Here is a 71,542-nt window from a genome sequence, read left to right on the forward strand (position 1 = left end):
CCTCAGCCTCGGTGCCCACTGGGCTTGTGGAGGGGATGGGGTAAGTGTGTGACCAGAGGGGATTATTCATAGTTGCAGGATGATTTTGCAGAACATGTATCAACCTTTCCAGTGCACATGGCATGACTTTAAAGCAGTGATCCCCAAACTTTTGAGGTTCTTGCCCCCCTCACCCTTCCCCATCCCCACCCCCCCAGAGCTGGGGCCAGGAATGGGGCCACAGCTTGGGGGGGATACAGACAGGAGCAAGGGGATGGGTCTGGGGTTGGCAGCTGGGCCTGCGGCCAGGTGTGGATCTGCTCCCGGCCTTTCCCCCAGCCTCAGCCCTGGGCCGGAAATGGAGCTGTGACCAGTGGCTGTGGCTGGGGGCTGGCACGGGGCCAGGAGCGGAGCCACACCAAGGCTGGGGACTGGGCCAGGCGCAGGGCTGGGAGCCGGAGGCGCGGCTGCGGGAGGGACTAGAGCAGAACTGGGGGCGGAGAATACCCCCGCCCCGATGTTCCTCTGTGCCCCCCTAGGGGGTGCGCCCCACACTTTGGGGCCTCTGCTTTAAAGATCTCATGAACATTTGACTGTATAGTGTGCGCCAGATCTCCAAAAGGTAGAAGCCCATTTGCATGGGCAATTGCATTTGCTACCACAAGTACCACAAGTGCAGGCGTGCACTGGGCACCAGCCCGTGCCAACAGCCAGGTGGGCATCTTGCAGGCCAAATGCCTGTGCGTTGCCCCAGCTGCAACCAGTTATTGATATTTGCACATGCCAGTCTCTGCCCTCTGGCTTGGAAAATTCAGCCCTGAATCTACAACCTGCTGCTAGCCAAAATTCAGCTACATGGCAGCTATAGCAGATCTCTGAATTCATAGCTGGCTAATTGCACATAGGGCAGGGATCCCACTCTGCAAACATTCCTCTGAGATTGGAAGCAAAGGAATGAAGTGCTGTAAGAGTCTCTCATGCTGCCAGGGGATGTGGTATTAATTGTTCACATGCCATTGTCAGGTACTTTTATATTACCGAGGGATTGCTTCTCCTTGTTCCAGTACTGAAGATGGGATTTGCAGGGCTATGAACTGCACTTCCAGGATCCCCGCCGCAGGTTTTCAGAACTCCACAGTCCCGTGCCAGCTAGAGGGAGAGGCGGCCATCTTCCCTGCTTCCCCAGGATCCTTCCCCATGAGGTAAGGTGGGTGGTGTTTGTTAACCTCTTCAGTGAATGTGGCCCTGGTGAAAAGTGCTTGGCTGACAGGCACAGAGCATGGAAGCTCCAGCTGCCTCACGCACTGCCCCACTGGCATGCCTCAGCCAGACCTGCAGGCAACCCTTCGAGGGTTGGAAAAGCCAAATCCAGCCGGTCGCTTCTCTGCTCAGACTGCAAACAAGGGTGATGATTGTGGTGGGGAGGTGGGTTTGCGATGCTAGTCAGGAACAGCCTTTGCCTTCCTTGCAGAGAATGTGGGGGGAGATAGCCACATCAAAGCTATTTTTGGCGCAGCGAGCCTGAACTATTGTCCCAAACTGATGTGTCAGTAGAAGAGGTTTTGGAACAAACTGATTAATTTAACAGTAATAAGTCACCAGGACCAGCTGGTATTCACCCAAGAGTTCTGAAAGAACTCAGATATGAAATTGCAGAACTACTAACTGTGGTATGTAACTTAAATCGGCCTCTGTACCAGACGATTGGAGGATAGCTAATGTACCACCAATTTCTTTAAAAAAAGGGTCCAAAGGAGATCTTGACAATTACAGGCCAGTAAGCCTAACTTTAGTATCAGGCAAATTGATTGAAACTATAGTACAGAACAGAATTATCAGACACATACTTGAACATGATATGTCGAGGGAAGAGTCAACGCGTCTTTTGAAAAGGGAAATCATGTCTCACCAATCTATTAGAATTCTTTGAGGGAGTCAAAAAGCACATGGATATGGGTGATCCAGTTGATATAGTGTATCTGGATTTTCAGAAAGCCTTTGAAAAGGTCCCTCATCAAAGACTCTTAAGGAAACTAGGTAGCCATGGGATAAGAGGGAAAGCCCTCTTAGGAATCAGTAACTGGTTGAAAGACAGGAAACAAAGGAAAGGAATAAATGGCGAGGTGAACAGCATGGTCCCCCAAGAATCTGTGCTGTTCAAAATATTAATTAATGATCTGGAAAAGGGGGTCAATGGTGAAGTGGCAAAGCTTGCAGACGATGCAAAGTTATTCAAGATAGTGAAGTTCAAAGCAGACTGAGTTAGAGGGATCTCATACAACTGGGCTACCAGGCTACAACATAGCAGATGAAATTCAACACTTAAAAGCGCAAAGTAATGCACATTGGAAAAAATAATTCCAATTATACAATGATGGGTTCTAAATTAGCTGTTATCACCCAAGAAAGATCTTGGGATCACTGTAGATTAGTGGTGGGCAGTGCAGCCCATCAAGGTAATCTGCTGGCGGGCTGTGAGACAATATTTACATTGATCGTCTGCAGGCACGGCTGCCCGCAGCTCCCAGTGGCCATGGTTCGCCGTTCCCGGCCAATGGGAGCTGCGGGCAGCCATGCCTGTGCACTGTCAATGTAAATACTGTCTCACGGCCCACCAGCAGATCACCCTGATGGGCCACAGGTTACCCACCACTGCTGTAGATAGTTCTCTGAAAACTTCCACTCAATGCATAGCATCAGTAGTAAAAAAGGCAAACAGTTTGGCAGGAACTATTAGAAGGGGGTAGAAAATACTATATAAATCCATGGTGCCCAAAGCCCACACCTTGAATACTGTGTTTTGAGCCCCACCTCAAAAGGATATAGTGGAACTAGAAAAGGTTCAGTGAAGGGCAACAAAGATGATGAAGGGTATAGTACCGCTCCCTCAGTCTCTCCTGTTGAAGCCATTCCACTTTGAATAAATAATGTAAACAGTCATTGGAGCAGGGAACTGGATTGTGCATCTCCCATGCTGCAGGTGAGTGCTCTGATCAGCAGGCTACAGAGTCCTTCTCAAGCTTGCTCTCTCTCTCTCTGTGTGGTCCAATCATTCTGTCACTCAGTGGAAAAGCTTCAACAGTCGAGGGAGGCTATATCAGAATACCTCAGAGGTTAGAGCACCCGCCTGAGAGGCGGGAGACTTTTTGTTCAAATCCCTTCTCCCCCTCAGGTGGAGGGGGGACTTGAACTAGGGGTCTCTCACATCCTAAGTGAGTACCCTAACCACTGGGCTAAAAGTTATAAGGGAGGGCCTCCCCTGGGCCCACTGCACCTGTCTGGCTTCTTGCAAAAACAGGCCCCTATCTCCAAGTGAGGGTTTGCAGCTGAGAATCCCAAGTAGAGGGAGGTGCCTCCTGGCAGTCAGGACTTAGGTACCTATCTCTGTGAGAGGGACAGGGCTTAGCACTCTTCCCATAAGGGTTATCTTAGGCAAGGAGCACCCTAGCATGCTGGCTTTTATCAATCCCATTCTATCAGTCCCCTGTCATTGCATAGGGAGCCTGGGCGCCTAACCCCCTTTGTGAATCCCAGTGATTTTCCAGGGGCCTAAAAGTTTGGCATGGCGACGCTGAGCATCACCACACCTCAGTGTCTTTATGAGTCTAGCCCCTCTCCATTCCTCAGTTCCTCACCAGTTAAATGGAAGTGATAATACTCCCTTTCTCCCACCATCCGTCTTGCCTATTTAAATGGTAAGCCCTTCTCCTACTAGGTTCATGTACAGAGCCAAGCACAACAGGGCTCTGATCTCAGCTGGGGCCTGGAGGTGCTATTGTAATACAAACAGCAGTGCACAGCATTCTACTACAGTGATATCAAGCACTATGCCTCCTCCCTCCTTCCCCAAACTACCTTCTTCTGGTGCATCAGGCACTGCTCCCCAGTCTCAGAATGGCAAATCCTATATCCCCGGAGACACCGAATTGCGGCACAGTGACCACAAGGCAACAAAGGTCACTACTGCACCATTCACTTACAAGGTCTCTTGGACAACTGATAATATGATCCGCCCATGGGATTCCCATGAAACTCTGCCACTCTACTCCCACAGAGTGACAGCTAACTGCAGCCACAAGGGGCATTATACTGATTAGCTGTTCCAAGGCAGGCCCATTGTCATTTGCATATTTGTCCCAAGGCATGATGGGTACTGTTGGCTGTTCAGATTCACTGTGTTTCTTGTCCTGACTTTTTATTTTAGCTACTCTGGAAGGGTTTGGCACTTGGACCACCTCTGTTTAACATCGCTCGTATTTGAAGTAAAGTTTAAGTCAAGGTCCCTAGTAACTATCTTAATGAGGACTAGCTGAAGCAGACAGCTTCTCTGGAAATTGGTGTGAGGGACTCTCAGGCAGGGATTAATGCCAAATGTGTATCACTTCCTCTCGGTACAACTGTGTGGCAGGATTAAAGAGCGAGGTGGGGTGATTTGCATGTAACAGGGGTTCCGACAGCGTGGGCCAGATCCTCCACTGGTTTCAGTCATCCTGCCTCTGCTAAAGTCAGTGGAGCTGCACAGACTTACAGCAACTGGGGAGCTAGCCCTAGGCTTCTCCCCTTCAGTCATCTTCAAATCAGGAGTTGGTACCTTCCTGGAAGATGGGCTTTAGCCAAATAAGTGACTGCATTCAGTACAGGAGGGGCAGGGTGAAGTTCTCTGGCCTGCGTTGCACAGAAGGCCAGACTAGGCGGACTGATAGTCCTTTCTGGCCTTAGAATCTATGAGAAATACAGAAGCAACAAAAAAAATGTACCTTGGAAGGATATCGTTGACTATTGCTCTAACCCTGGGTGACATCTTAGCATTCTCATCTCCACACCCCAGACTCCCAGCTGCTTTCCAAATGTCCAAGACCAAAATTAACCATTTCCAGTTCAGAATCACCTGCTCTCTCCAATCCAGTGTCAAAGCACTTGCTCCCCTCCGCCCCCCAGGAAACACCCTGAAAGGCTCCTAACGCCAGACAAATCTAAATGGCTTACTAACTGCCTCCAGCCCCCAGACAGGGGTTTCCAGATCCTCAGTGTTAAAGGAGTGCGAGACACCCAAAACACCAGTGCTCAAGTGGTGGTCAACAGCCACTTTGCCAGTGCCCTAGCAGTACAAAGGTCCAGCGTCTGCAAGTCACTATTGACCAACGGCATGCCGGGACCCACGTGAAGCAAGCTCATGATCTCAGGCCAGGCCTTCAGCGATATTGCCCTCGCGTCAAGGAGCCCCAGCCCCACTACCACAGCTGGCTCTAACGAGCAGCCTTAGCTCGGATGCCAAGAATCAGCAAGAATCTAGAGACTGAACCAGCCACCCAGGGAAGCAATGGGCTGCAGGCAAGGGATACAGTGAGGGAGAACTGGAGACAGCATAGCTCCCCCTCCACTCCCTGGCTTGGGTCCCCAGCACACCCCCCACGCTCCCACCCACCCCTGCTTCTTTGGGTGTGGCCAAGGGCGCTCCCTCTCCTGCTCCAACCTCCTTAGGCACCGCTGGGACTCGATGACAGGGTACCACTGGGAGATGCTTGCCCTGCTGTTGCCCATGCTGTTGCCTGTTCTGGGACTCAGCAGACATCCTCCTCCAGAGCTGGCCTCTTTCACCAGCAATAATAATAATAATGTAAAGCTATTATATGATAAGGCTACTCTAAAGCAATAACGCAGACAGACTCCCTAGCTAATTGATAGCAGACGATGCTAAATAAAGAAATAAAATTATAAAAAATGATCCTCCTCTAAATAGATATCGCCTCTAATACGGATGAAGTCTAAGTAATGGTCATTTAATAGCCCTGGGCCCAAAGCACTTCCTGGTGGCTAATGGCCGCCTGGAAGTCAGGATAGCTTGAAATGAAACGAAGTACCACTCAGCCCATCACATATTAATTCCCCAGGAAATGTCTTGCGCTGAGACCAGTATTTCTAATGCAGTTATGTGCTAGGGGCCTGATGCTGTGAAGTGCTAAGCACTCCATGCAAAGTGCTGGGTTCCCAACCCCCAGTGAGGATTGCGGGCTCTTAGGCCCAGATTTTTAAAAGGTATTTGGACATTTCTCCATTCAGCATTGCACGGCGTAAGGTCCAGATCCTCGGACCTAAGAGACTTAGATGGCAAAGTCCAATTTTTCAAAAGCAGAGCAAAGCCTAAATACCTTTAAATATCTGGGCCTTAGCAGCTTGCAGGATCAGGCCCTAGTATCATAGGAAGAAAATGGGCACAGCTGAGTATTTTTAAAGTAGCACTGAACTGAGCGCTCAGCTGATTTTAATCCTCTCTCTAGGGAACTCAAACAACAAAACAAAAACATCACATCCCTTTTCATTTGTCAAAAGATCCCTAGTTTCTTTTCCCTTCATTTACAATGAAGCTGAAATTAACATAGCCAATCTGTTGTGGAGCCAGCATATGCCGCAGCCATCTCACCTCAAAACAACTTAGTTTGTACCCCATCCTGTTAACTTCTGCTGTTCCCAGAACTGCCCTGTTAGTTCACTGCTGCTGAAGAGGCCGCAGAGAAAGATGGGTTTTTGTAGGACCCATCACAAAAGCAGCTCGCACCATCTCAGCAGTGAGACATGGGAATGCAATAAGAAAAGAAACTATAGTGAATCTGGAGAACTCACTACACTCAAACAATATTAAAGTAGGTCAAATCTCCTTTTCAAAGGAAGGGTCAAATTTTGCACATATTTTAACCCACTGAAGTCAGTAGGGTTGTAGAGAATTTGCCCTAACAGGAAATGGAAACATCGTTGAACTAGATTTTACATTGGTTTTCTCGAATCTAGACAGCTTTTCTAGGGGTTCAATGATGATGATGAGGAGGAGTTTGGACACAGTAGTAGCTGGAAAAAAATCACTTCTCAGGAATGGCCAAGTCAAACTCTTATTTGATTTACAGCTAATCATGCAGATGCTTTCAAATATTCCCTCTTGTGCATTCCCGTGTGTTCCTCTAGACTCTCCAGCTGCTGCTGGTCCCAGACTGTGCTCCCTCCCAATGAGGATAACAACTCCAGTGTCCAGTTTGAGATGGTGATGACTTATACCCTGGGTGCTCGCTCTGATACAGGATCGACAAACACCTCTCCGCAGACGCCGCTGCCTCCTCCTCTCAGGTAACTCCCTTCCATTCAGTACACAGCATGTCAGCTACAAGAGGTAATAAGAAGAGCAGAGTCCAGCTAATGAATGCTGTACTCAGCTGTGCTCTGTGACAGAAAAGGCAGTTTCCTGCCATATCCCTGGAAATAACTTATGGAATTAAGTTGAGGCCTCTTTGGGGTCCATTGTACTAAAAGCAAAGTTTATGTATCATTATGGGCCAGGATTGCATGTAAGCTCTCTAGGCAGGTGATGGGATATAAGGCCTGGATGTTCAAAGGACTGTATTGAACAGTGTGCCAGGCACAAGTGGACTTTTGGGATAATGCGTGTGAAATGGATTTTCTACAAAACATCTAGGGTGAGGTTAATGCAGTCCCCCACCTTCTGTTATGGAAAATTCAGTCTTTTGAAGCTATGCCCTGAGGTGTGGGCCTTTGTCTGCTGATCCCGTTACATCAAGCCAAGATCAGAGGCCCAAGCTGTATAAAGGAAAATCATGGATAGTTCAGCCTGTTCTGTTCTGAGTCTGAGACAGTTATGAACTTGTACCACAGCAAAAACTCAGCTGTGGGTATGATATGTACCCAAGCCCAAGGTTGGAGTTGGGGTGATCTCTGGTAAGCTTTTTTGGCATCCATATTTATTGTTTTTAGTATGTTTTCTCTGTATGCTTTCACCTTAAGAATAAATAAGCTTGCTTAGAAAGAGCTGTGTGGTTATTCAGAACTACTGGCAACTACACTGTTCATAGCCATTGAAGAGAAACCAAAGCACAGACACTGGTCTACTCAGGCAGCCTGACTTGCTGGGGATACCAGTGTAGGCAGAGAACTGTGTAGCCCGGAAAACCCTCAGTCAAGAGGGGAGAGGCAAGTCTCTGCCCAAGAGAGATGACAGCTGAGGAGCAGGGAGCCTGGAGTGGGTGCCTTTGGTAGACCATGGAGGGGGAATACAGGTGCAGTTGCCCTGAACTGTGACACGCCCCTTCCTATAAACACACAGTAGGGTTAGAAATTCTGATCTCAGCACAGGACACTGGCAGCAGCATTAATCATGACAAGCTGCCAATACTCCACAAAGCTCTCACATTTGTGTAGTAGCATTAGGGTGCGTATCCTCTGTAGGCTGAAGCACTAGTGGCAAGATTTCACACATATGCGCACACACACGGTAGATATGTCAGCACTGGAGAATAGGGAGCAGTATTTAGCCAGTAGAGGGAGACATGACATACCTGATCAAATCTGATATTTCACCCCATAGAAGGCACCAGTGCTCATAGTGAGGCAGGGTGGCCTAGTTAATAGAGCACCGGACGGGTACTCAGGAGACCTGGGTTCTATTTCCAGCTCTGTCACTAGCCTGCTGCATGACCTTGAGCAAGTCACTTCACCTCCCTGTGCCTCGGTTTTCCCCAACTGTAAAATGAAGGCAGACAGGCTGGCACATAAACCTAGAATGTTGATCGCTCATATTCATATAATACTTTCCATTTCAAAGGATCCCAAAGAGCTTTACTAAGTTTTTCTATAAACTATACACAGAGCTATCATGCCAGTCACCCTGAAATGCAGCCACTTCTGGGGGAGGGAGTTGAAGTGGCAAGTATTTAACAGTGCACATCAACATCACACATTCAAGCACACGTAACTACAGCTAGTCAGATAACGGGGACCATTTTTGAAAAAGGGTCATTGAAAGCGTTCACTTTCAAAAAACCAAACCCAAAAACCCAACACAAGCAGCCATGCAAGAAAGAAAGGGCTCAATGGAGAGCTAAATACAAAATCAGCTAGAGAGAGTTCTTCAAAACCATGGTGTTTGTTTTCACAGAGTTCCCCAAAACTGTGCTACATTGTATAATCTGAGCGTCTCAGACCAAGATGGGGATGTAGTGAGGTGCCGATATGGGCGTCGAGAGGAGCTTGCCTGTGCTTTCTGCAAGAAGTACCCTTTTCTGCATTTGGATGAGGCAAGTATGTAGGTCCTGTGCTCTCACACCCAGCAGCAGAAGCAACCAGGCAATAGTGGGACCAGTTACGTCATATACTTATAACAGAATTTGCAGCGGTCAGTAGTGAGATGTCATTACAGCCTTACACAAATGCAGCTGAAACCTTGTTTAACCAGTAGTAAAAGCCCACAGTAGTTAGTAATAGGCAAGCAACAAAAACCACAGAGGTTTGTCTCAGCTTAGACAATATAAATGGTCAACTCCAACTCCTCTTACTAACAGACAAGCCGTCCATCTTGAGAGGAGTCAAGAATGTGCAGGGCGAGCAGGATTTACCTGAAGTTTGAATACTCATTGTAACAAGTTCCCTTACCTTCGTTCATTGCTACCTCAGTTTCCCTCTGCCAGCACCTTGGGTTGTCTTATAGGCTGCTATCTTCAGTGCACTTGGAGCAGGGAGGTGACCTAGCTAAGTCACAAAGTCCACCCCATCTGAGATGGGGCAAGAAGTTCACCAAAAAGCAATCTTCTGCCCAGCCTCTTGCTGTTCCCCAGACCTTCCCAGTCCTGTTGACTCAGGACAGGACGAAAAAGGGCTTCTTCCCACCAATACAGGAAACCCCAGCCTAGGCCACTACCTACAGGCATCCACTCAGGCCTCAACCCCACACTGCATAATACTGCCCCTATCTCTTCCTCCAGCCCCCTGGGTCCTTCTGAAATCAGCCTGGAAGACGCTCCCAGCCATTTCCCAGGCTACCTACAGTGCTGCTAACTCTCACAGTATTTGGTGGTTTTTCGGAAGCCCCAGCCCCCTGGAATCATGTGATTAGGGGAGACTCTCAGTTTTCTTTTTTTTTTTTTTAAAAAAAAGGGTAAATTTCTAGCCTTCGTAGCTGTGCAGAAGCGCACGGCAATGTGAAGGAAGCACCCTGCAGGCTCACAAGCCAGAAGGGAAATTAACAATACCCCAGAATTATAACTTTTAAACCAATCTCAGGCTTTTTGAATGTTTGGGGTTAGCAATACTGCCTAGACTCTATTGCAAGCCCCACCACTGACCCTACTTCACCCCTACACATACTGAGGGTGAAAGGAAGGCATCTGCTTTTATAGCAGGCCCTGCCTCTAGCCTGCAGTCACATGACCCCAGTCCATGAGCCTGCTCAATCAACTTGCTCGCTTTGAACAGTGGCATCACCTGGGGACTCCATCCCAAGTCCCATGAGAAAACCAAACACTAGTGGAGCTCCTGCTCTTAAAAGGCCAGCTCCTGCTGTCACACTTAGCCAAAACATTATCATTACTGCCTTAGGCACAGTAGCACTGAAAGGCCTCAGCCTATGTCAGGGCCCCATGCTGCTGGGTGCTGTACACACACAGAGTAAGAGACAGCCCCTGCTCCAAAGTGTGTGATCTAAATAGACAACCCAGGCAAAGGAAGCCTTGTCATCATCCCTGTTTTACACCTGGGGAGCTGAGGTGCAGAGAGATTAAGGGCCAGGTTTTTAGAGGTGTTTAGGTGCCCAGTGGGTGCCGATAGGTGGGATTTTCAAAATGCTCAGCAGTGGAGTGCCGTGACATTTCAGGAAGGCATGCAATGCTACATTTGCATGCCCTAGCAGGGGTCTGGAACCATTTGTGTAGTGGGGGAGCTGAGAGCCATTGAACCAAACTGTAAGCCCTGTATATAATGGAAACTACTTCAAGCCACAGGGTGCAGCAGCACCCCCCCACACACACACCCCTAGTTCCAGCATCTACATGCTTTATTGGGAGTCCAAAATAGCGTTCTCCATGCGCTACGACCTCACATGAATGGTGCATGGGATGGGAAGTCATGCTGAGCAGAGGACACCATTTTGTTCTACAATGCACTTTGGGGGGCCAGACAGGACTGTCCTCAGGGCTGCCAGTTGGACCCCGTTTTTGGGGAAATGTAGGGCATGCCCTGCACACAGAGACGGCACACAACCACTGCCGAGTCACTTGAAATCACTGTTGAAAACCTTACCAGGCATCCGTCTACAACTTTAGATGACTAAGTACTTTTGACAAATCTGGCTCTAAGAGACTTGTCCAAGGTCATTCTGGGAGTCCGGTGACAGAACCAGGAATTTAACCCCAATTTTGTGGGTCCTACCACAGTGCCTTAACCATACTCAGTTCTCCTGGGTCCTTCCTTAACTTTGTTTAAATCTCAAAAGAGGCTTGGTTTGAGATTTCAGAGCAGATCCCGTTTAGTTTTCTTTCTGAGCCTGTTCACTCCTTCTAACAGCAATAGGTATTGTTCCTGTTAGAACACACCAAGTGCATGTTGGTCTTCTCCATCTCTCAGCTGGATGAGTCCACGTTCTGAACAGAGACAACATCTCAATGTGGCAGCTCATTTGGCAAGTCTAAGAGGCACCCCTGTAAACATCTGGAGAGCAGAAATATGTCCCAGAGATCTCCATGCCAATTCTGGCAAAGTGTGGCGAAAATGTAAAGCTGGAACTGGGGAAGATTTTCTTGGTATCTTCATTCAAGTGACAAGTACCAAGCAGGTGGCTGTGCCTTCCTACCTACAACACGTGCAGTACCTATTACAACAAGGCCCTGATCTTGACGGGGGCCTTTGAGTGTTTTTGCAAAACAAAAATAAAAATAAAAACAAAAAATACAATAATAATCTGATAACCTAATCTTTTAGTTTTTTATCTACATGCACATTTTAAAATGCTATTTTAATTGCAGTTCTCAGGCAGTTAAATATTTGATAGTAATATGATTAAAAAAAGAAAGCCCATCAGGAAATAGCACTAGCCTTTTAATATACTCAATAAAAAGTAGTCAAGTCCTTTGCTTAGGAGATCCTGCCTGAGGCGCTCCTATTAATTATTATTATTATTAATTTTTTATTACAGTGCACCAAATAGCCCCAGCCATGGAACAGGACCCTATTGTGATAGGCCCTGTACAAATAGAACACAAAGATTCTTCCCACCCCAAAGCATTTACTCTAATGCCAGCTGCACAGCACCCAACATCTAACCACTCCATCAGGTTCTCACCTGTCCGAATTCACACTGGGAGCCTTGTTTTTGGGCCTCCTGCTCTAGTCCGCATGTCTTTGAATTGGGCTCCATTGCAGAGCTGAACACAAGGTGCTGAAGCCACAGTGCTCCTGCTCCAATCCATCGTGTAGATTGCGAAATATGGGTTTGAGACAGTGAGCTGAGATTGGCATCGAAGGATAAAATTGAGGCCCTGTAACCTGCACAGCTTCTGACTGATCTTTCTTTTGGCTTCAGGATGGATGCACCCTTATGTACGACGGAATGGGCTCCGAAGGCACCTACCCGGTGGAGCTGATGGTGGAGGATTTCCCCAGGAAAACGGTGGTCCTGAAATTTGAGGATGGGATGCATGAGATTCATCCATACAATGCTTCAGGACAGGGCTGGAATGAAGCCCTAAGTTCTGTCCCACTTCAGTTCACCTTAACAGGTAACAGTGCCAGTCCCAAGTATGTGCACTATAAGGACTGAAGTGTCAGCCCAGAGAACTTCTTCCCCAATTAACTTCCATGACTTATCAAAATTGTGAAAAAAATAAATATTTATACGCCATTCCTGTGTCTATCTATTGGGAATTTTCTCAGACAAACATTGACTTATTGGGAAATCTTATACGGAAGCAGAATTTGTCTCCCTAACGATTGGTTCCTTCTGCCTACCTCACAATGTGATGTCACACCTTCTTTGTATGACATCAGAACTATTAGCAGAGCTGTGGTATCAAATTTTACATTCATGGTATCTTAGTTATTGTAGTAATCGGTTATGATGTCATCACCTTCTACCTATGACATTATATGTTACTATTAACACCTGATGGTGCATTGTCACAGGTTTGCCCACTTCAGTTTTCTAAACAAGAGGAGAAAATGTATATGTGTATGTGTGGGGAGTGGGGGGAATCAAAATGTGCCATTCATCCCACAAGCTAGTTTAATGATTGGAGGAACAAACATCAAATCAGTTACTGGATCTTCAGGAGATCACCTGTGTACTAAAATAACTGAAATAGAAATAAAACTATTTCTGTTATAACTTGGAGCAATAGCTCAGCATTCCTGTCAGCCTATATCCTCTGTCAGAGGTATCCTCTGGTGTTCATCCTGAATTATATTCAGATGAGCCAGGATGCCCATCAGGATGGAGAATGAAAGGAGGACACTGGAGATGGCTGTATTACTGTAGGTAGGGGGTCCCAGGTCCTCAAAGGCATTTAGGTGCCTAACTCCCATGATATAAAAAGAAAAGGAGGACTTGTGGCACCTTAGAGACTAACAAATGTATTTGAGCATAAGCTCTTGTGAGCTACAGCTCACTTCATCGGATGCATTCAGTGGAAAATACAGTGGGGAGATTTATATACACAGAGAACATGAAACAATGGGTGTTACCATACACACTGTAACAAGAGAAAAGGAGTACTTGTGGCACCTTAGAGACTAACCAATTTATTTGAGCATAAGCTTTCGTGAGCTACAGCTCAGAGTGATCACTTAAGGTGAGCTATTACCAGCAGGAGAGCGGGGGGAGAAAATACCTTTTGTAGTGGTAATCAAGGTGGGCCATTTCCAGCAGTTGACAAGAACGCTGAGGAACAGTGGGGGAGGAAATAAACATGCGGAAATAGTTTTACTTTGTGTAATGACACATCCACTCCCAATCTTTATTCAAGCCTAAGTTAATTGTATTCAGTTTGCAAATTAATTCCAATTCAGCAGTCTCTCGGAGTCTGTTTTTGAAGTTTTTTTGTTGAAGAATTGCCACTTTTAGTGTGTATATAAAGTCTGCTGCAGTTTCCACGGTAAACATCTGATGAAGTGAGCTGTAGCTCACGAAAGCTCATGCTCAAATAAATTGGTTAGTCTCTAAGGTGCCACAAGTACTCCTTTTCTTTTCACTTTTAGGTCTGTAATCGAGTGACCAAAGAGATTGAAGTGTTCTCCGACTGGTTTTTTAATGTTTTTATTCTTGACGTCTGATTTGTGTCCATTTATTCTTTTACGTAGAGACTGTCCAGTTTGGCCAATGTACATGGCAGAGGGGCATTGCTGACACATGATGGCATATCACATTGGTGGATGTGCAGGTGAACGAGCCTCTGATAGTGTGGCTGATGTGATTAGGCCCTATGATGGTGTCCCCTGAATAGATATGTAGACACAGTTGGCAACGGGCTTTGTTGCAAGGATAGGTTCCTGGGTTAGTGGTTCTGTTGTGTGGTGTGTGGTTGCTGGTGAGTATTTGCTTCAGGCTGGGGGGCTGTCTGTAAGCAAGGACTGGCCTGTCTCCCAAGATCTGTGAGAGTGATGGGTCGTCCTTCAGGATAGCTTGTAGATCCTTGATGATGCGTTGGAGAGGTTTTAGTTGGGGGCTGAAGGTGACGGCTAGTGGCATTCTGTTATTTTCTTTGTTGGGCCTGTCCTGTAGTAGCTGACTTCTGGGTACTCTTCTGGCTCTGTCAATCTGTTTCTTCACTTCAGCAGGTGGGTATTGTAGTTGTAAGAATGCTTGATAGAGATCTTGTAGGTGTTTGTCTCTGTCTGAGGGGTTGGAGCAAATGCGGTTGTAACGTAGAGCTTGACTGTAGACAATGGATCGTGTGGTGTGGTCTGGATGAAAGCTGGAGGCACGTAGGTAAACATAGCGGTCAGTAGGTTTCCGGTATAGGGTGGCGTTTGTGTGACCATCGCTTATTAGCACCGTAGTGTCCAGGAAGTGGATCTCTTGTCTGGATTGGTCCAGGCTGAGGTTGATGGTGGGATGGAAATTGTTGAAATCATGGTGGAATTCCTCCAGGGCTTCTTTTCCATGGGTCCCCCCCGCTGTTCCTCAGATGGTTCTTGTCAACTGCTGGAAATGGCCCACCTTGATTATCACTACAAAAGGTATCCCCCCCACCCCCGCTCTCCTGCTGGTAATAGCTCACCTTACCTGATCACTCTCATTACAGTGTGTATGGTAACACCCATTGTTTCATGTTCTCTGTGTATATAAATCTCCCCACTGTATTCTCCACTGAATGCATCCGATGAAGTGAGCCGTAGCTCACAAAAGCTTATGCTCAAATACATTTGTTAGTCTCTAAGGTGCCACAAGTCCTCCTTTTCTTTTTGCAGATACAGATTAACATGGCTGCTACTCTGACAGCTCCCATGATATAGTAAGGGAATATACCTTTGAGGATGGGGGTTGGGAAGACGTAGATGTCCTCCCCTATAAGCCATCACAGGTATTATTGGGATGTGTGTGTGTAGGGAGGGGGATAAAAAGGGTCTCAGTAGACCAAAGGAACTGGCTTTAAGACAACATGCTCCTGTTTTGTTTCCCAGTGGAGAAGCCAGTAGATGACTGTGCCTTTGGAATTAGAAGGCCAATATTTATCAGCCCAACCCCAAGCGATGGGGACAGGATCAGCGTGCTGCCCTATGAGGACGTTTCCTTCACAGCGATGGCCGTCAGCGCAGGAGAAAGGTGACTGAAATGGAAGAGAGGCCGCATAGCTAAACTGAACCCCACAACAGGACCAAGGCCTATCCAGCCCAGAGAACACAATGCCAGCCCTTGCAGGCTTCATCATCGCTAACATGCTGCGCGTTCAGAGCTTGATCCTGCAAGGCGCTGAGTGTCCTTAAGTCCCACTGGCTCAGCAGACACCAGAACCTTACAGGATCTGCAGCCACAATCAGCAAACCAGTGTGTGTGTGGCAGGTCTGCACCAGAATTTCGTGTTGTGAGTTAACGCATGTTAAAGCATGGCTCAGACTGGGGAAAACTGCACTGCAGCCACCTGTTCTGTGGGTAGTAGAGGAGGACTTCATTCTCCAAGGCGAGCAACTTGGTACCTTCCACAGCACCAGTTGTTCTGCAATGAGAGGATAAATAAATGTCATGCACTTATGCACCAACTTGATTTCTGGTTTGTAATGCCTGTAGGACAACATGCAGTATCAGTTCAATATCTGATGTCTACTTAATACAGGGACTATATTGTGCCCTGGCCGACAATTTAGAAGGGTGATCTAATTGGCCTTTTCCTTCTCTAACCATTACTGATCCAATACAGGTTTCAGAGGAACAGCCGTGTTAGTCTGTATTCGCAAAAAGAAAAGGAGTACTTGTGGCACCTTAGAGACTAACCAATTTATTTGAGCATGAGCTTTCGTGAGCTACAGCTCACTTCATCAGATGTTTACCGTGGAAACTGCAGCAGACTTTATATACACACAGAAATCATGAAACAATACCTCCTCCCACCCCACTGTCCTGCTGGTAATAGCTTATCTAAAGTGATCAACAGGTGGGCCATTTCCAGCACAAATCCAGGTTTTCTCACCCTCCACCCCCCCACACAAATTCACTCACCAGCAGGAGAGTGAATTTGTGTGGGGGGGTGGAGGGTGAGAAAACCTGGATTTGTGCTGGAAATGGCCCACCTGTTGATCACTTTAGATAAGCTATTACCAGCAGGACAGTGGGGTGGGAGGAGGTATTGTTTCATGATTTCTGTGTGTATATAAAGTCTGCTGCAGTTTCCACGGTAAACATCTGATGAAGTGAGCTGTAGCTCACGAAAGCTCATGCTCAAATAAATTGGTTAGTCTCTAAGGTGCCACAAGTACTCCTTTTCTTGATCCAATACACTGACAATAAATTGATCACCTTTGTCTTTCCTATCTGTTGAGCATAGACAGACATTATGCAACTGTAGGGCCTGATCCAAAGCCCATTGGTCAATGGGAGTCTCTCCACTGACTTCAGGGGGCTTTAGATCAGGCCCTAAATTTCCTGGGTACGTTTCTCATGGCGTGTTGCCCAGACTATTAGTTCTTCATCAGGCCCGTTAGTAACACGCTGTTAGAGCTCTCTCTTTCTTGTTCTGCATCTGCTGTGGCAGCAATTGGATTGCATATAATGGCATGTCTTACCCTGGGGGATTATAGGTGCTGTGTGGGCAGAGCTGGGGCAGTGGATCAGCCAGCGTTGACTGCAGTGGAAGCTCCCATTCTTTTTTTATTCCTTTCTGCAGAGGAGTGTTGGGTTCTGTAACTTTGCTCTGAAAGTCTTGGAAAGGCCGCTCAAAATTATATTCTCTAGCACTTATTGAAAAGCAAACCATACCTTACCCAGTGCCTGGGCTGCAAGATAAACTAGGCACACCTGGTATTTTATGCCCATGATAGTGACCTGTAGGATATCGGCAGTACCAGTGCAGACAGGTCTTGCACAGCATTATTCATGACCCTGCACAGAAGGTACAGGTGTGCAGCTGAATTAATAAATCCAGCCTGATGGCAATCAATACTGCATCTATGTCATTATCTGCTGCGCTGACATGATCTGCCCTCTCAGCTCAGTGCCAGGCTCACATTTGGATGATCCTCAGGGCTTGAAACGCAACCCCTTGATCTTTTCCTGCAGGATGGCGGACTTGCAGGTTCTGGGTCCTTATGGGCTGCACACACTGGGTCCGTGGATGGCAGACGATCTCTGCACTGTGTCTGTGAATATCACCTGGGAGAGCATGAACCCTGTGAGATTGCGCCAGGTTCCTGTATGTTTTGTGGCCAGCACATTGTCTGGGTGAGAACTGTCAAAGGCCATTGTGAGCACAGCTGTTCTGCATTAATTTCAGGGTAACTAGGGTGGCTTAAGGTCTGACCTGCTCTGCTTGGCATGTGACTTTATCCTCTTTGCTTCTTCTTTGGTGTCTAGATTACAGTCTGAGCTCAGATGCATTTGGATTGTGCAGAGTGAGTATCTGAGAAGGGTTGTTTTCTGTCATCTCTCATATTTTCCCGTCAGTCTGTGTGATAATTGCAAATCCCTCGTCATTAGGGCAGCAGTCTGGGTCAGTTCTACATGCAGAAATGCAGATTTCACAGGAAGCACGGTATATCTTGAGCTTGCTGCAGCTTGAGCCCATTTCAATCATAAGACACCGCTGGATGTTCAGTGTGATGTTACATTGCAGGGATGAATAGGAGCTTTCTCCCCTGGGTCAGTGTAAAATCACATTCCTTAGCTCCAGGTGACTTGTCGCTCCAGTGAACTCCTTTCCCCTAGTGCCCTCACCACCTCATTGCTGGTTGCACGTTTGTCTAGGACAGCAGGAGATCTGTTTTACCTTCAAGCTGATTCACCATAAAACTAGGAACTCATCAAACAAACTAAACTGCTGACCTGGCCCCTTACCCACAAGGGTTGCGAGTGAGTGACTAGCCCAGATATGCTGGCTCTAGGTTTTGTGCACAGAAAGAGGTGCGGGTGGCAGGCAGGCAGGCAGACATACGTAACCCACGGGAGAGGGCGTATTTAGCAGTTTAGCTGGGTAGGTCAGGGTTGGGGGGGCTTGCCATTAAGGCGACGCATGCAGGCTAACTGTGTCAGCGGGAGGGGGCGGGGGAGTGTCAGCGGGGCTGGGTACATGTTATTATAGGGCACTGGGGTAGGGAAGCCAAGGCTTCTGTCACTGGCTGAAGGTTTGAAAGGTGGGCATAAGAAAAGCGTAGGCAGTTGACTTCATGGCTAGTGAGCCTGCCCTCCTCTTCCCTGTGGTTCTGGAGAGTGGGACTTAATGCAGCAGCAGCCATAGCACATGGCAAGGGCCAGCTGTGTCTGCAACCCCCCGCTCACCAACTGAGTTTAATATTAATTGCAAATGAATACCTATTGCATACTATTGCCAAAGGGGGTTCTTTAATAGGTTTTTCATCTTCCTCTCTCTTGCAGAAGCTGCTGATTACCCACAGGGCACAGGTAAATAAAAGTAGCATTTAACACGCTAGGAATTAGTAGAGAGAAGTTTACTTGCAACCCCTAACACTTTGCTTCTGCATTTCATCTTTTATTAATCAAGTATGGCATTGGCTGACTATAAATGTAGAGGTTTTTGTGGTGCAAGAGCGCCAGCTTGTGGGGTGTTTGAAAAATCCCAGTCTGCCTTTCCCATAGATGCTCCAGGCCACAGACAGCTGCTTTGTCTATTTAAAAGTAGTAATCCAAAATCAGAGGTTTCACCTTTCTCTCATGTTTGCAGAAAGCTCAGATTTTGCTAGATTGTGCCCAGCCCTGTGTTGATGTGCAAGAAAGGAAGGAAGACGGTGCAGGAAACCTCCCCCCATTGCATCCCGAGGAAAGGGGCTGAGCACAATCCATTGAGGGAATAGAGTTGCTGGTACATGGTATTGGTTTCAGTCCCACTAGGCTTTCTGGGAAGAGGCCACCTACCACAACAGTGCTGGGGGAAAGGCAGAACTGCCAGGATACAAGACTAGAGGGCCCGCTGCTGATTCAATATGGCTATTCCTATTTTACGTTCTGTTCCCAAGGAAGAAGATCACTAGCCCATCCCCAGGACAAAGTGTAATAGCCCAAACCTCCAAGCACCTTCATACAGCTGCCATTAAAAAAAAAACAAACAAAAAACCCAGCAGAGAAATATTTCTTCCTTTCCTGAAAATGTGGAATGTCTCCAAAAACGACACTGGGCCGAGGTTAGCCAGTCCTTAATGTCGAAGAACCAGTGCAGAGAATCAAGAAAGGAGGAGACTGAGAGAATCATGCTAAAGTTTCCTTCTGTTTAATAGTACTGAAGTAGATTAAATGGCCCACATCCTCAGTTAGTGTGAATTAGCATGGTTCCATTGACTTCAGCAAAACGACACTGATTTCCAGCAGCTGAGGTGTGGCCCATTGCATCGCCTTCAGAACAATTAAAGAATGAAACCTTAGCAGAATCTAAGGTCCTCCACTATTTAATGCACCTCTGTTCCCATTTTTAAAAAATTGTGAATGCCTATTGACAGCAGAAGAACGCAGTGGATCTCATAAATGAGAACTGCTACGCCCTCCTCCTTGTTTCAGCAGTGGACTTTCTCCCTTTTGAAAGCTTTTTCTCTCCTTGTTTGGCACCTCCTTTTCTCAGTTCTGCTGTGTCTTGAGGATCGAATGCAGCTCTCTGTTCCCCGATCTAGTTTAGGAGACGTGCAGGAAAGTGATCTTCAGAAGAATAACCCTGAATGCCTGATCAGCAGCAACAGCACGCACCTTCTAGTCAAGATCCCACTTGATGTGTGTGGAACCAGGGTGAAGGTACTGATTGCCAGAGCACTCTGCTGGGGGTTTACAATTGTCTGATATCTGTGTTCACCATGGGTGAGTAGCCCAGGGTGGGGAGAGGATTTGGTGGAATACAGCAATAGTCCATGGGTGCATGGAGTTAAGTCTGCTACACTGGTACCAAACAAAGCTTCTGCACCAGCAGAAGCACTGGCCACGGCCAAGCCAGTAAGCACTGGAGAGACAAAGCGCATAACCAGCAAAACGACATATGTCAGACCCCCCAGCTGCTGGCTGGATTGCACTAGGTTCTGTATGGGTGTGTGTACACGTACACACAGACACAGACAGGCAGTCCCTGTCCTAAAGAACATACAGCGTAAACAGACAAGACAGACAAAATCTGAAAGAACTGGAGTGGTATTATTCCTATTATACAAGGGGCAGGGGGGACTAGGGCACAGAGTTTAAATGACTTGCCCAAGGTCACACAGAAAACTTGTGGCAGAGCCCAGAACTCCAGATTGAATCCTAGCCCAGCGCCGTAGCCATGAGACCATCCTTCCTCTGAAACCCTCTACACCATGAATGCTGTTGAGATTTCTGTAAACGCTAATGGGAATTCCCTGGGGAAATCCCTCCTGCATCAGAGAAAGTGTTCCCCCAAGTCTTTGGGGCATTAACATTCAACGCCTCACTCTTACTCTGACATCTCTGTCCCTTCCTGTTTTTGCAGGAAGATCCACCTTTCTTCATCTTCACCAACAAAATAATTGGTCGACACCAAGGAGCATTGTCCAGTCCATTCAAGAAAACCCTGGCCATCCCAGTGAGCTGCAAATACACCAAACAGGAGGAGGGAGCTGGCAGCAACTACTGCCCTTTTGTGGGCCCCACAGTTAAAGGCTTTGGCAACTTCAGCTTTGATATTAGATTCAGCACACAGACTGCAGGTGGGATGAGGTCATTAGAACAGGGGGCTTCCATTCATGCCAGCGTCAATGACCAGTTATTTATCAGTGTGTCGGCCAAGAGCGACCTGGCTGATGCCCAGCTGGTGGTGCAATCCTGTCAGGTGCTAGGCAGCCAGGACTCTTCCAATGGCATCTTCATCATACAAAAAGGGTAAGAGCCTTTCACCTCCACATCCCTAGTTCAAATCCAGCCTAAGTCACTAAGTGCCTTCATGACCATCTCCGAGGTCTATCAGTGGCCTTTGTGAGAAGAATTGGTTGTCTCAGTCCACTTCCATCTGTACCACCAAAAACCACCTTCACTGTTGGCACGGTCAGGCTCAGTAGAGGTGCTAAGGACTGACAGGGCCAGGCAGACAGCACTCCTCCCCTCTTGCCCTAATATTGGTCCCCGCATGACATATGAAGCCTGTACTCCCATTGGCACAGGGGATGTATCAGGGCAGTATGGGTGTGACTAGAGTGGATCTGCAGCTGGCAGATGGTCCCTGACAGTCTGTAACCAGATGGTGAAGGTTAGAGCAAGCCAGTACTGTGGCCAGAATGCAACAAGCTAGAGCAGGGATGGGCAAACTTTTTGGCATGAGGGCCACATCGGGGCGCGAAACTGCATGGAGGGCTGGGTAGGGAAAGCTATGCCTCCCCAAACAGCCTGGTCCCCGCCCCCTCCCCCTCCCACCTCCTGACAGCCCCTCTCAAAACCCCCAACCCATCCAACCCCCCCGTCTGCCCCCTCCCTGGACCCCCCGCCCCTAACAGCCCCTCTGGGACCCCACCCCCATCCAACCCCCCTGCTCCCTGTCCCTGATTGCCCCCCACCCCTAGCCACCCCTGTGGGACCGCACCCCCTATCCAACCCCCCCTGCTCCCTGTCTGCCCCCCCGACCCCATCCACACCCCTGCCCCCTGACAGGCCTCCCATGACCCCACCCGCTATCCAACCACCCCTGTTCCCCATCCCCTGACTGCCCCCCCAAACCTCCGCCATATCCAACCGCCCCCTGCTCTCTGCCTCCTAACTGCCCCACCCCCCCAGGACCTCCTGCCCCTTATCCAACCCCCACCCACCCCTTACCATGCCGCTCAGAGCAGCAGGAGCTCAAAGACCCACTGCCCGGCAGCATGACTGCAGGGGAGGGGGAGACAGCAGGGGAGGGGCCAGCCAGGAGCTCCCTGGCTAGCCTCCCCGGCGAGGAGCTCAAGGGCCAGGCAGGACGGTCCTGCGGGCCACAGTTTGCCCACCTCTGAGCTAGAGAATACAGCTCCCTGGCTGGCGGACACACCTCTCAGCTGCACAGCACAGAATCTAGGCTGTGCATTCCCTGCATATGTATATAGAAATAGAAAAGTCAAGACTGATTAATCCCTGGTTTGAGGTACCAATTGTTAATGACCACACTGGTCGCAAAGTTATTCATGGTACTTTTTCCTTGCAGATGCTTGAATTACAAGGCAGCCAAAGAAGTGATTCTGGAAGATTCCAAGGACAAGGTGTACAGCCTCAGGCTCTCCTCAGTAGCCGACACCGTTCCTGAGGTGATTCACCACTTTGCTCCTTCTTATATGACTACAGCTGACAGCTCAGTACTGCCACACCCCTGGGCTCTTGGGAGATATTGGGATGAAAACCCAGGGTGTTCCACAGGCCTTGATCCTGGGCAAATAGGGTATAAAGGCTCCTCCAGAATGGACACATTAGAAACATGAAGGACACACCTTCTCCCATCCACCTCCTACAAATTAATACAGAGATAGTTCCCTCACTGACACAGAGAAAAAGAATACACATCCATGCCTCTTCCTACATACCCAGAGAGCTCCCGCAGGCACACAGCCATCCATGCATGGCGCTAATGTAAGTTCTCATACCCCATACACTTCTGAAAAATGTGTGACCTGGTTTCTAGCTTCCTCCTCCCACAGAGCATATAAAACATGAAAGAAACTCTCCTCCATCCAGCTCCTGAAAATTAACTCCACTATGCCTACAAGTCACTCCCCACCCTGCACATGCACAGAAATACAGGCGCAAACAGTGCCGCACAGAAACATCTGCAGCAGAACTGGTTGAAAAACGGGACAACCTTTTCACAAAAATGGTCTTTGTTTCATACACACCCAAAATACAGGAGTATGCAGGAGAGTGAGTGACACAAATGGCAAAACTGCAGTGTGTATCCAAGGGGAAAATTCTGCCACAGAACCATGAATAGTCAAAATTCCCAGGCTGTGGTAGAGGAGGCTTGCAGCTACATTGCTGGCTGAGAGTTGGCGTAGGCTGCTAGGACTTAAAGCCAGCTGTCCTTGTTTCTAGGTGTTTGTAACTTGTGATGTGAAGCTGTGTCGCAGCTTGAGCAGGTCCAGGCTATGCCCTTCACGGTGCAGGTCCTTCCAAAGCAATGATTCGCCATGGAAGATACTAGAAACAAAGATCCATCGGATCACTGCTGGGCCAATCCGGATCACCAAGGGCCCTTCCAGTGGTAAGAGGTCATTCAATTTCTGAGGCATTTGTCTCTTAATAGGCTCTTCTAAAACAGGCTGTTAGAGGGAAGGCTGGGGGCAGTTGGTGTATTATCCCAAAGCACCAACCTCACCACTGAGAATATAGGACTGTAGATCTCATAGCCCTTATGTAACAGAAACAAGCAGCAGCTCGCTCTAGGAGTGCACCTTTTGCACAGGGTTTCACGCCACCACAAAGACTTTGGTTTTTGAGGACTGCAATGATCGCCAAGAACATGATTCTACAAAAATGGCAGAGTGGGCTTATGCCCAGAATATAGAATTGTGGCATTTGGACCTGTCTGAGTTAGCGGTCACTCTACGTTTAGACTTCCAAGCTGTGCAATCTTTAGGCATCGTAATCTCCACAGTAATGGAAGAGCCATAGGCAATAGTGCAGACAACCCCTCAAAATTGGAGGGAGCTTGCCTCTTGTAAAATATTAGATATTCCTCATTTTAGTTTTTTTTTTTTTTTTTAAACAAAAATGGGATCATCCCGATGTCCATCAGTGTGTGAATCAGGTTTACACGGCAAAGAGTCCCCCGGATTGTTTTGAGCATTGCAGCTTTTTGTGTTCATCGGTAGCATCACAATGTTGCATAATCTCATCAAGATACTAGATAAGTCCGTGATGCTGCAAGGTCAGAACGTGAAAATATGAAACTCAGAGGCAAGTGGGCTAGCTGACTCTATACCACTGAGCAGAGCAATACCAAGTACCAAATACTCCCCATATCAGTCATCTTATCTGACAAAAAGCTTCTACAAGCCATAGTAATCAATGCCGAGTACATCAGTACTCAAGCTACAGGGGATGCTGTAGCCAGATAACAGTCCTGAAGCCTCCCGGTAGCACTATAGAGGTAAGGAAGGGATATATAGGGATCATTCCATCAATTACTGAAGAAAAGCCACCCCTTTCTTAGCCACCTGAGAAGCAGCAGCAGAGTTTGGCATGGCTCCAGAGCGTCGATGTAGTGAGATGGCAAAACTTACATGCCACCCACTATCAATGAAGCACAAACTGCCATATTAACGTCCTTTTCCTTTAGCTGCTGCTTTGGATACTCCAGGTAAACCTGTACATCTTTAAATATAGAGAGATGTTAATACAAATAATGATATCCATTGGTGGGGTATGGAAGGCCTTATTGCATGTGTGTGAGGGCATGGGACAACCTTATTAGGGAAAATTCTAACTGGGCCAAAACAAAAAGGTGCCTCAACTACAGCAACGAACATCTATAAAAGGAGAGCAGCCTCTTCTCAAAAGAAAAGAGCTTCCACCTACACGAGAGCTTCAACCTACACCCTCTGACAGACCAGCTAGTTAGGGTTTAAAGTACCACCTAACTCAAGCTAGAGATTTTTGTGTGCGGACAGCTGTCAGGTTGGGAGCAACACTTGAGTTATACCTCAAGCTAACACTGGTGCCTCACTTTCATGAATACCACAATGCACCCAAAAATACCATTTGAACACTAGAGCTTGTTGGCAGCTTATTGGATTTTTGCCTCTTCATGTTTCTTTTCGAGATAGAGACGGTATCAAAATAAACCAGTGGTTAGCACTTTGGTGTTTAGAAGATTTCACAGGGTGAAACAGTAGCTTCCAGCACTTTAAATCTCCAATGGTTCTCCCCTAGAGGCTCCTGAATACATTTATCACATCTGCCTCCTCTCCCTCCTCCCTGCAGGTACCAACTACACTGCCTTAGTGGTTGGGATAGTGCTGGGCTGCACAGTGGTGTGTGTCGTCTTTCTGCTGGTGAAGAAGTCCTTTGTGGGGGTGCCATACAGGAATGTATCCCTAAGAATATGAGACTATCACTGCAAAGGGCATTTAAGGAAGTCAGATGGTTGGGAAGATTACTGCACTTGAAGGACACAACTGAAAATTCCGAGAGAGAGCAACATCAAAGTTTGTGGGAATCCGATGCTGAGCAGATTGCTTATTGCAGCATTTCTGAGTTTGGTACGGGTACCACTGGTGGCACTAAGTCCATAATCAAGTGGTGTATGGGTGCTTCTAGGATCCACTATGACATTGATTAAAAAAAGAATGTGGAAAACACCGGATACTTGTGACTTTTAGATGTGGTTTGCTTAAGGACTTGTCTTCACTGCAACAGATAGCTTAAGTTATTCCTCTGAAGTTCGCCTAGCTCAAGTAAGTGTAACCACATTGTGAAAAAACACTCAAGCTGCACAGAAGATTGGATTAGCATCTAATGAATTGTGCTAACTTGAGTTGCATCCCCAATGCATTGCTAGCTTGAGCAACAGACACACTAGAGCTTCAAACTACACCCCCTAACGGACCAGCTAGCTAGGGTTTAAAGTATCACCTAACAAGCTAGAGATTTGTGTGTGTGGACAGCTGTCAGGTTGGGGGCAATACTTGAGTTATACCTCAAGCTAACACTGCCGTGAAGACAAACCTTCAGTCTTAACCTCTAAGAACTGATGACTTACAGGAAACATCTTATATAAACAAGCTGCTCTTGAATACAATCCAGGGCTTAGTGATCTGGAGCACTTCCTGGTGGGCATGTAGTATTTTGAGTACCAAGTAGAACCAAGATTTAGCTGTTGGGAAGGAAGGTGCTTTATGAAAGATACTCTTTTCTGAAGTGATATGCTTAAGAAGAGTTGGAGAACCAACGGTGAAATTAACATGCAGGGCTACATAAGCTTATACAAAATACATGTAAGCTTGGACCAAAGCAAGAAAGATCATCTTCAAAGCTGTTGGATTTTGCGGTGAGTTCAACGAGTACCTACTCATTTTGGAAAGAAATCAGTGAGGCTCACTGATATCATTTATTTCTCTCTCTCACTCAAAAACCTTACAAGGCAGGCTTTTACAGAGAATATAGCTAGGTCTATTTTCATCCAGATTGATAAAGATTACAGTCATCCACTGACAATTTAATTTTTATTTGTAAATTGTTTTTCAGTAAGAGGATGAGAGCTAGGAACTCAGCGATGGATAAACCTTGCTAACATGGTTTTCCTCCCACCCCTATTGGTCCACCCTGCATGTGTGTAGGGACTCGGGTATTATGAGTTGATCAGTTTGGGGATTTTCCCTCTTTTCTCCATGAGAACATTTTAAAAAATCAGAAGTTTTAAAAAACGTCAACATACATATCAAGGGATCCATGATTGTATCAAAATGCAAAGAGAGAAAGAGAGGGAGTTATCAGCTGCAGAAAATATAAAACCAAGATACTCCAAGCCACAGGCTCGCAAAGGAAAGAGTGGGCAACTGCTTTGTCCATCACATATTCCATTTTTCAAGCGATGTGAATTCAGCTGTGCCACAGTGAGACAATTACACTAGCATGTGCTGCATCTACAGACTCCAGAGTCCCACCCTGAAAGCATGAGCTACTTCATGTATACAGTATTGTTAGCCCTAGGGCCAACAGGTCGCCTAAAGGCAAGCCCATATGGATGAGAATCAGGGTCAGGGTATTTTCTAGCTGTAGTCTGTTTATTGATAAAATGTACACAGGGTTCAGTTTCTTTGATGAGTGGTACAAACAAACCACACACAGACAGCACTCTTTTGCAGAAATCTCAAGTGAGCCACTCCAGCCCTGTACCAAGTTGCCGGCCTTCTGTTTCTCTTCACTCATTCCAACTGCTCACTCCCAGTCCCACCTCCACAGACAACAAGAATCTAACCTGAGTTCAGGGCTCCAGAAAATCTGTTAGCTCCAAACCTCTCAGCTGTAGCATCATGGGCTGGCCTTTGAGCCTGGACCATAAGCCCCACAATATTTCTCAATGACCCTCTGTCTGATTACCTGCTTGTATCCACCATTTCTATGAGGAACTTCTCAGGCCTTGTCTTCACGATGAAAAAAGGTGCATTCTTAATTTGAGTTAGCTAACTCAAGGTAAAATCCTCGAGAAGACAAGACACTTTGTAATTATTATTTGTATTACCATACTGCCTAGGAGCCCTAATTATAGATCAGGACCCCATTGTGCCAGGTGCTATACAAAGAGAACAAAAAGACAGTCCCTCCCCACAAAGAGTTTACTAGCAAAATATAAGGCAAGAGACCACAAATGGGTAGAGAGACAGATAGGGGAGTATGAGGAAACAATGAGGCTATTCTGGTCAGTATGACAGGCAGGGGTATCACCACACAAGTGGCCTACCCATTGTCAAGTCTTTTGTAAGCACCATGGTAAAGGAGAGCTTTAAGGAGGGATTTGCGGGAGGATAATCAGTAACTTTGTGGATGTTTATGGGGAGTTCTTCCCAAGTGCGAAGGCCGGCATGGGAGAAAGCAGAAGGTGCATCTGAAAAATTGTAGTAAGTGGGCAATGGAGGTTGGCATCATTGGTTAATCAAAGGAGTTGACATCTTGATTGTGATTAAAAGTGGATAGGTCCAGGGATAGGCCTTGAAAGTGAAGACAAGCAACTTCCGTTTCCTGTGATAGAGGGGGGACGGAGAGGCAATGGAGAGCTGAACAGAGAGGAGTGACACAGTCAAAGCAACAGGCTAGGAAAATGATTTTTACAGCAGCATTCTTTAACGTGACCTTCTAACTTAGGTGGAAACTACAGACTGCCTTGTCTTTGCTAGCATTTTATCTCAAGTTAGTCAACTCAAGTTAACACACCTTTTACTGTCCTGTGAAGACAAGGCCTCATATCTCAACAATTCTTAATGACAAGCCATTACAGTATCTTAAGTCAATTGCTTCATGGAGTCAATTTCTCTCCCTCAATTATTGAAACCTCCTGCTCCACAAGGGGGGCATCACGCACATCCAGTTCCCACAAATCACAGCTGGTAAGATCAGCTTCCTTACACCCTCCCCCCCACGTCATCCTGTCACCACCTCTTGTAATCCTTCCCTGGCCTCCCCTCCTCCACCATTTCAAATACGAAGTTCTTTAATCAAGGCTCGGCATTAACCTACTCCTTTTTATGCAGCCACCTCTCTCTCTCATTCTAGAGCTCTCCGTTCCACCAATGCCAGCCTCAGTGCTCCATTTGTTTACTCCCACGACAAGTTCTCTGCCATGTCACCCTGTGCAGAGGGCACTTCCTCAGCTGCTCTGTAAGGCCACTAATTTAAATCCTTCCTGAAGAGGCACTTCTAACGTACCACTTACAAGAAATAATCCAATTAAAAAGGGTTTAGGCAGAAGGGGCAGACTGGGAGAGTTTATAATTAAAATATAACCTGGGACTGTATTAAAGCATAGGGTAAAATTTTCAAAAGCACCGAAGTCCTATTTTCAAAAGTGACTTAGGCACTTGGGTGCACCAGTGCCCAAAGCCTGGTCTATCCAGTCTTTGTAGTGGCATAAAAAAAAAAATCGCTCCCTTAACTGAAATAGTTAACAGATATAGTTTCCTGTGATTCCAGTTTACCGGTACAACCTCGAGTGTGGCTGGAGTTATACCAGTATAAAAGTGCCTTATACCAGGAGAGCTTAAGCTATTCTCATACAGAAACAGCTATATTGGTATAAAGCTCCTCTATTCTGGTCCGACTGTCTCCACACTAGAGAGCAGTACGACTTGTGGGTGTAGAGAAGCCCTGAGTCACTTTTTGAAAATGAACTTCAACTCTTAAGTGACTTGGGAGCTTTTGATAATTTTACCCATGGCCAATTTCCAGTTTGACCATTTCTCTCACCCTTCAGTGTCATGTTAAATTGTAAACTCCTTGTGGCAGGGACAGTGCCTTCCTATATGTTTATATAGGGCCTAACATATTGGGAGATCAGAGAAAAGAGAACAGGAATTTTAAACAATTGATACAAGCATCTGGCAATGTTAGAGGGTGAAAGCTAAATGACTCATGATCCAGAAATGTACTTCCTGCAGGGTGACAATGCATTTATGAAATATAATGTTCGTATGAAAGAACCCCATCAGGGCTGTGTATTCACTGGGCATATTCCACACCTGTAGTAGCCAGAATACTCTCATTATGGCCAGAATTCTAAAGCCACTTGATAACTAACCCCATACCAGATCCAAAGCAGCAATAAAATGGCTATGAAGATTTCAGTTTTCTTCACCCCACAAAGGGCCAGTTACAGTGTTAGCAGATGTCTCAACTACCATTGCAGTGGAATCATAAAAGCTTCTTTGTTCAGGTGAGGCACTGCCTTGGCCAAAGGAAGTATCTGCTACATTTGCAGAGCTGCTACAAGGTCTGCAGCTGTGTTTTACTACACCATTAAGCCAAAAGAAAACTGGATTTTAAGAGGCATTACAAGTCTAATTTTAAACTGAGAAAAAGAAGGAAATACACACTGAAGGTTATTATGTAGTATCCACCTCTCAATTTGGTGAAGTCCAAGTGTAAGAACAAGACCCCTCTAAGAAATAAGAAAAAAAACAGCAGAAATGTTCAGAATGTGAGAGTCTTTTCTTTAGAGTGACACTGGCACGGTTTTATGACATTTTACAACATTAAAAGTACACTTGCCATTTGTGAAGCATAGGGACAAACTTAAGTCTCCACTGAGGGAAACTTGACACGCATAATAAAGGTCTGCTTGGATGTGAGAGCTGAGATGCCTACTATGCATACTTCTCAATCTGCCAAGACCCAAACACAGAACAATACTCTGCATAACACAAGGTGTGGCAGATTCAAAAAGGGACAAAAATTATTCAGACAGGAAACTTAAAATGTCATGGGATTTTTTTTTTTTAGTGATACTCTTTCCACAACCTCAGTTTCATGATTATTCATGTCTGATGTAAATACACTTTCAACAATAAAATGAGGCGGATGTCAAATTTGTGTGGAATGTGACTAACTTTGGGACTAAATGAGTGACAGCTGATACTCCAACAGCTGGGCACATAACAATGACTTAACCTTTCATTTTTTTCTCTGTGCCGGTACTTCAACTTTGTTTGCATTTAACTAATTTCAAAATGGAGTGTTAAACATGACAGTAGTTTTGGTGCCAAGAACATAACATATATATGCATTTGAGAAGCAAATTCAAGAGACGTACTGATGTTTTGAAAACATTTTCCAATAGTTCTTTGATTATGAAAATTGTAACTTTGAGACTATCAGCCAGTCCGGGGCGATGGGACCGGATAGCGTGTCATGAGACAGAAGCCGATTAAAAGTGACATCAGCTCTCTGTGGTCTGGCATGTGTGAGGGAGAGGAAGGGATAGATGGCACTAACTTTTGTAACAATGTTCACCCCAACATACTTTAGTAATGCAATGATACAGGAGCCGCATTTCTATATAAATCAAATATATTTCACCGTCTGAAATCACTGCAATGTTCTCTCAGTCCAGGATTTCTTCCAAAATTTAAAGAAGTCTGAGGCAAACATTATCTACAACTTCCTTTGTAGAGTTACCTTTACCCCCTTTTTCATCCTGTTACCCCTTTCATTGCTCCACTCAGCAGAAACAAGTGTCCTTGCACTTTTATCCAGTGACCAAAGAACAGGAAGGCTCCTCCCAAAGCTAACATGCTCTCTGGATATGTTTTGTAAGACAGCCTGACATTCTTTCCACCCCAGTGTAGACACTCACTAGTGACAGGAGGGGTTCTTCCATCACTGTAGTAGTAAATCCACCTCCCTGAGAGGCGGTAGCGAGGTTGATGGAAGAATTCTTCCGTCAACCTAGCACGGTCTACACTGGGCCGTCCATCAGCTTAACTACATCCCTCAAGGGGTGTGAATTTTTCACACCCCTGAGCAATGTAGATGGGTCAACCTTTCTAGTGTAGACCAGCCCTGAGTTTAAACTGGTCACATTGTATGAAAACTATATTTTTTAAAAACAGCGTCAGCATCAGTTGTTCACTATTTGTCACTATAATTTCTAAGGCTGTCACTTGCTCGTCCACCATGCATATTAGGGTGAGGGTTTCCTTTCAAAATCACTTGCTTTGCTTTGCTTTTAGAAATCAGGTCACTAACAAACAGCCAATGTTCTTTTTTCAATCAGACAGTTCAAATAGACATTATGCATCACCTATCAGGCCACGAAATGCCTACTCCCTGTTTTGCAATAAAAATGGCTCCAATATGGGGACTATTTAGATCAGAAAGAAAAAGGGCACACAAGAGGGAATAATGAAAAATAGGGAAGACACCTCTTCATCTAGTCCCGTCAAAAATATTAGGTAGTACATTTAACATATACATATTTTTTACAATGATTAACCTGGAAAACTTCTTTGTACAGGTGCACACAAGGTTTAGTAGATAGTCACAAGAGGCAAAAGAAATACATAAGCAGTTACAACAGAAAGTGTTATGATGGAGAGTTAGTTACCTTTTTAATACTTTGAGCTCATCTAGCATCTTCAATCCAAGGTTCACCAAACACATTGCCAATTAGGAATCAAGCCTCAGCATTCCCATGAGATTGCAACAAGTCCCTTGTTCCAGATGGGGAACGGAGATGTTAATAAGTTTGCACAAAATCAGGTAGGAAGCCCAAGGCACAGCTTGAAATAGAACCAGTTTATTACCCAAATCCAATTTAAAAACTATTTTGAATTAAATTATGTTTCACTTTCTGCTTTCAAAACCACAAGTTATTGCCATCACACTTGTAGTTCAAGCTGCCATTGGGGAAAAAATAGTACTTGGGACTCTAATTTTGGGTGAAATCAGACTTGGTGAAATTACAAGTCTTCTCTCCTGGCCCCTAAATGCTTCAATTCAGAAAAATAAAAGCAGAAAAGATTGGCAGTCTTGAGAGCAACTTTCAGTTTCCTGCCCTTGGAGAACTAGATTTCTCTCAACTGCTTTTAAATGGGGGTGGGGGAATGAAGGAAGAGGCAGGAATATGGACTATCAAAGCTGGGAACATTCTAGAGAGAGATGGGAGGCAGCGTAGGCTGGCGCAGTATTTCTCAAACTTGTTTGATCGCGCCCTTCTTTGTGTCTGTAGTAGTTTATGCCCCCTCCTCTCACCACACAAGTATACAATACACACATCAATAAAAAAAACACCACCACCACACCTAATATGCAGCTCTCGTTTAAATATTAAAAGCATTAAGGCTTTGATCCAAACAGAGCCAACGATCCATTGTAATAAGAGCAAAAGCAAAACAGTGATTGTGGTCGATGCTTACAATGAAACGTGCATGCCGTGTTGTAGCAAACAGATTAACATACAGATGGCAACGACTTTGTATAATACAAGGTTAACAGAAATCCATCAATATGCACAGCGCCATCTGAGGAACTATGATGTCTGGAGGAATCAGCTTTGCTAATTATTCACTGCTGTGGGTAAAGTGTGCACAGTAAATTTTTTTCCCCACGAAAGCTGCTCATGCACACCCCCCTCCTAGGGGCCCGCCTCCCCGTTTTAGAACCTCTGGTCTAGTGGATAGGGCTTTGTCTGTTTTGTCTATTTAGACTGTAAATTCTTTGGGGCAAAACCTCTCTCTTACTCTGTGAGAGTACATTACCCGGCACAGTGGGGCCCCAATCTCAGTCCTGGTCTATTCTGCAGAGTTAGGTAGACACAAAACAGCTGACGTTGACCTATGTAAACAGCTACACTAAAATTTTGCTCCCACAGACGTAACTGGCCTGCTACATCAACTTAACTCTACCTTCACGAGAGGCGTAGAGTCAATGTTGATGTAGTTAGGCTGACACAGTGTGAGTGTAGACACTGTGTTGCTTACATCGACTGTTGCTGGCTTTCAGAAGCTGTCCCACAAGGATAGTTCAATTGGTGCAAGTGCTGCTGGTGAGGACATGCACTGCTGACATTAAGTAGCAAAGTGTAAACATGCACAAGCGATATAATTACTACAACGACTGTATGCTGATGTAATTTAGGTCGGCTTAATTTTGTAGTCTAGACATGGCCTCTGTCTGAGCCTCTACATGCTACTGAAATAGATGTTCCACATCATTTCACTGGATGGTCCACTGAAACTGCAGCTGAGATGTATGTTCTGGCAGCAGAGAAAAAACTAAAAGAAAATCCTTGACAGAAGCTGACAGGGATGAAGATTTAACCAACATTTCCATCACAAGTGCAAATCTGAAAACAGGGATTCAGTTTATAACACAGCCAGAAATCCTAGAAACCCCATGGCAAATTATTTAAGCTCACACAGCAGTTTTGAGAGGAAGTACAGCTAATAAACATTTCCCCTCAGAAAAGGGAACAAGGCTGGTCTGCCAGATGACTATGATTACAGCATCTGATGCTCCCTTTAAGGAAGAACATAACCAGGAGAAACTTTATGAGTTCGGCTCCCTAGAGAATACTGCAGAAAAGGGTGGTCTCAATTTCAGTCATGAAAAAAAAAGCCACCCATGAATGCATCCACCTTCCGGCAACAGCTTTCGCATAGTTAGGACTAAGGTGGAGGGAAAACCCTTCTTTGTGGTCTGACTGTCCCCTTTCATTTTTTAAATGGATGGAAAGGAACAAATGATATGCTCAATATGAAATGCAAAGAGAATGAGTCATTGATCTGCTAAGAAACTACATACAGGATGAAATCTATTTGGTCCAAGTAAATTCATTTTTACTTCTGTAATAAAATTAATTCCAAGAACAGACAATTGCACTGTATTTGCCAGAGATCAATATTTCTAACAATCCAAACAATACAAATTCATAATACATGCTGCACACAACAGTATTGCAAAGGACTTTTTAGAGGGTCCTTTAAAACAACCTTTGAGCAGATTTTTTACAGAAGTGCACAATGAGAAAAGAGCACATTATGTCAATGGTATCGCCAAGGTGAGCTGCTTCAGACTCAGTTGTTCAGTTGCACTCATGCAGGATTTATCTAAGCATTTTCCTTTATATCTCAAATTTGTCTCACTTTCAAAAATCCATTTAGAGAGTCTGGAGCCAACTTTATGACTCATTGAACAGAGGGCTAGAATAGATTTCAAACTGCAATTCAATGCAGCATTAATTGTGGAGTTTGAGATCTGAACCACAGGCACCAGCTGATAAATGAATGGACCTAAATTGAGAGCATTCCAGAACTGTTTTGCTATGGAGCTGAATTACCAGGTTCCCAACTAAGGGCTGACATTATATCGCCCTAGAGTGGGGTCTCCACCCTTTAGCGCAAGGAGAAGTGTTGGTATTATAAATATAAATGCTCTTTTTAGGATGTTTTCCCATGTAAAATGTAGGAAACTTCTTTTTTCAAGGGCGGGGGGAGAAATTCTGAAAGAAAAGTTTCACTACCAGAAAGTGAAGTGAGACTATTTCAGGATCATCTTTAAGGAGTGATACACGTAAATGCTTTCTTGTTCACAAGTTTTATCCACTCTGCATGTACATTGGTACTTCCTCTTCACGATCACAGAGTCAACAGAAGTGCTGATGGCCCTCTCCATCAGCAAGACATCCCATTCACAGACAAAGTCTTCAGTCTCTCTGGCTCTTCATCTATCCCAGCTACAAGGAGGCCTGCTCCTTCATTTCCTGCTGAATGAAACACATCCAACAGCATGACATGGCTAGCTAGCCCACAGCTGGAAAGGAACTTCTCACCAATATTCAACTAATCCCACTCAGATTTTTCTTATTTGCCGTCTTTCATATTGGCAAATCCAAGAAACAAATTAAACCACCAACCTATTAACAACAAATATCTGAAATCTGTTCATTCCTACTATACAAAATATATGGAGTTGCCCAAATAGTAACTTATCATAGCTCAAAGTGTACTAAGTGTGACAGATATTGCAATCCCATGCAGTATTTTGCAGGACATTGTAGTAAATTTACAAATCGTTTATGCATGATTGTGTTCTACTCCTACAGAAACTAAGAATAGTGGGTGGTGATTTAGTGGAGTCACTGAGACTAAACTTTAGAAAAGTACTGTCCCCATGGTGGTTTGCATATCCTGGTTTATGATGAGTTTTCCAGAGACTAAGAGACAAAGAAATGGCTTTTGGTATAAAAGGATGAGCTTGAACCAACACTGGGTTTCTTTCTGATTCAGCAAATGGACAGGAGCTTCTCTCCATGGGGAACCCCCAACCCTTGTGAAAGGATTGGAATGATTTTGGTCTACAAGGGTCCCTGGGTGACTCCTGGTATGTTTAAATCTGTGTATTGTTTTTATTATGTTTTGACTGTAATGCTTTTACCTTAATAATAAAGGTGCTTGCTTAGCAAGAGCTGTGTGATAATTTCTAATTGCTGTCAATATACCGTTCATAGCCCTCAGAGGGAAAGCAAAGCACAGGTGTTGGCTTTTAGACATACTGGCTAGCTCGTGATATCACAGTGTCAGGTGGGGGAGCTATGCAGCCTTAAAACCCCTTGGTCAGAAGGCAGTGGTACAAGGGTCCCTGCCCAGACACACGTGGCAGCTGGAAATGCGATACCCAACTGGGAACTCCTGGAGCGGACCATGGGGGGTGGGGGTGGGGGGAGAAGAATACAGATGATGTTCCCCTGAAACTGTGACACTAAGAATTTACACATAAAAGATTAATTTATCCTAATGAAAAGACTGAGTGATCCCAAATTCCATATTTCCCTTTATCAGTCTGTGTGTGTAGCTGTGCATTTCAAACCCAATAACTGTAAGTCAAAAATGCTGTTAGTAAAAGGAAATTAAAAGACACAAGAGACAAAACATGTAGTTAAGCAAATTGCAATTTAAAAAGACTCGTACTTCTCCTGTTATATCAGAAAAATGGTCTTCTTTGTGGCACTATTCAGAGTTATTCCTGAAACGTAAATATTTCTGATCAAAGAATCCATTCCCATGGTGCTTTACGCATATTTCCTCACCTGCCATTGAAGAGAAGAATAAGGTTCTGGACAGCTACAACAGTGGAATTCTCATTCTGTCCTGTAACAAGGTGCCTGTCCAGAACTACGTGTACAGCATCTGGCTTGCTGGCTGAATCAGAGAAAAATATTCAAATACTGATGTCAGTGGACACTGCTTCATAATTTCGATTTCACACATCCAATGAGACTGCAGTACAGAGGTTAACTATTTCAAATAGACATAGTGTTTGGTGACTAACTGATATGCCGAGCTGTTTACAAGGTAGAGATAAACCTGACCTACCATCAAAGCTTCCTGAGGATTTCAACAAGAATTCCCTGCATGGAATGATTGTCAGATTGGCCCTTTATTTGTACCAGTCCTCTATCAAGTTCCCTATGTATTTCACGAGGCTATCCTGGGAAACAAATTTTGAAGTGCATTTCTTTAACTTCCATTCACCCATGCAATGCATTATAAATACCCCTCATGTAAGAAACCAAGGTTAGCAATCACTGCCTTACAAAGAGCCTGCAATGATACAGATTTTCTGTCCAGTGAAAATACCCTGATATACTGGTATTCATTAGTAACATGTTGGTATTTCACCAACCACTTTGGTCTTTTGTCCTTGATCAAACTTTTTAAAGTACTATTTTATGAAATTCCATTAACCTGTCATTCTTTGTCTGTATTCCACCCCCTACCTGACAACTGATGATGATAATCCAAATGCGTGGATAGGAATAAATGGCTTATCTCGGAACATACTCCTCCTGCTGCTCAATCCACTCAGTAAAAGCTTCAGCCAAATCTGTATGACATCACAAGTAATCACCATGGAAGTGACTGTGACATCAGATGCTGGAATATCATTACTGAACTAATCTGGAAGAGGCAGCTAATTAGAAAGGGGAAAGCTGCTATTTAAACACACAAAAAGCTTGATTAGCAGCAGCAATGGAAAAAAAAATAACCATATTGTACATGGCAGTTCAAAGAGACATTGGCATCTCTTTTTTTCTTGTTAAAGAGTGCACGCAGTGTTTGTTCTTTAAGGGTCTGTCACTGTTTCCATTATAAATCCCTTTTGTACAATTTCTAACTCAGCTGTTTCAACTGCATCAGCCCAAAGCTTGGCAGTTTTGTTTACAAATAAACCCAGTGGCTTAAATATTGTGGGTTTCTCAATTATTTTTCATGTATAGAGTTCAAAAAATTATACCTCTCTCTCTCCTGCTTCTTCCCTAGTTTCGGATACCAAAGGTGAATGTGACAGATGCTTAATTGTAACAGAGGACTGGAACCTTCTACAGCGTATTATTTCATTCTCCCCATGGATCTTGGGTATAACAATAAATATGGCATATTCAGCAAAATGAAACACTCTTCTGAGCCTTCAGCAATAACGAAGCAGAATTACAGCATTCAAGATAGAGTGGCAGACTCAGCTCAGAATTTTGTGTGTTAATGCATTTTGGTGCTCACAAATTACAGAAGTTGAGGCTTTGCAACTGAAAGTCAAATTGTTACACTGCAATTCACAAAAACATATTACTTGGAAAAAAGACTATATTATTTAATGATAAACTGATTTGGTATTTTGTTCAAAGACAGCCCACAAGCAATAAATCAAAACAGTCAATAAACCAATTTTATGCATAACTAAGCTTGAATAATGTAAACTGGACCCAAGATCAGAGGTGTGTTAATACGGCTGTGTAGGTGGATGCTATGGTACTAACTTTCCTGTGCAGTCACATAGGGCTCTGTCACAATCCAGCCTGCTAGATATTATTACTAACGTTGGTAAGTAATTTGGATTTTAAAACATTTTTAACTTTCCAGGGTCTTTTAGCATGTGTTGCATTGTAATTTAACAGAGTGTAACAGAGCACATTCTGCAATGGTCCTTCTCACATGTGTGGCAAAGGAATAAAAGCTATTTCACCACCACCAATCATTCATAAGACATGAAGGGCTAACAATCAGAAAGTGACGTACCACTAAAGGTAGCTCCAGAATCTTTCACAAAGTCCTCCACAATAATGGACAAACTGGCAAAACTGGGCTGCCTTATCAGCTCATACACAGAGGGCTGAAAAACAGGAGAATGAGATAAGTCTGCTTAGCTTTTACCTAAGATAGATCCAAGCAAAACCAATGAGGAAAATATTCTGTCACAATCTATTCTTCTACCCACTTCCTTCTTCCAAAAATTTTAATAAAAACATGCAACTGAAGTTATTTTTGGAGTACTTAAAAAAAACCCCAAAATATCCAATTTCCTACAGATATCCAAATTAGGGCGCAAACTGGAAATTCTCATGGGAGTCAATCTCAGTCTGCATAGGAAGGTTAAGCACACAAGTACCTCATAGTGGCACTAACAGTACATGACTAAGAATTTGGGGCTTCTATTTTAGGATTTGGTGCTGGTACCATCTGAGAACCTCACACTTAATTAGAATAGCAAAGCAATGTCCCTAGAGGATGTCCTGGGTTTTTCTGCTCTTCTCCCTTTCTCTGATTCTGCAGTCTCTGCAAATCTTAAATAATGAGAGGTGAAAACAGTCTTCCAGTGTCAGGGAAAGAGTAGAACATCATGCCCAGAAACCAGGAGAGAAGCTTCTGAGAAAACAATAGTTGACTGAGAACTGCATTATACCAATGCACCCTCAAGCTCTCTAATTATAAATATAATTCCACTTAATTAAATTTCCAATCGATTACTTTCAAGTTGTTTTGCAATAATGGTAACAGCAAGCTCTCTCTGATAAAAGTTTGTTACTTGACCTCCATCAGCATTAAATCCAGCATAATCACCTACATGAAGAGATAAGCAAAGCTTTGTACCCACAAAGCATGATAAGTCGGACTGGAATTACAGACTCTGTTTTGTAAAAAGCTAGAAATGCTTGGGGCCATTTTATAGCTACAGTGAAATTCTCCACTAGGATGTTTAGCTGGGATTCTGTAATTCTGGCTAAAAGGCATTGAACACCACCTCATGATTTGTAACACCACAAAGCCTGGTGCTATTCCAATCTGACACATTGTACATTACATCTGCTTGCTTACTCACACGGATAAGTTAGTTTTCCTATCATTTTGTATCTTAATGGAACCCACATGAGAATATTTTTGAAACCTAGAACTTCATAAAGTTAAAACAAATACACCACACTAACGAGAAAGTAACCCACTATGGGCAGGCAGGTATATTAACAATTCTCAAACCATGACATTGGGGGTCACAGAACCAATCCAAGACCTCAGTGCAAATGTGAGAAAAATTACCTTTCAAATAAAACACAGCCTGACCTTCAGTTCCTTATTCACACTCAACCATTCATGCATACAAAATCATCACACATAAGACATTTTTTCTTAAATGAAAAACCTAGATTATTGGACAAGCCCTTTTGCCCTGTCCCATGAGCGATCTACCTTCTGTTAGCTACTGCTGTGGCACTTTTACCTGCAGTGCTGGCTAAAGGGATGTAAAAAGATAGCTCTCCACTGTGCTGCTTTTGGGGTCCGCCCATTCAACCATGATATAAAGGAACTTCCCACTTCTCCATTCACACAAGAGCATGATACAGACAACTAATTTAACAGCAGAAAATATATGCCTGAATCCAGTAAACAACATGCAAGAGATTAAGCCCACTGAAATGTCACCTAGTCGTGATCTCCATACCGCAGAGCCCAGTTACTTGGATTCCGTGCAGGACACGGTGTTTGTGTCTGATTGCACATTTCAGTGTACAACTGCATCATCAATTTAAACAAATCTGCATCTTTAATGACCATAACTAGGCCACAATGCACATATTACATTAAAAGTATCAGCATACGCTGTGATATCAAATATATATGCACAAGGAGTCTGTGTTACACCTTCTGTGGAAACCATAACTTTAAATTTCCTGACTCTGTGTGTAAATTTTCAACTACAAAAGTTGCATTAAGAATGTTTATTATGCATTTTATTGATAAATGAGTATAGATCCTGCATAAATCCGTGACAGTCTGTGGGTGATCTGAGACATTACAGACTAGCGGCACAACAGGATAAGAGATCAATAGCAGCAGCCTGAATTTGAATTTCTTTTAGTTTGTACAAATAGCTCTTTTCTGAGTTAGATTCCTTTAACATTTAAAAATCATTCACAGAAATAAAATTCACAAGCAGTGTTATGGCACCAAATTGAATAACCATAGTATCTAGGGACATTTAAAGCCATGAACTATCAGCCAGACACACTATGGCAAATTTGTTTAGAGGTTTTATCACCTTCATTTGGTATTTATAAAATACTGAGACTGACAGCACTCACCAGAACAAGGCTGAATTACAGCAGAGCCCTCATATGCAGTCTTGGGCCCCTACACAGCTCACCATTCTGGCCTACAGCACCCTTTGCCAATGACAGTCCTTCAGCTCCTGAGTAACAAGTTGTTGAACTTATCAGATTGATTATTTTGATTTGGACCAAAGTCTCTTAAGACCTATGACGACGCCAAAATCCCTGGCACTACCACACTGAATTACACTGCCCCACGCACAGTGAAATCCTCACTTTGGGAGGAGTTTGCTTCACGGTACCTACCCCTGTCAGGCTGTATCCCTGAAATACCCAGGATTTATCCTCATTTGTGGCACAACATAAAGCAGCAACTCCATGTCCCACAGCACAAATAGGCTCTAAAAAACAAATAGATTTAAGAAATTAATTTAATTATAAATACCCTGAAAGTTACAACAGCCAAAATAATATCCTTTAAGTTACTGTATATTACCTTTCTGAAAATAATGTTATGAGACATTGTTTGCATTGACTCTGGCTTTACTGTTTTCTCTGTGCACCAATTTACAAGATTAGGGCCCAATCCTTCAGAGTTACACATGTGCTTAACATAGGTAGTTCCAACAGGACTATTCACGCTCAAGTGCTTAAATTAAAGTACACATGCGATTCTTTGCAGGATCAGGATCTTATTGAAGAGGACTCTAGAATATTGTGTAACTGGCTATGAACTAAGAGTTCCATCTGACTCACAGGGAGCATCACTCCAGTTTTGGACATTGGTAAGGCAGAGGAATTCTCTTCTCTCTCTCAAAAGATCTTATTTTTAATCTCTTTCCACAAGGAAGGTTTTGTTATTTTTTAAAGTTCTGATGCTGCTGCACTCTTCCAGTTGTGTAAATAATTTGAAGTTTGCTAGCTACATCACCACTTCTTCCACTACAATGCCTACAAGTGTTCACTGCAAGATAAATAGACTTTTGTATGGACCAGCAATGAAGTAATGAATTAAGTACAGACTCTGGATTTTATTAAAACAAAATAAAGATCCCCAATAGGGTTTACCTACTGTTCTCATTGCTGAAGTGCTGCAATATCCTAGCTAGGTATCCACTGTTTGCAAGGTCAGTCAAAGCCCCAGGACAGTTAGGAATCAACAGGGCATGGTATCTAGCACCTAGTCAGGAAGAGAGAATAATACAAGTTTGGACTATAAACATTAACGGGCAAAAGTATCTGAGCATGATTTCTTTTCAAAATTTATTTGACAAAGCAAAAAATACTCCACAAAAGAAGTCAGTCACATACTACAATATGTAAAAAAACAAACCAAAGAAATTAAATAAAAATAAAATATCTATTATAAAGTCCAGCGCTCAGGAAGGAGAAAGCTATATTGTGGTATATAGGCCTACAAAGATCAGAAGCTTCTAAAGAGATATTCCTAACAAGCCAAAGATTTACCATTCTTCCTTCTACTATAGCAGAAGCCCTTTAATCGACCCCACAGTTAACAGTATGCCTAGTTTAGTATACCCTTTCTCCAGGGGCAAATGTATCTCACCAAAATATTGGCTTTTTATCAGTCTAACATTTTGACTGCTTGCTCATGACATGCTAGGAAAAACATTAAGATGCAAAAAAAACCCCACCCACCTCTGTTTAAGAGCGAGAATTTTTTAGCACAACTTTGATTCAATCAAGGGAAAGACATCTCAAGCCTAATGCTTCTTCCCAATCTCTACTAGGCAGTAGAGGCCCACTGCAGTACCTAGACAGGCCCCATATCTTGGCTGAAATGCATGGCAAAATCCATGATAAGAAAGACAAATTCAAGCTCCTGGTCCTCATTTCCAACAAGGCTCTGCCCCATCTCACTTCTTCCCTACATCAGTTCCTCAGTCTGACTTTACAGCCCCTCATGCTCCTTCCACAGTGTATGAGCTTCTCTTCTTATTGATCCTTTTGACTTCTTTGCCCACTCCTGACTTTACACCTTCTTTCATGAACAACCCTATCATTTAGCATACGATAAGCCTTTTCCCACTCTTCCTTACTAAATTTTCTCAAGACCCAGTTCATCTAGCTACAACACACTCAATAATTTTCCTGTATTCTACTGGATTGCATCCACATGCCTTGCTATTGTAAGTGCTTGGGGGAAGGTCCTCTGTTAGGCATATTCTGCCTGAACAGTGCTCAGTACACACATCAATAAAAACAGAAGAAAATACATTTTATAGTTGCATCTCGTCCTGTAGTTTGTGTCTCAGTGATTACTTACGCAGTCTGTTTGGAACAGATGATGCAGCTTCTCCAGGAAACTATAAGGGGGAATAGCCTGAGCAATTAGGGTGGGAAGATAACAGTGATGCCCATTATGCATACAGACAGACTCCAAAAACATTACTTTTTTTGCTCTCCTCTTCCCAAAGATTTAACAGTCAGAAGCATTTGTTTTCACAATATAGAGGGGAAGACATGTAAGATACTCACCATCAATTGACTCCAACTTGGCAGGATTTGCATAAGATTTCATACGGAAGTCCTGTATCCAACGCATGTTGCTCTCATTCACATCAACAAAGTCAATTAACTTCCCCTAGTTGAATCATTGTTCAAAGACAGTGATTAATCTCAGTGCACAGTTTTTTGTCTAGTTTGTTTCTAAGTGTGGAGTTTCTTTCTTTCTTTTTTTTTTTTTTAACATGGACTTTAGTGCTCATTGCAACCAAAAGTTCTTTCTTTGTTCACAGAAAAGGTATTTCTCTCTCCAAGATGACTTAATCCTGAAATCAAGAAGCCATATCTAACAGGAGGTCTATACTCAGAGGTGAAAGTAGGCCGGTATCGTATACCGGTAAGAAGCCGATACCGGCCTGTACGCAGCCACGGCAGCGCTTTAACATCGCTGCCCCTTTTGCCCCCGTCAGCGGCCCTGCCGGTAGGGACCCTACCAGCAGGGTCACCAATGGGAGGTGAGGGGAGGAGTGGGAAGAGGCAAAAGGGGCAGCTGCCCCAGGACCGGTGATTTAAAAGGTCCCAGAGCTCCCAATCACCGCCGCCGCTACCGTAGCAGCGGCTGGAGCCCCAGGTGGCACAGCCCAGATGGGCTAGCTGTGGGAGGCTGACCCCCAGCCCTGCCTCTTCTGCCTGAGGCTCCGCCCCTTCCATGGGCCCAGCAACGGGCCTCTGTACTGGTAAGAATTTAATACTACTTTCACCCCTGTCTAAACTACCTTCGTTGGAACAGATGTATCTGTCAGGAGTGCTATGCCAGCAAAAGCCTCTAGTGTAGACATGTTTTTGCCAGTATTGTTTATTTTGCTCAGGGTGGCTGAAATAAGCTATACTGGCAAAACCTGGTATACTGGCAAAGTATTATTAGTGTAGACCTGGCCTCTATTTGAGAAGAGGATATTTCATCTTCCAGGGCCAAGTTAATCCCTGGCCTTTTAGAGGCACAAATTAGAGCACTGTTTAGTGCCAAACTGTGAGGCAGATTTATGTGACCTGTTAGAAATGAACTTGTTTCAGTAATAAAATGGTAATAATTTTCAGTCACTTCTGTCATGGACAGGATTTTAACTGGTGATCCAGAGACAAAGGCCTCTCCCAGTACTATGTCTGTATATTTGTCAATTTGACAAATTATGTGAATTTTTCCATGAAAAGTCTTTTTCACTCTATTCTGCCTATTACAGAACAAAAACTCTTCCATGAATTTCTACACAATTGGGTCTTTTTAATTTTTGTAGTGAGTCATGTTTATATGCTTTTAAAACTATTGGAAAATTATGTTTAAACCACAATTGTACATGTTGCATTTGTTTGTTGTGAGGAAGCCACAACAAGCAACTAGATTTAACAACTACTAATCTCTCAAAAGTGATGTCAGAAATTTGAATTCCAGTCTGTTAGAAACAGAGAAAACATCAAACATTTGTCAGATGGTAATTTTGAAGCTGTTAGCCTGCAGTAAATTTGAACTACTGACCCAGAGGTGAGCAGATTTACTTCCTAGTATCAACCTCCTGATGTATGTAGTTATCCATTTTGATGTATTTTACGGTAAACCCATCTAGAAATTTCTGAAAAACTTGCTAATCAAAATAAGTTATATGAATACAAAATTTTTAAATAAGCCCAAAGGACATTACATAAGGCTCAACTATCCACTCCAGGTTTTGCCTGATGAGCAAGGTAAACATAGCACAGGGATGGAACAGTATTGGGGAAAGTGTCCCTTTAGTTTAATATTAATCAGTTCTGTGTTATTAGTTTTTATACATGCATTTAGAGATAGTTGGATCAGCACATTTTATTTTGGTTTAATTGTTTGTATCTGAGGCAATAAGACAAAAATCTCAGTGCAGAATGAAAGTGAGTCATTTTCTTTCTAACTTTGCAGGAAAGCAACTTTTCATTGTTTGCAACTGAACGGAAGTGTTACATTGGTACTTTTTTGCCACACTAAATGTAAAAGTTGCTTATTTGTCCTTTTATGATCCATTTGAGTGGGTACTTTGCAATCAATCATATGCATGTTTGTTTTTCCAATAATTCACACAACTGAGCTAGGGAAATATTAGACTGAATATCAAAACTTAAGGCCTTGCTCCTGTGCAGGCATACACAATGTTTTTATTAAAGGTTTTAACACCTTAAATGAAAGTGAAGAATCTTTAATGAAGACGTCCTTTAACTTCAATGACGAACATGGTCAAAGTGTTAGCAAAAACCACAAAGGGTCAGATTTTCTGTAGGAATTCCAATCGCTCTGCGCCATATAGAAAACAGCCAGATCTGACAACTGAGAATTCCTCTGTTGCACAGGAACTCTCAGCTGGTGCAAACCTGGTATACCTGCCTCCTATGCTAAACACAAACAAAAACACACACTCACTCACTCCTGTCGCCCCAGGATAGGGACAGAAGCAGAGGAGCATAGCCAGAGCTGGTTATCATATGGCTATACCCAGCTGGGTTAGTAAACACAGTGGACTGTTGCCAGGTAATGCAAGTTAGAGCTGCCGTTGCTCTAAGTTACACCAGGACAGGCACAGTTCAACCCTGAGAATCAGGGAGATGCAACAGGCTCCCTGAGGGCTTCCCCTGGCTGTATTAAGCAGAAACTAGGTGCAGCAAAGAATCTGGGTCAAACAGTTTTTTAAAGTTTGATAAAAACCCCTTCCCATTTCTATTGCTCAATTTTTACTATCTTGATTCTTATGATGTCATCATTTTCCTAGTTCTCTAGTCAGAATCTTCCAGAGCAGGAAAGACCAAAATGTCATACGCAAAACAAGCAACAAAAGATTTTGATGGGGTTTTTTGAGGGGATGAGAAGGGGAGAAGGAAGTTGACTTTTCAAACCTCCCTTATACAACATAAAGAAGCAAAAGAGAACACAATCTCCATGTTTTTTTCCCTTTGTAAATCCCCTTTAAAATTCTTGCAGTATTTCAGGAAACATCCTTTAGAACAGCGGTGGACAAACTTTTTGGCTCAAGGGCCACATCTGGGTATGGAAATTGTATGGCAAGCCATGAATGCTTGTGAAACTGGGGACTGGGGTGCGGAAGGGGGTGAGGGCTACAGTTGGCGATGCGGGCTCCAGGGTGGGGCTGGGGCGTACAGGAGGGTGCTCCAAGCTGGGGCAGAGGGGGTCAGAGGACAGGAGGGGGATCAGGGCTGGGGCAGAGGGTTGGAGCACAGGAGGGAGTCAGGGGTGCAGGATCCAGGTGGCGCTTACCTCAAGCAGCTCCCAGAAGCAGTGGCATGTCCCCCCTCTGACTCCTATGCGGAGACGTGGCAAAGCAGCTCTGTGCACTGCCCCGTCCGCAGGTGCCACCCCTGCAGCTTCCATTGGCCGTGGTTCCCAGCCATGCATAGGCACCACAGGGGGGACATGCCGCTGCTTTCAACGGCAGCATGGAGAGGGGCAAGCCCCCAACCCTGCTCCCTGGCTGAAGCAGGGCAAGCCCTGGACTCTGCTTCCCGGCTGGAGCTCAAGGGCCAGATTAAAATGTCCAGAGGGCCGGATGCAGCCCCCGGGCCGTAGTTTGCCCACCCCACTTTAGAACGTAAAAATCAAAAGGACTTTATAATTATTATTAAATAAGAACTGCAATACAGAATCTCTTCAAGTGTACCAGCATAGACCCCAACCCTACAAACACTTATGCATAGGTTTACCTCTATGCACATGAGTATTCTCAGTGAAGTTAAGCATGTATGTAAGAGTTTAAAGATCAAGGGCCTTCATCTGTAAAGATTATTAGAATTCTCTCAACGAAGGGTTACCATACTTTTTCATTATTACTAGTTTATACATTAATGCAGAACTGGTTGTTTTCAGATCATCATAGTATGTACTGATGTCAATTCCTGTTCTCTCACACTTACCCCTGGAGTGGCAACTTGTAGATTAAAAGCAGCACTAGCCAGTGTAAAAGAATGAAGAAAGGATTGGGCAGACACACCTGGAAAACAGAGTTGGACAACTTAAAGAAAGAATCATCATACCTTAAACCCAGCTACACTGTACATATTTCACCAACTAGTATTAAATGAATCTTCGGGTCACTTAAAAGCTCCCATGGCCTAGGGGCATTTTTAAAAACACAAGGAGAAATACTCACAAAGATAATGCATCATACTTTCACACACTATATTTGATGTTAGTATTCTAATAAAGCATTACATTTTCTAACGCTGTTGAGAAACAGGAACAGTACAGGCAGAGTCAGTGTTCAAGGAATTAGAGAGAGCAGCAAAATCCGAAGTCCCAAACCAATGAAAAATTAGTTGAAACAGTCTCCAAAAAAGGAACAGCACTGACTGTGCCATCTTCAGAAATTTCTAAAAGAATGACTCCCTGGCATCTGACGTAGCACGATAAAGAACTATGGGAAAGGATCATGCCTGTACACGTATCTCTAATTATAGAAATCTTAAATTCTGCTCAGAGCCAGTTCTAGACAGTGAGGTATTTTTACAATCTGCATCAGCACAGTAGCTGAGCCTTTCACAAACTTTAATGAACTCAGGTATATCTCACCTTCAGAGAGGTTCCAATAAGCTTCTTTCACAGAGTAAAACAATGAGGAGTCCTTGTGGCACTTTAGAGACTAACAAAATTATTTGAGCATAAGCTTTCGTAGGCTAAAACCCACTTCATCAGATGCATGAAGTGAAAAATACAGTAGGTAGGTATAAATATACAGCAAGTGAAAAGATGGGTGTTGCCTTACCAAGTGGGGGGGTCAGTACTATCGAGGCCAATTGAATCAGGGTGGACCCGGTCATACAGCACGTCTGACCCAGCCGATTATTGAACCCATCTCATGAGCCTTATTTCAGCACCTGAACTACCAAACCAACCTTCCTCTGAAGCATTAGCGTCGTTCCTGTCTGTCTTCTGCTGGAAGCGATTCATACAAATCGCTCTCCAACCAGCCTGCGTGGGCAAGCTCAGTTTGCCAGCCAGGTCTGCCACCCAGCATCTTCATTTACTCCTGGACAGCCTGGATCCCCTCATGAACACAAGGTGGGGGGCCCGGGGGCTGGCCCGGACCCCGCCGCTGCCCCCGCCCCCATCCCAGCGCAGCGCGGGGCCAGCGAGCGCCGCGGGCTCCCCCTGGGCAAGTACCCCACGGGCCACACTTCAGAAATGCGGTTTCCGGGCTGGGAAGGAGGCGGCAGAGCCGGGCCCCGGCCCTCGCAGCAGGGCGCCCCTGCTCCGGCCGATCCCGCGGTCACCGCGCTGCGACGGGCGCGGCCAAGGCGGGCGGGCCAGAGGCGGGTCCCGCGGCGGGGCTGAAGGAGGCCGGGGCAGAGAAAGCCGGCGTCGGGGCGGCCCCCCTCCCTCCGCAGGGGCGGCCCAGCTCCCGGTCCCCTTCCGGGGCCGCGGCGCGGGGGCCCAGTGGGGCAGGGGCGGCCCGGGCCGCGACTCACCCCCGGAGGCCGCGCTGGCGATGATGAGGCAGGCGGGCTTGCCGGGCCGCTCCGACATGGCGCTGGCGGGGCCCGGCGGCGGCGGCTGCCTCCTCATACGGACGGCCCCGGGCGACGGCCCCAGTGGCGGTTGCCGGGCCGCACCGCGCAGGCGCCGCGGCGGCGGCACCCGTTCGGGGAGGGGGAGGGGGAGGGGGAGGGGCCTCGCTCGGCTCCGCACGGCTGTTCCCGCCCCCGTCAGCGCCCGGGCCCACGGGGCAAAGGGGCGGGGCCGAGAGGGGGTGTCATTGGCCAGGCGGGAGGGAGACAAGAGGGTGTCATTGGCAGGGTTTTGTGGGGCTTGGGCAGGGGGAGCTGTGGCCTAAGGTGTGGGGGCCATACAAAGGCGGGAGCCCCCTTGGCATAGTGAGCCCCACTCACAATGGACGTGTCACAGCCGCTCCTCACGCAAGGGAACCTTTACTCACACTCACTCACACACACATGCCCCGTACATCACTACACAGCTCTGGTTCAGCCCCAGAGCAGGGGCAGCCGGTGCGCTCAGGGGCTGGGGTCCTGGGGGGACGGGACAAAAACCCAGTGATCATGTAATTAATGAGGACAGGAGCCTAACGCAAACCCGCTAGGGGACAAAATTAAGGCTGCACAACGATAATCTTCATTTTGGCAGGTTTCAGAGTAGCAGCCGTGTTAGTCTGTATCCGCAAAAAGAAAAGGAGGATTTGTGGCACCTTAGAGACTAACCAATTTATAAATTGGTTAGTCTCTAAGGTGCCACAAGTACTCCTTAATTTTCGCATTTCCCAACTTCAGGGGCTTGATTTTGCAAATTTAATGTTCTTTTTAAGTGGGGCTGTTCTTGTTTTGTTTGTTATGTAATTTCCTAGGTTTTAAAAAAGCAAAGTGAAAAAACAGTAACTCCACCCTGTAGAATCCACGCCCCATGGATCCTTGTCCCAGTCTCCCCCCAGCTGCCCTTTCTGGGCCTCTTGTTCCAGTCCTTCCACACCTCAGCCCCACCTCTTAATCCAGCTGCTCATCCCAAACCCCCACTGAATCCTGGCTTCTAATCCCACTCCCAATATTGTGGTTCCAAATCCCAGTTCCAGTCCACCCCTTGGCTTCTCAGCCCAGTCTTCCCCCTAACACTAGGCCCAGCTCTTCTCCCCCTGCGTTCCTGTCAGACAGGGTGACCAGATAGCTTATATGAAAAATCGGGACCGGGTGGGGGGTAATAGGCACCTATGTAAGAAAAAGCCCAGAATATCAGGACTGTCCCTATAAAATCGGGACATCTGGTCACCTTACTGTCAGACAACTTCCTCCTTCACTGCCTGGGGGGGGAGGGGGGGCATCGGAAGGGGAAACACGCTCAAGAACAGGAAAGGCTGACTCTCAGTTCCTCTGCCCAGCACCACATCAACCTTTAGCTGCCAAGAGTAGCCACAGCAATTTGCAGCCACAATCCTGGTGAGCAGCTACAGTCCTTGGTAGGAGCATGCTCAGTCATTGTGTGGGGACAGATTGGTGCAGCCGCAAGCAGAGTCCCATCATAGGTAGAAGCTGTAATGGGGAGTCTGGAGCATAGTCGGTGCAGATGGAATCTGCAGAGAATTTAGCAAACTCTAAAGTCTCTAGGAGGCAGGTGCAAACTGAGATTTTGAGAGCCGCTTCACTTGGTCGAATTTTGGGCATACTTTCACAGGAATGGCAAAAAGTACATATCTGATATGAGCTACTCCCCTTCCCACATCCAGTTTCTACTTCAAAACATAAGAGGTGCTAGAGCTTCTCAGTGAAATGATTGTTAGGATTTTTTAACATGGACAAAACAAGGTATTTTCCCTAGCCTTTTCTTTGGAAACAGCTAAACTATTTTTGCTGAAAATTTCCAGAAATAAATTCAGCCCGAGGCAGACACCCAGCAGGAAAATTTCAGCCCAAACAGTTAAAATTTGGCAAAGTTATAAGTAATTTTAAAGAGGGTCTTAAAATAGAAAGTATCAGATAATCTTATCTATAGGCAGCACTACCTGCACCCCTGTAATAACATAGGCTTACATTTTCAAACATAGGTGCTTAAGGCTAGGCACCTAAATCCATATTTAGGCCTCTAAATAAGTGTCCTGGGGCCAGATTTTCTAAAGTACCAAGCATCCACAACTCCAGTTTAAGTCATTCGGAGCTATAGATGGTCAATTCCTCTGAAAATCAGGCCAATTATATAGGTGCCTAAAGTTTAAATATGGATTTAGGTGCCTAACTTTAGGCATCAAGTTTTAAAATCCAAAGCTAAGATACTTTGCTAAAAGCCCTTTAAAAATTGTCATTAACTCTGTATGTCTTCTCCCAGCATTGCTGATCACCAAGGTATTTGCATTCTCCATTTCAAAGCCTTAGAGGCAGGCGATCAGGGCAGTCCTTCTGGATTCCAACTTCAGGGGGCTACAAATCGACCTCCAGAGCGCTACATTGCTTGTCCCCCGCTTGTCCACTTTGTTTTTGTTTTTAGCTCATCTGCTTCACTCGGGGGGCACCAAAAACGTTTTCCACCTTGGGCAGCAAAACACCAAGGGCCAGCCTTGTTTCAAACCCTCTGGAGTTTTTCCCTTCTGCAACTGTGTGGAAGTTGTGGGTGCTTGGCCTCTTCAAAAATCAGAAACATTATTTAAATGTCTAAATATGGATTTAGACATCTACCTTTAGACACCCACATATGAAAGTATTTAACCTAAGTGTCTCACTGAAAGAGATACAGCTAGCAATTGAACCCACAAGTGTGGGATTCCCATTCCCTTGCTCTAACCTCAAGAGCAAAATTCTTTCAGGATTGCGTACTTGAATTTGAAGAATCATTTGCTTTTAATTTGAAATTCTCCCGGTGCTGATATTCTCCAAACTCAGGTTTGGAAAGTCTGGAATAGTCCTGTTTAAATGGTGGACACCAAATCTGACTGAACTCAAATACCTTATTATGCACCATAAGGCACGTAGCAACCATTACTCTATCATTTTTTATCATGTCAATCATGCAGTGCATCTCACACACTCAGGCAAGGAGGAAACAATATCACTTTCTTGACCCAAAGCTATTTTTCATTTATTGGAATTTGACTCGTATTTTATTCCTAATATATTCCAATTAACCTCTTGGAGGGGAGGGTGGCGGGACAGGGACAGAAAGGAACAGCCATTTTGCTCTCCCTGCATCCTTTAAGAAGCTGCAGCTGCTATCAACATTTCACAATAATGAGATTATAAAAGATCTCAGAGAACTAACCTATCAAGTTGCTATGGCAGCTGAAAGGGTGAAGACTGAAATTCATGGACCCAGGACTTGAGTGATTACATTGAGCCAATAAAACAAACATCAGAATTGTAAACTAATTAAACAAATATTTGTCCTAGAACCATATTTCCCATTCTTCATATCTACTGCTGTATTGCCTCACTTGTGTACTGTATGCTTTTAATTTTTAATGACTGGTTAGTCTTTGAGGAAGATGTTCATTTATTGTAAAAATCTTTTTTTTTTTTTGGTGGCATATCTCACCAAAGAAAATCTAATTTCTATAAATCGTGTGCAGTAACAGTTTCCAGATTTGCATTTTTTTTCAGTATTATTTATGTTCATGCATTAGGCTTATTCTCATCTATATTCCATGAGCAAATAAAAGCATCAGTGTCAATACACATGGGCTTAAAAGAAAAAGAGAGAGAGAGAGACAACATCATTTTCTTTTATTATTTTGTTTATTTGAGGAATCCTGTTTTGTAATGTTATATATTATTTTCTGCTTCCAGTTGTAAAGCAGGATTCACTAACATCATGTAGCCACAGACACATTCTGTGACATCATAGGACTGATATGTGGCGTGTTTGCTTCTTTTCCTAAGAGGGTTATAACCCTTAAACACAAAACCTTAACAGTCCTCTCAACAGTATTAAGGCATAATAGCTTCTCAAAGGCATGAAATGTGCAACAGTCAGATGTGCTGAGCCTTTGATAGAAAAACAAGTTTCATGAAGTTGGTATACATGTTGCTTGTTATGCGTATCTGTTGAAGATGGACCCTGAAAGCCTCATTGGAGTATGGTGTTGATAGTGCTGTACAAAATACAAAAGTGGAAAGAATGCACAACTCTTTTTCTTACTTCTTATTTCCATTTTTTTAAGGTTTGAGGTGGGTGGAATATGTCTTGATGCAACCTGAACTGCCACTAAATGTAATTTTTGTTTGCCAGTGGGACTTTGCAGGGAGTATCCTGGTGTCTGAATTCAGTTTACTCTTTCTTTGTGTTTCTTTACTTTATAATTTTGCAATCATTATTTAATTCCTAAATTATTGCATTACCTCCTTGATGGCCATATATATATCTTTCCACTAGGCTAGGGTTCCCAGCACACCTAACTTTCTCACCTCTTCTCTCTCTCACATACTTCCTTATAGCTTAATTTTGTGGAGGCATTGAGCACCTGCATCTCTCATGGATTTTAGTTATAGTTGCAGGTGCTAAGCACCTCTGAAACAAAAGATCATTAATTCCTAACACACTGGCCTTTGAGCCCACTAGATATGTGGCCAGATCCCCAATCAGTATTGCTCCATTGACTTCCATCAATTTATACCAGTTGATGATCTGACCCTTGTGCATAAATCTTGCCTTGGGCTACAAGTGAAATGAGTTTGGTGGGTTTTATGCTAATTTCTAATTTGTGTCAATCTCACAACCAGCACACAGTTTGGTAAAATAGAGCCAGATAAGCTCTGTTTCCGCTAAATTGCCCTCAGCTCAGCATGGACTGCAGGGGCAAAAATGGCTTTAAAGGGGACTTGCAGTCCCCTGATCCTGGGGCTGTCTGGTCACTGGGCAGGTCCCAGAGTAAAGGGCTGCTCTATGTTACACCCAGCTACTATAGCCTCAAGGAGCTGTTGGGAAAGACAGGAATTGCCAAAGCGTAGAGATGCCCTGGAGACTCCTTCCCCTCTACTCCAGACTGCTCACTGTGCCTGGATCTGAGACGGAGGTCATCTTCCACCAATTAAGCTGGCTTGACAGTTGCTTTGTGCATGGGCCGCAGGACAGAGTGGCCTTAATGGAGCAGACAGTCTGGCACATTGTTTCTGCTCAGTTGATCCTTTGCTAATCTACTGATTTTAAAAATCAAAAATCAGAGTGCAAACTGATACATCAGATTGTGGCCTGACTAGATTTATCAATGAAATGAAGGTGGCCACAGTCCTAGATTCCCCTGCCTTTTTTCCTACTGATTAGTCATATATAGCCCTTCACCTGCCTAAAATACAGATGGTCCTGTAATGGTTTACATGGTGGGTATAAAAAAACAATTTGTTTGTGGTGTGATTGTAGCTGTGTTCATCCCAGCTCTGAAGAAGATCTCAAGCTCAAAAGCTTGTCTCTTTCACCAATAGAAGTTGGTCCAATAAGAGATATTATCTCACCCACCTAGTCTCTCTGAAAAAAAGACTCGTTCAGCATCTACGACAGGTTTCAGAGTAACAGCCGTGTTAGTCTGTATTCGCAAAAAGAAAAAGAATACTGTGGCACCTTAGAGACTAACCAATTTATTTGCGCATAAGCTTTTGTCAAATAAATTGGTTAGTCTCTAAGGTGCCACAAGTACTCCTTTTCGTTCAGCATCTAGTTAGCCCCAGTTGCTAAGAGGTTAAATCACACAGTGATGTCACAGTCTGTGATGTTCCATTGTTCACTGGGTGCCAATGCATCAGTTTTATTGGATCATATGACTGGCTGGTTCTGGAGATGATCTGCTGTTGATTTCTCTTTCCAATAAGCTCTAGGTCAACATTTAGATTTCTCTATGCTGGATTTGGCTGGTTAGTAACTGTGAGTAAAGCCATTCTGTAAGTATCTAGATGACTGTGAAACATACCTACTACTGTACCATGTCAGAGAGGCCATTTCTTTTATTGTTGTTTTGATGTTATGGCTTTATTTAAGCAATTGGGTGCTGCCTCAACAGGCACATTGAGCAAAACACAGCTGCAGTGCAGCTCAGTACGTCACTTTCAGTATGTCATCCACTTTCAGTGTGTCATGTCACATTCTTCTGCCAAACAGTGGCTGGAGCTGGGGATAGCAGTGAAAGGGTTATTTCATGTAAGAAAATAATCATAAGGGTAGCATCTGGATTTCTGAAAGAAAGAACCTTTTAAATCTTAATATTTTCATTTCAGAAAATAATCCAGCAGGACTAGAAATCTAGAAATATTACACTCCATATCGTGTGGTAGTGTTGTGAGGCACAAGGTCAAAAGACAATTTCCTCCAGCACTCAAGAACTGAATGTATGTGTGTTTATTTATATCATATCTTTGCAACCGAGCACCCCATAATATTTAATTTTTTTTATAAAATAATTGTTCGTTTTGATTCAACTGGAAGAAGGAACAAAGTAAAAGGCATTTATTATTCAAGAGTTTAAAGAGACAGGTCTAAGCCGCAAAGTTTAGAGCTGAGCCTGCCTCAGTTCATTATAAAGATTTGGGGCAGTTTGAATCTGAATTCACACTTTCCAAAAGTTCCAGGGTGAGTTCAGATCCCAGGTTTTGTCAACCTCTGAAAATAATGGAAATAAAACCAATTATATAGTATTTGCCCTACAGGATGAGCACATTGGTCTATTAAATCCAGTATCCTGCCTCTGGCAGTGGTCAATACTTGATGCTTTAGCAGAAAGCCTCATTCTGCACTTATCCCATTAGCCACTGCCATTGTGTATCCAGAAAGGAGGGGTAAATAGGAAGGATTCCTTCCCATACTTTTAATTTCTGCTTAAATTTGCACTTCAACAAGTTATTCTTGCAAATATAGCCAGCAAGATAATAGCCATCTGCAATGCTATCTATCAGCCTTTCTCTGGGGGAAGCTGAGCACACTGTTAGTCATGCATCCGATGAAGTGAGCTGTAGCTCACGAAAGCTTATGTGCAAATAAATTTGTTAGTCTCTAAAAGAAAAGGAGTACTTGTGGCACCTTAGAGACTAACCAATTTATTTGAGCATGAGCTTTCGTGAGCTACAGCTCACTTCATCGGATGGGCAGGTTTGTGGAGGAAATGGCCCACCTTGATTATCATACACATTGTGAAGAGAGTGGTCACTTTGGATGGGCTATTACCAGCAGGAGAGTGAGTTTGTGTGTGTGTGGGGGGGGGGGGGGGAGGGTGAGAAAACCTGGATTTGTGCTGGAAATGGCCCAACTTGATGATCACTTTAGATAAGCTATTACCAGCAGGACAGTGGAGTGGGAGGAGGTATTGTTTCATGGTCTCTGTGTGTATATAATGTCTTCTGCAGTTTCCACGGTATGCATCCGATGAAGTGAGCTGTAGCTCACGAAAGCTCATGCTCAAATAAATTGGTTAGTCTCTAAGGTGCCACAAGTACTCCTTTTCTTTTTGCGAAGACAGACTAACACGGCTGTTACTCTGAAATTAGTCTCTAAGGTGCCACAAATCCTCCTTTTCTTTTTGCGGATACAGACTAACACGGCTGCTACTCTGAAAACTGTTAGTCATATAGACCTTTGAGTCCAGTGATTAAAAGGAACAGTTGGAAAACATGATTCAGTGAAGTTATTAAGCTTTGTGTATTGTGTGTTATCCCCCACACAGGAGGTCAATTTCAGCCCACACATAGAATGCATTTCGTGAGTTTCCCCACACTCCAGCGAGTAAAGAGGGATGAATTCTTCGAACAAGGTAAAACCATTAGTGCAAAACCTAAACTTCTTCCATAAGCTTTGGATCATTCAGGCCCCTTCTTGCTAACTATCTGATAGCGCCGTGGTGAGGATTAATCTGATAAGGGGGAATTCACCCGTTCAGAGGGCTAAAACAAGGGTTATGTATCACTTAATTTCTTGTGCCACAGTAGGGTGAATTTCACTCTTAGTATTTGTACAGTGTTTTGAAGATGTGAAGAACTAAACAAATACGAAGTGTGACATTGCACTCCATAATGTTTTATGGAAATATGCTCATGAGTGTGAATATGATGTAACTGGAATATGCTTTATGCAAAAGTCTCTTGTACGATATAACAATGGTTATAACCTACTGAATATATTCCTCCTATTTGTATGCATGTATCATCCTTGTATCTGAAGCTAGAAATATGAAGTATAACTCTGAGGTCCTATTGTAATTATGCAAAGTGTGGGCCATTAATGGTGATTTAGAATCTTGATGGCTCCCATTGACAAGGACAATTGGTTGTAAATGGCTCTGTTTACTTGCAAACCTTCCTGTGTACCAGACCGTGGGTAATGAAGAATGAGGTCTCACAGGACATGTGACCAGGTCACATGATATTGGAATCCATCTTAAATTTGGTACTTTTCCATTTAGAAGGAGGGGTGGGGACCCGAAGAGACAAAAGATTCCCGCCTTGTGCCAAAGCTATAAAAGGGGGTGGAGCAGAACAAAGAGCTCCCAGTCATGAGAAAGCCCCTGCTTTTCACCTAAGATACCTGCTGGAATTAACAAGGACTGTGCCAGGGGAAAGGATTGGACCCAGGCTAGGAAGGAGTCTAGTCTGTGAAAGGTTTCAGAGGGGTAGCCATGTTAGTCTCTATCAGCAAAAACAACGAGTAGTTCTTGGGGGTCAGTGCTAACAAGGCCTGATCCATCCTGATTGAATTGGCCTCTGTTAGCACTGACCCCCAACTTGGTAAGGCAACTCCCATCTTTTCATGTGCTGTATATTTATACCTGCCTACTGTATTTTTCACTCCGTGCATCTGATGAAGTGGGTTATAGCCCACAAAAGCTTATGCCCAAATAAATTTGTTAGTCTCTAAGGTGCCACAAGGACTCCTCGTTATTTTAGTCTGTGAAAGAAGCTTATTGGAACATCTCTGAAGGTGAGATTTACCTGTAATCAGTTTCTTAATGTATTAGGATTAGACTTGCATGTTTTGTTTTATTTTGCGTGGTAGCTTACTTTGTTCTGTCTGTTATTACTTGGAACCACTTAAATCCTACTTTTTATACTTAATAAAATCACTTTTGTTTATTGATAAACGCAGAGCAAGTGATTAATACCTGGGAGAGCAAACAGTTGTGCATAGTGTTATATCAGTGTTATAGAGGGCGGACAATTTATGAATTTACCCTGTATAAGCTTTATAAAGAGTAAAACGGATTTATTTGGGGTTTGGATCCCATTGGGAAATGGGTGTCTGGGTGCTGGAGATAGGTGACCTGCTGAGCAGTTTTTGGTTAAAGTCTGCAGCTTTGGGTGCGTGGACCAGACCTGGGTCTGTGTTGCAGCAGGCTTGTGTGTCTGGCTCAACGAGGCAGGGTTGTAGAGTTCCAAGCTGCCAGGAAAAATGGGCTCAGAGGTAAATTCAGCACGTCAGGTGGCAGTACCAAGGGGGTCTCTGTGACCGAACCCGTCACACCAAGTATTATATTTTATGGCCTGAATTCTCAGTTATACTAAGGGCGAGTCTACACTACAAAATTAAGTTGACCTAAGTTACATCAGTGTACAGCTGCTGCATGAATTAAATTGCTTTTGCATGGCCACACTATGCTCCTTGTGTCAGCGGTCTGCGTCCTCCCTACCAGTGCTTGCATTGATTGGTGCAGAGAGCCGTGCACCATGGGTGGCTCTTCCACTGTGTAACTTGCCACCAACTAACACAGGGTGTTTAGGGAAGGGTTTGCAATGCCTCATAGGGGGAAATGAGTCATGCAGGGGTGACTAGGAATATGGGTCAATGTTCCATGATGCAGTTTTCTCCGTCCTATAATTTTATCTGCATCCCATAATGTTTCGTGCCTCTTTTCAAAAGCCCCATAAACCCGCACATCTGCTATCCCGTGTAAGAAGCATGAACCTGGCACAGCTCTGCACTGTTGTGATGAGTGTTGCGAGTGTGGCGCACCTGATCCTTCAGTATTTGCAGAGCCATCAGAGGAGTCACTGGGAACATAACAGTTCCTTGGAGGCTAACTTGCTGTGGGACATAGAAAGAAACAATTCAAGGTGGTTGACATTCACGGAGCAGCTGCAGACAGTGGAGCATCGGTTCTGAGCCTAAGAAACAAGCACTGACTGGTGGGATTGCCTCATTATGCATGTATGGGATGATGAGCAGTGGCTGCAGAACTATTGGATGTGCAAATCTGCATTCCTGGATGCATGTGCAGAGCTTTCCCCAGCTCTCCAGTGCAGCGACTCCAGAATGACAGCTGCACTGACAGTGGAGAAATGAGTGGCGATCGCTGTGTGGAAGCTTGCAGTGCCAGATTCGTACCGATCAGTCAGGAATTAGTTTGGAGTTGGGAAATCCACTGTGGGGGTTGCTGTGATGTAAGTGGGCTGGGCCATTAATCATGACCTGCTATGAAGGAGTGTGACTCTGGGCAATGTGCAGGACACAGTGGATGGTTTTGCAGTAATGAGGTTCCTGAACTGCAGTGTAGCAATAGATGACATGCATGTCCCTATTTTGGCACCAGATCACCTTGCCACAGAGTACATCAACTGAAAGAGCTACTTTTCTGTGGTTCTGCAAGCGCTGGGGATCACCGGGACGGTCAGGGAAGGTGCATGAGTCACACATCTTTAAGAACACAGGCCTGTTCAGAAAGCTGCAAGAAGGGACTTTCTTTTCAGGCCAAAGGATTACCACTGGGGGATGCTGAAATGCCACTAGTGATCCTGGAAGACTCAGCCTACTCTTCTACTGTGGCTCATGAAGCCATACACCAGCCACCTTGCCAGCAGCAACTACACACTCAGCAGATGCAGAATGAGCCTCTGGCCATTTGAAAGGCCGCTGGTGCTGTCTACTCACAAGATGAGACCTCAGTAAAAAAAAGAGTCCCCATGGTTATAGTTGCCTGCTGTGTGCTTCATAATATCTGTGAAGCAAAGGGGGAAAGTTTCCACCGAGGTGGCGGTGAAATGGCTGTCTGCTGATTTTGAGCAGCCAGCTACCAGGGCTATAATAGTATGGTAAGTGGGAGAACAGCAAAATAAAGACAATGGATTTCAAGAAGGCAGACTTTAGCAAACTGGCTGGAATGCTGGAGTGGGGCTGAGCTGCGTGGTGTGGCCCCTGATCCCATTCCCCAGCAGGAGCTAGCGGGCTGGCTTAAAATGGCTTGTGGGCCGGATCCAGCCCACGGGCCATAGTTTGCCCACCCCTGCGCTAGCATCTCCTGCTGTACGTCTCTCCCCTTTTCCTGTGCTCTCCGCACTATCACTGTCTATTCTGTCCACAAGGGTGAGCCTCCAAACCCCGTGCTCAGTAGCCCAAGCACCAAAAGGCTTGTAGGATCTCTTGAAACATGTCATGCATCCTCTTCCTTCTACCCCTTGTCTTGCTGAGCCCACTCTGCTGGTGTGGATGGAGAGCCCTCAAGACCACATTTCCGTTGCAAGAGATACAATGCACAGCGGTGAATACATTCACAATTGTACAAGATACGTGGAAACTTGGAATACTGAACTCACTCTTCTTAAGCCACACAAGTTGCAAGCACCACATTCTCACTTCTTCTTGGGATTCATAGAGCACAGCTACAGTCCCAGTCATGGTGAATATGGCCCAGAGGGGAGAGGGAGTGAGTTGGGACAATAATGGCGGGGTTAGTTCACAAGAATGAGTATCTGCAAATAGGGCAAAGGAACTGAATACTGGCACCGTTTTCCTCTGGGAGTGGTGACTTTAGCTGGTATTTCACTCCTGAGGGTAACAGCCCTTGCACACTTCTGGCTGCAGACTGGGGCTATATGCTGCTAGCATGAGTGGTCAATGGTGCCTGCTGGAGTAATTGCTGAGTGGTGTGATAAAGAGTCCTACCGCGGCAGAAGAAACCAGAAACCTTCAGCAGAGGATTGCAGACTACTTTCAGGAAACTTTCCTCAAGATCTCTATGGAGGATTCACAGGACATCCCAGTGCACATAAATAAACTGTTCTGCACGGCCCCCTGTGCCTAACTGTACAGGGGAATGAGAAGCAGATAACCAATAGAAGTAGAGTTGCTATTTCACTGCCTCTTCTACTATGATTAAGAAAAAGAGTAATGAACAGATGTGTCCCTGCAATATCAAAGCAAACTGCATACTTACTAGAGGCTCCTGCCCTTGCGTCAGGCTCTCCCATGCTGCACTGTAGGGACTGGCTGGACTGCTCTGGAGTAAAAACACTGGGATCCCCCAGTTGCCTGGCCCCCCATACTCCTTCTCCTCCTTGACCAATACCTCGTCCTTACTGTTCACGCCAGGGACCTGTGACTCTGGCTCCTCCGAAGTATTCACGGGGCTCTTGGGGGTGGTGGGGAGGTCTCTGCCGAGGATGGCTTGCTGCTCTTTGTAAAAGCAGCATGTCTGCTGCTCTGTTCCCTTGCCTTCTGGTATGCCTGCCACAGCTCCTTGGCTTTCACGTGGCACTGCTATGGGTCTCTCTTGTAGCTCTTTTACCCATGTCCCAAGCGATCTGCTCATACAGATCAATGTTTCTATGGCTGGATCAGAGCTTTGCCTGCACAGCTTCTTCTCCCCACAGACCCAGGAGATCCACCACCTCCTGTGTACTCCAGGCAGGGGCATGTCTGCAGCATAGAGCTGGCCTGGTCAGCTGGGAGGTCGCTAGGTGAGTTCTCCATGCTGAGCAAACAGAAAACAGAATTGCAAAAATTCACGGGGCTTTAGAGAGGAGGGTCATAAACCTGTGTACCTGGCCACTGGGCAACAGAGTTCAAGATGGTGACCAGAGTGGTCACAGTGAAGCATTGTGGGATACCTCCTGGAGGCCACTAAAGTCAAAGTAAGTAACGCGGTGTCTACACTGATACTACGCGTTATGTCTCTTGTGGAGGTGGAGTTACTAAGTCTGTAACTCGCCCGCTATGCATTGGCAGGACAACATTTTAGTGTGGACACTTACAGAGTTAGGTCGACATAAGCTAACTTGAGTCAACTTAACTCTGTAGTGTAGACCAGGCTTAAGGCCCTTTACGCTGCCAGGGTGGTGTAAAGGGGCCTTAGTGTAACAAACTGAAGCTCTATATAGCAAAATATATCTAGTTACTGGATGTGTTCATAGATGTATATGAGACAAATGTGGGAATTTTCTGAAATATTTTATGAGTTATCTGTATGACTGTACTTATCTAGGCATCACTATCTATTTGGGGGGAAATAATTCATTTTCTCCTTAGGACATGGGAGATCAGGCTAGGTACTTGAGACAGAGCACTAGGGGTATGTCTGTGCTGCAACTGAAAACCCTTTGTCTTTACCTTTGCTTCTCTATCCTAATCTTAGGACTTTCAGATTCTATGTGCCAGGTGACAAATAAATTGTTACCTTGTTTTGAAAAGGCTGCCTGGTGTAGCTGCAAATACTCACTGACAGCATTTTACCTTGAAGGAGTACAGTACAAACCTCCCGCAGGAATCTGGCTTGGCTGGATTCACTGCAGGGAGCCACAGGGAGAGATAGGGATCGCTCGTGCCCAAATGCCCAGTTCTGGAGATGTGAAGGCTGCAGGCCTGCCCTTGTGGACCCTTGGAATCCAGCACACTAAAAAGGTCACTCCTAAGAGACTGGTGACAAGCTGGGACATAGACTAGACCTTGTGAATCTGTGTCAAATAATATATCAATGAAATTGTGTGGTAATTAGAGTCCAAGCTGTAATGCATATGTGCTGAGGGTTCTGGCTCAGCCCAATCTTGACCCTGCATTTATTGACTTTTGCCTGCTTAACAGTGCTTTCATGTAATCTTTTGTGTAGAACAATGTACACGGGGTGTATAGACAGTGTCAAGCTCTGCTGGGAGCACTCACTCCTTTAGGCCAAACAGTAATGGATTCAAGTCCCAAGTCAGGACAGAGCTCACACCCTGTGCTGGCCCTGCAGTGTGGGTAGTAATGTGTAGGTGCTGGGGATGCCATCATTCAAAATGCTAAACCGAGTTCTGCAATCCCTCCGGTTACTAGCACAGGTTCTTGTAGCCAAGGTTGTGTCTGAGAGCCATGGCCAAGGGCATCATGGCAGCCCCACTTGCCTGCATGGTCACTATACTACTCATATCTAACCGATAGCTTTGGAAAGCATTTTGAGATGACTACAAGGCCATCCTTCCTCTACTTAAGAGAAGGCACTAAACTGGGACTAAGGGCATCAGGATTCAGCCTCCAGCTCTGTCATAGACTCCCTGTGTGACCTTGGGCAAGTCACTTAGGGCTTGTCTACACTGCAAAATTAAGTTGACTTTATCTAATTCGACCTCAAGCCTCCGAATTAATTAAGTCGATTGTGCGTGGCCACACTATGCTCATTGTCTCGATGAAGTGCATCCTCACTAGCAGCGCCTGTGTCAATGCACAAAGCAGTGCATTGTGGGTAGCTATCCCAAAGTGCAACTTGCCACAGTGTGTTTTGAGAAGTTTGTGCAATGCTTCATGGGACCAAAACATTGTTGCAGGGGCAAATGGGAACATTGCTTGACATCCCTTGATGCGCTGTGCTCCCTCCCTCTTATCAACGGCAAACAACCCAGTGGTTTTTGCGCCTTAAAACCGCCGTGCGTACTCCATAAACCCAGAAGCATGAAGCCTGCTCAGTTGTGCACTCTTGCTGTGAGCATTTTAAACACCTCGCGCCTTCTCTTGCAGTATTTCCAGAGCCGAAGTAGGTCCCGCCATGCGGAACGTAGTGATGTCCCGCAAGCAGCCTTGCTGCAAGCCATTGAGAAAAAGAATTCACAGTTGCTGCGGGCAGTCACAGAGCAGCTGCCCTCTGTTGAGCACTGTTTCTGGTCCCATGAAACAAACACTGACTGGTGGGACCACATCGTTTTGCAGGTATGGGATGATAAGCAGTGGCTGCAGAACTTTTGAATGCGTAAGGCCACCTTCCAGGAACTTTGTGCAGAGCTTTCCCCTGACCTGCAGTTCAGCAACACAAAAATGAGAGCTGCTCTGACAGTGGAGAAGCGAGTGGCAATCGCTATTTGGAAGCTTGCAATGGCAGACAGTTACTGGTCATTAGGGAATCAATTTGGAGTAGGTAAATCAACTGTGGGAACTACTGTGTTCCAAGTGTGCAGGGCCATTAATTGACTTCTGCTATGAAGAGTAGTGAGTCTGGGAAATGTGCAGGACATAGTGGATGGTTTTGCTGCAATGGGGTTCCCTAATTGCGGTGGGGCAATAGATGGCACACATTTCCCCATCTTGCCACCAGACCACCTTGCCGAAGAGTACATAAACCGAAAGGGATACTATTCAATGGTGTTGCAAGTGCTGGTGGATCACAGGGGACGTTTCACCAACATCAACGTAGGATGGTTGGGGAAGGCTCATGACACGTGCATCTTTAGGAACTCGGGTCTGTTCAAAAAGCTGCAATCTGGGACTTTCTTTCCAGACCACAAAATGAACATTGATGATGTTGAGATGCTTGTAGTTATCTTAGGGGACCCAGCCTACCCCTTGCTCTCATGGCTCATGAAGCCATACACTGGCTGTCTGGACAGCAGTAAAGAACGGTTCAAATATAGGCTCTGCAAGTGCAAAATGGTGGTTGAATGTGCTTTTGGTCATTTAAAATGGCGCTGGAGAAGTTTACTAACAAGGTTGGACCTTAGTGAAGAGAACATCCCCATGGTTATAGCTGCCTGCTCTGTGCTCCATAATATCTGTGAAAAAAAGGGGGGAAATTTTCCGCAGGGGTGGGCAGTTGAGACAGATCACATAGCATCCATTTTTGAGCAGCCAGATACCAGGGCAATAAGTAGAGCACAGCAAGGGGTGCTGCATATCTGTGAGGCTCTGAAAAGCCATTTCAATAATGAGTCACAGTAATGTGAGCTGCTTGTCTGCATTGTGCTTTCCCAAACCTTCGCCTGCCTTGTATCACTGTCCCTGTAAAACCAGCCCCCCCCCAAGCCCACTACTTCTACTCAATAAAGAACATTTATTTCTCCAATCCATTTACTTTATTTAACAAACATAAGTAAAGAGGGAGAACAGGAAAAAAAAGGTAACCTTGGAGAAAGGGGGTTGTAAAGTTGGAACGGGAAGAACAGTTCAGCTGTGTAACATAACACCACATTCCAGACCATCAAAGATCTGTGAATGTGCACCTTCTGTTCCTTGTACCCTCCCCCTGTGTTAAGTGGAAGGGATAATGGACTTTTCACCCACCCCTCATGGAACACTTCGGGGAGGATGATTCTGCGCCAGGCGATGCTGGCTGGCTGTCCACCAGGGTCTGCAGAGGGACTCTACCCTCCTGCTTCTGTTCCTGCAGTTCAACCAGATGCCTCAACATGTCTGCTTGGTCCCTCATAATCCGAAGCATTTCATCCTGTGCTGCACGCTCTTGCTCATTGGAAGCTTTCCTGCTCTCCATGTCAACGTCTAACTTCTTGGACAGTGAAATCCTCCATGCTCTCAGCTCTGTGTCAGCTGTCCCAGAAGCCTTCATTATCTCGGTGAACATGTCCTCCCGCATTCTCTTTCTCCTCCTTCTAATCAACGACAGTCTGTTTTCGGGTGTTGACACACTGAAGGACACATTTCCAGCTGTCAGTCATGTGAAATAAAATGTTTCCATAGTAAGGCCGTTTTCATTAAAAAAAAAATCCTTATTACACTAGGTGCAAGCCATAACATAATCAGAATCCGTAACTGTTCACTGCGCCGTTTTGCTGTTCCAGCCATGGTGAGTGTGCCCCTGCCCCCCGGGTCATGGGTGACCGCACTTTTAATGAAGTTTATGGCAGGCTTGTGTTGGAAGCAGAGGTAGCTAGTCAAACAATGGCCCTTCCCACGGGAAGCTGTTTACAAACGGGGCGTGGGGGGGAACGTTTTCAATCCCAAATTGCGGAATCTCACACATGGAGCCCGAGTTCCCTATCAGCCACTTTAAACAACTTGCCAACCCATGCCGAGCACAGTAAAGCCACATTAGCGGCCAGGTGGTTTGGCGATCCGGAATGTGTGTGGGGGTCTACATGCCCTTTTTTTTCTTGTAAGAGCACTTTTAATGAGAACTTCCCCCATTTCCCCTAGGGGACCCTATGTGATATCAGTCTCCTGAGGGTAACAGAGGTGGAAATGAAGGAGATGCTGCAAGCGTCTGGTCCTTATAGACCCGGTCCTTATGTTGCTATGCTGTGTACCTCAATGATGCCAGCAGAATTAATTCAGGAGTTGTGTGGGAAAGTGTCCTACCACGGTGAAATAAATAAGACTGCCCTGCCCAGGAACCTTCTGCAAAGGATTGCAGAGTACCTCCATGAAAGTTTCCTCGAGATATCCATGGAGGATTCCCAGGCTATCCAAGTCCACATAAACAGTCTTTTCCAGGGGCCATCCTCTCCGTAGCTGGAGCAGCCTCTTGTAAGCAGAGAGCCACAGCACCTCGCTTTTTCTTCACACTAAACATACAATACCACCAAATGTGTGTACCCGCTAAAGTTTAACTGGACTTTGATTGTAACTGTATGCTCACCCGAGGTGCCTTCCCGGGCATCACGGTCGGCCACCGTGATGTCCTGCGACCCACAGGGATCCAGGGTTAAAAATATTTCCTAGATCTCGGGGAGAACAGATCCACTGCTCGCCAGTCTCCCATTCTCCTCCCCCTTCTCTTCCTCATCTACCATATCATCTTCCCTGTTGTCCCTAGACTCACACAACTGTGAGGTAGCCATGTTGCTTGTGGGGGTGCTAGTAGGGTCACCCCTGAGAATCGCATGCAGCTCGTTGTAGAACCAAGCCGGCGTTCAGCACCAGAACAAATGTTCGCCTCCCTTGCCTTCTGGTATGCTTGGCTAAGTTTTTATTTTCACACGGCACTGCAGTATGTCCCTCATGTAGCCCTTCTCCCCCATTCCATGAGTGATCTTTGCACAGATGTCAGCCTTTCTTCTGCTGGATCGGAGCTCTGCCTGCACAGACTCTTCTCCCCACACACCGATGAGACCCACCACCTCCTGTGCAGACCAGGCTGGAGCGCGTTTGGGGCATGTAGTCTCCATGATCAGCTGTGCTCAAGCTGGCATGTTCCCAATCCTGATCAAACAGGAAATGGGAAATCAAAAATTCCTGGGGTTTAGCAGGGGAGGGGCTGTTTCCTGTGTACCTGGCTGCAGTGCAGCAGAGTTGAGAATGATCTCCAGAGCGGTCACAGATGAGCATTGTGGGACACCACCTGGAGGCCAATTAAATCGAATTACGCAACGCGGTGTCTGCACTACCTTGCAGTCGACCCATGAAAATTGAATTAAGTGCTACGCCTCTCGCAGAGGTGGATTACAGATGTCAACATTAGAGGCAACTTAGGTCGGCATAAAGGACCTGCTAGTGTAGACACGTACATAAACAGGTTGACTTAAGGCCGCTTCCTTCAACCTAACTTTTTAGTGTAGACCAGACCTTACTCTGTGTCTCAGTTCCCCAGCTATAAAATGGGAATAATGCTTCCTTTCTTCCACCCTTTGTCTTGTCAGTTTAGATTGCAAACTCTTCGGGGCCAGGATGGTCTGTTACTGTGTATGTGCACAGGGCTCAGCCCAGTCGGGCCCTAGTTTTGGTTAGGGTCTTTAGGTAGTATTGTAATATAAATAATAATGGTCTACGACCAGATTCTGATCTCTCCCAGTATAAAGTTCACACATTTCTCCTGGCTTGAAAGAGGCATTTGGCCAGGCCTGGAAAGGAAGGGGATGAAGCGCAGGCAAAAATGCTTAAAAAAGAGCAAGTTTTGACACTGGCAATTTACTGCCGTGTACTACACAGGTTGGGGTTTGTATTTACAGGTGTGTGGAAAGTCCAATCTGCAGCTAATCGTTTCCTTGTCTTTTTTGTTGTTGTTGTTTTCAGCTGGAAAGTACATTTTAGGTGCTGTTATTGCTGCATGCATTTTTTGGGGCTTGGTGTATGCGTTACTCATGTGGTTCTATAAATGGTAAGTGCCTAGTGTGCTACAAGTGTTACACATCATGTGATCAGTTTTAGCTGTGGAAATTTAAAAAAAGAGAGCTTTAAAGTAAGTAATCAAAGAAACCAGAATGTTACTGTGCCAGGAATAATAGCATGTTCAAAGACTTCTCTAGGAATTATTTTATGGTGTGGAAGAATATCCATTGTGTAATCACAATAATGTCCTTCCAACAGGGTGATAATACCAGTTAATTTACAGCTGTTGGGTGATTAGGGGCGATGAGGCTTGCTATGTGCCAGAGGTGCAAGCATTAGGCAGCATCTACACCATACAGTCACTGTCCAGCATACCATGTCTGATATATCCATGCTTAGGTATATAGCTCCTCTACAAGACAGGAGTGCTGCGTTTATTACTGCTGTGATCCAAAATCATTATACACACGGCTTTAGCTCATAGAAAAGCCATCTTGAAATGACAAAGTAATGGATTTTATCCTTCCTGTATCCGTTGGCTGATGATGGACTTGATTTTGTAGCCACATTGAGAACTATGCTTTCTAATAGGATGAGCCCCTTTCAATGTCATGAAAAAATTACCTACATTTTTCGGTTTTTATAGCTAAGACATTTCCAGGGTAAACAATAGAATCCAGAACCTGCAGTCTACTACAGGGGTGACGGCCACCATCTGGGCTGACACACTGGTGACTGAGCCAGGGACCTGCAGAGCTAAAAGGAGAGCTGTTATAGGTTGAGCTAACGCTTGCTAGCTAAGAGCGCTAGCAGATCCATGTTCCCCGTGGATCAGGCACAGATGGGCTGAGGAGCACACAGCAGTATCTGTGACTTTACTAGTAGGGCAATTATTGAACCCAGTTCCCGAGCTGAACTGCCCTTGGCTCAGGACCTGAGTGGGGGTGGACGGGAGGGAATGTACAGAACATTGGCACTTCTTCTATTCTGGGCCTGGCTCGGGAACTGTGTGGCCCCTGGCACAACTCTGAGCAGTTTCTGGGCTACTCAAATGTGCACCTTGCTGCAAATGTCCCCAAAGGTCCTTTCTACTAGCCATGAATAGCAGGAGCACCATAGTACTCAGTCGACTCCCCAGGCAATGGGCTGGTGACCTAGAACAGCTAAACTTGGCGCTACAGCACTCCAGGGTTTCCCCTACATCAATTCCAAATAGATCTACAGCTATCACTAGCGGTAGATTTAGCTGTGAGATTAGTACATTCTAAGGCTAGACTTTGAGGGCCAAATTATCCCTGATTTATATCCTGTTAACCGCCTCTAAAGACAATGATATTGCAGTAAGGGCAAAAGCCAGCAGTTTTAGGTCCATCCTTCACTTGGATCATTCTGGGCAGAGTTACTGTTACTTAGACTTTTAAGTACACAACTGTGCCTGAAAGTCAGGTGCTTAGATGCCCAAAGTGACCATGATTGAATTTACACCTGTTTATACCCCCCATCAGCTGGTGCAAAGGGGGTTGTTGGCTTTGGACTGCTTTGTGCTCCTCTGTGGAACTTTTCTACTGTGCAGAATGGAATTGGTCTAATGATCTGTTAGAACACTGGTTTTCAACCTGAGGTTTGCGGACCCCAGGGGGTTCATGGACTATGTCTAAGAGGTCTGCAAAAGACTTAGACTGAAAACTGACTGAACTATTCAACTCAACTATATATACAGACAATACGTTTCCAAAGGGGTCTGCACTGCCGTTTGAAATTGTTTAGGGGTCTGCAAATGAAAAAAGGTGAAGAATCGCTGTGTTAGAACACACATCAGAAAAAGAAAGAGATGAAATTAGAGTCAACTAAATATTAAACAAAAAAAGGTGATACATAACAAGGTGTGATATTAACGTTGGTTGTTGTTATTGTTTCTAACTCCTATTTAGGAAGTGTGAAAAAGAAGAAAAGAAAAGGAAGGATGAAAGCTGCGGGAGCTGAGTAACAGTTTATGGTTTCCTCAAAAAAAACCCCCAAACAAACAAACTACTTTTTCCTTGAATTACAATGATCCAAAGCCAGTAATTTAGTTACACTGTGAATAAACAGTGCAAATTTAGTGCTAGCTGAGTGTGGCAGTGTTGCCATCCTAGTTTGCTCCCTTCTGCAGGGGCTAGATCTGTGCTCACGTTCTCCACCAACTTGTGGCAGGGCTGGTCTCTGCAGCACCCCCCTCATGGCTCACCATGGCATTGTTCACCCTGTCTCAGTTTTCCCCACAGGGGAGGTATTACTGCATAGGAGAGTTTATCAGCACCACTCAACAAGGTACGGGTAACAAACTTTGACAATAGTACCAAGAGCAACACAAAAGGGTTTTCTGCCCCTTCTGGACTCAGCTGTCAGTTCCTTCCTACTCTCCCACAGAGCACTGACTCTCAAGGCTTTTCTGCTGTAAGGGTCTTCTTCCAGGGCCAGTCACAGAAGTGAGTAAGCAAGCAAGCAAGCTAGCCTCTGTCCTCCTCCAGGCTACCTGCCTGGCAGTTACCCTTCTCAAGGGCCTACCAGAAGAGCTAACCAACCTTCTGCAGCATCTCCACCTCCTGAGCTCACAGCTCTCTGTAGCTATACCATGACCCCTTCCTAATTGGGTCTACTAATTAAACAGGGCCATCTGATCCCTAGATGATTGGGATCGACTGGAAAGGTAGCTGATGGATCATAGGTGCGCCTGGGCCCAACTCACATTAAAGGACTAGCCAGCCTGTAACACAGATGTTCAGAACTTTGGTTTGGGTAGTCCTCAACCCATCCCTACTCCTGTGTTTTTAGGCCATCTCCTTCCCTCTACCAGTGCACAGCAGCCAGTCATGTATTCAGGAGAAGTACAGAGAGATCTTCAATCATATGTATGAAAAGCTATGTTCAGTGACACTGAGAAGTGTGGTACACTGAGGAAAGTCAATAGATGGAGGAGACAGAAGCAGCCTGAATTGAGAGAGAAGCGTTTTCTGCCCCGTATGTATCTTTGAGGAGAAATACCTGTGGAGAACACTTTTTAAAGAGATACCTATCCAGAATAGCTCAGCTCAGAATCTGATTTTCCAATGAGCCCTTGCTTTCTACTCAGTTTTGCATTAAGGACTGTATTTAGGATTAGCGCTGATTCAGTAGCCGGTAGCTAGCATCCTGCTCAGGTGTAAACCTCAGGCATAGACAAGGAAAATCGCAATTTCACCAGCTGAGCTGATTCTAGTTTCAGGCAGGGTAACTGGTGTAAACTGGCTTTACTTGCTTACACTTTCAGTTTGCATCAATGTAGCTACACTGATTGCTGGGCAGTGGTTGCTGAAACTCAAGTATAGACAAGGCTTGAGGTACAGGGAAGAAATTACCCTGAAGTCATACACCGGTGGAGCAACTGTCCAGATTAGATCCTAGTTGACTCCTGCTTTCCAGCCTTTCACTGTAGCATTGAGAACGTTTGTGGCCACCTCAACAAGACTAGACAGCAGTGTCATTCTAAAGATGCAGACTCTCTGTCTGTTGAAATATTTGATTTTCCATGAGATTTCTAACCGCTCCAAGCCCTTGCATTTCACTTAGGAGCAGAATATGCAATTTGTTGACAAAATGTCAGTTTTAAGTGGAACACCCACCCAACTCCCAAAATAAAATTAAGCACGGTCCATGCAGCCAACCTCTCAGACAAAAGTTTGGGAAAACAGAGGAGCCTTGCAGTGTGCCCTGGAGGTCTTTTAAATAACAGATTTGGTCAGACTTTTAGGACTAGTGTGGCAGCAACTGAGACAGATCTGGAAATGAGCACGAAAGTGGTTTTCAGGCATCTTTATCTCCCATCCCAATTCTGGGGCACTAGGCACTGGGCTGGTCCCAAGGTGCAATTTGGAGTAGCATAAGGTCTGCTCCA

The 71,542-nt window shown here is 45.0% G+C and overlaps 2 protein-coding genes and 1 long non-coding RNA gene across 5 annotated transcripts; 2 read left to right on the forward strand and 1 right to left on the reverse strand.

The window, feature by feature from the left end:
* The first annotated feature begins 928 nt into the window (after positions 1-928).
* Positions 929-9,041, forward strand: LOC140913819 (uncharacterized). Its single transcript, XR_012159667.1, has 3 exons — positions 929-1,181; positions 6,937-7,095; positions 8,918-9,041. It is a non-coding gene; the product is annotated as an uncharacterized lncRNA (long non-coding RNA).
* A 3,294-nt stretch (positions 9,042-12,335) lies between these two features.
* Positions 12,336-25,354, forward strand: LOC140913588 (uncharacterized). Its single transcript, XM_073350316.1, has 8 exons — positions 12,336-12,527; positions 15,427-15,568; positions 17,516-17,677; positions 18,801-18,853; positions 20,022-20,188; positions 20,892-21,280; positions 22,566-22,665; positions 25,334-25,354. The coding sequence occupies exons 1-8, from the start codon at positions 12,347-12,349 to the stop codon at positions 25,352-25,354; spliced, it is 1,215 nt and encodes a 404-aa protein (XP_073206417.1). The 5' UTR covers positions 12,336-12,346.
* A 4,679-nt stretch (positions 25,355-30,033) lies between these two features.
* Positions 30,034-48,867, reverse strand: GATD1 (glutamine amidotransferase class 1 domain containing 1). 3 transcript variants are annotated; one of them, XM_073347149.1, is made up of 8 exons: positions 48,684-48,853; positions 47,133-47,209; positions 43,221-43,326; positions 41,794-41,901; positions 41,028-41,122; positions 38,416-38,509; positions 36,429-36,540; positions 30,034-35,105 (listed from the first exon to the last, which is right to left on the reverse strand). In XM_073347149.1, exons 1-8 carry the CDS (start codon positions 48,778-48,780, stop codon positions 35,096-35,098), a joined length of 699 nt encoding a protein of 232 aa, XP_073203250.1. In that variant the 5' UTR covers positions 48,781-48,853; the 3' UTR covers positions 30,034-35,095. The 3 variants fall into 3 exon arrangements, with proteins under 3 accessions (XP_073203250.1, XP_073203251.1, XP_073203252.1); XM_073347150.1 differs by having other exon boundaries at positions 30,034-35,102; positions 48,684-48,852; XM_073347151.1 differs by lacking the exons at positions 30,034-35,105; positions 36,429-36,540 and adding an exon at positions 37,659-37,753 and having other exon boundaries at positions 48,684-48,867.
* Positions 48,868-71,542: the final 22,675 nt, after the last annotated feature.

Source organism: Lepidochelys kempii, chromosome 6, assembly GCF_965140265.1.
Source record: "Lepidochelys kempii isolate rLepKem1 chromosome 6, rLepKem1.hap2, whole genome shotgun sequence".
NCBI classification, from domain to species: domain Eukaryota; kingdom Metazoa; phylum Chordata; order Testudines; family Cheloniidae; genus Lepidochelys; species Lepidochelys kempii.

Coding starts and splice junctions, on each gene's coding strand:
- LOC140913588 (XM_073350316.1), top strand. CDS start 12,347: ATGTACGACGGAATGGGCTCCGAAGGCACCTACCCGGTGGAGCTGATG. Junction 15,569..17,515: donor GCCGTCAGCGCAGGAGAAAG/GTGACTGAAATG, acceptor CTTTTCCTGCAG/GATGGCGGACTTGCAGGTTC. Junction 17,678..18,800: donor GTGGCCAGCACATTGTCTGG/GTGAGAACTGTC, acceptor GTTCTTTAATAG/GTTTTTCATCTTCCTCTCTC.
- GATD1 (XM_073347149.1), bottom strand. CDS start 48,780: ATGAGGAGGCAGCCGCCGCCGCCGGGCCCCGCCAGCGCCATGTCGGAG. Junction 43,327..47,132: donor TACAAGTTGCCACTCCAGGG/GTAAGTGTGAGA, acceptor TGATTCAACTAG/GGGAAGTTAATTGACTTTGT. Junction 41,902..43,220: donor CAAGTTGGAGTCAATTGATG/GTGAGTATCTTA, acceptor CTTCCTGACTAG/GTGCTAGATACCATGCCCTG.